The sequence below is a fragment of the Puccinia triticina genome, chromosome 2A, assembly GCF_026914185.1.
Source record: "Puccinia triticina chromosome 2A, complete sequence".
Lineage (NCBI taxonomy): Eukaryota > Fungi > Basidiomycota > Pucciniomycetes > Pucciniales > Pucciniaceae > Puccinia > Puccinia triticina.
Genome location: NC_070559.1, coordinates 5,143,891 through 5,203,761, shown reverse-complemented (window position 1 = coordinate 5,203,761; position 59,871 = coordinate 5,143,891). Strand labels below are relative to the sequence as shown.

General features: G+C 48.1%; 9 protein-coding genes across 9 annotated transcripts in view; 1 reads left to right on the top strand and 8 right to left on the bottom strand.

Annotated features, from left to right (window-relative positions):
- PtA15_2A568 (uncharacterized protein) overlaps positions 1-633 on the bottom strand; it is a gene marked incomplete at both ends in the record, with an annotated part of 1,252 nt that extends 619 nt beyond the window's left edge. Inside the window, 2 exons of the mRNA XM_053166600.1 lie at positions 1-273; positions 337-633. The exon at positions 1-273 is cut by the window's left edge and continues 156 nt beyond it. Coding sequence (XP_053017806.1) covers positions 1-273; positions 337-633 — 570 coding nt within the window. The remainder of the gene's footprint in view (positions 274-336) is intronic.
- A 4,706-nt stretch (positions 634-5,339) lies between these two features.
- PtA15_2A567 (uncharacterized protein) lies at positions 5,340-10,038 on the bottom strand (the record flags this gene model as incomplete). Its single annotated transcript, XM_053166599.1, has 9 exons — positions 5,340-5,360; positions 5,463-6,147; positions 6,280-7,232; positions 7,287-7,705; positions 8,322-8,660; positions 8,733-9,011; positions 9,114-9,446; positions 9,531-9,673; positions 9,740-10,038. The coding sequence occupies 9 exons, from the start codon at positions 10,036-10,038 to the stop codon at positions 5,340-5,342; spliced, it is 3,471 nt and encodes a 1,156-aa protein (XP_053017805.1).
- Positions 10,039-17,332: 7,294 nt separating this feature from the next.
- PtA15_2A566 (uncharacterized protein) lies at positions 17,333-18,481 on the bottom strand (the record flags this gene model as incomplete). The annotated part of the gene is made up of 8 exons (XM_053166598.1): positions 17,333-17,363; positions 17,445-17,506; positions 17,596-17,713; positions 17,790-17,819; positions 17,897-18,003; positions 18,075-18,101; positions 18,195-18,254; positions 18,332-18,481. 8 exons carry the CDS (start codon positions 18,479-18,481, stop codon positions 17,333-17,335), a joined length of 585 nt encoding a protein of 194 aa, XP_053017804.1.
- Positions 18,482-21,328: 2,847 nt separating this feature from the next.
- PtA15_2A565 (uncharacterized protein) lies at positions 21,329-22,011 on the bottom strand (the record flags this gene model as incomplete). The annotated part of the gene is made up of 4 exons (XM_053166597.1): positions 21,329-21,358; positions 21,428-21,541; positions 21,606-21,874; positions 21,954-22,011. 4 exons carry the CDS (start codon positions 22,009-22,011, stop codon positions 21,329-21,331), a joined length of 471 nt encoding a protein of 156 aa, XP_053017803.1.
- Positions 22,012-29,337: 7,326 nt separating this feature from the next.
- PtA15_2A564 (uncharacterized protein) lies at positions 29,338-30,486 on the bottom strand (the record flags this gene model as incomplete). Its single annotated transcript, XM_053166596.1, has 8 exons — positions 29,338-29,368; positions 29,450-29,511; positions 29,601-29,718; positions 29,795-29,824; positions 29,902-30,008; positions 30,080-30,106; positions 30,200-30,259; positions 30,337-30,486. 8 exons carry the CDS (start codon positions 30,484-30,486, stop codon positions 29,338-29,340), a joined length of 585 nt encoding a protein of 194 aa, XP_053017802.1.
- A 2,808-nt stretch (positions 30,487-33,294) lies between these two features.
- Positions 33,295-34,908, bottom strand: PtA15_2A563 (uncharacterized protein; the record flags this gene model as incomplete). The annotated part of the gene is made up of 7 exons (XM_053166595.1): positions 33,295-33,324; positions 33,394-33,507; positions 33,572-33,840; positions 33,920-34,012; positions 34,092-34,178; positions 34,246-34,497; positions 34,575-34,908. The coding sequence occupies 7 exons, from the start codon at positions 34,906-34,908 to the stop codon at positions 33,295-33,297; spliced, it is 1,179 nt and encodes a 392-aa protein (XP_053017801.1).
- Positions 34,909-36,470: 1,562 nt separating this feature from the next.
- On the bottom strand, positions 36,471-36,902 carry PtA15_2A562 (uncharacterized protein; the record flags this gene model as incomplete). The annotated part of the gene is made up of 1 exon (XM_053166594.1): positions 36,471-36,902. The coding sequence occupies one exon, from the start codon at positions 36,900-36,902 to the stop codon at positions 36,471-36,473; it is 432 nt and encodes a 143-aa protein (XP_053017800.1).
- Positions 36,903-37,223: 321 nt separating this feature from the next.
- Positions 37,224-42,235, top strand: PtA15_2A561 (uncharacterized protein; the record flags this gene model as incomplete). The annotated part of the gene is made up of 6 exons (XM_053166593.1): positions 37,224-37,299; positions 37,361-37,653; positions 37,746-39,026; positions 41,286-41,772; positions 41,895-41,960; positions 42,096-42,235. The coding sequence occupies 6 exons, from the start codon at positions 37,224-37,226 to the stop codon at positions 42,233-42,235; spliced, it is 2,343 nt and encodes a 780-aa protein (XP_053017799.1).
- Positions 42,236-42,556: 321 nt separating this feature from the next.
- Positions 42,557-43,931, bottom strand: PtA15_2A560 (uncharacterized protein; the record flags this gene model as incomplete). Its single annotated transcript, XM_053166592.1, has 4 exons — positions 42,557-42,800; positions 42,911-43,261; positions 43,374-43,837; positions 43,905-43,931. 4 exons carry the CDS (start codon positions 43,929-43,931, stop codon positions 42,557-42,559), a joined length of 1,086 nt encoding a protein of 361 aa, XP_053017798.1.
- Between the last annotated feature and the right edge of the window lie 15,940 nt (positions 43,932-59,871).

Here is a 59,871-nt window from a genome sequence, read left to right as displayed (position 1 = left end):
CATCTGATGATCGGAAGCCATCGGTTCCGGAATCGAGCCTTGTTGACCTTCATGAGCGTGGGCTGGGGAGTGAGGAAGAGTACTGGGATTGTTTGTTGTGCGTGGCCTGAGCATGCTTTCTCCCATCGAGACTGGGCTCTGCGTCTTGGCCGGAGGAGTACACGGGAGGGAACAAGTGAAATTGGCAGGCTTTAATGCCGAAGTGCCATCACTAGTGGTGCCCTCAGTCTCCGGATTGTCGAGCTTGCTGCTGAGTATCTCATCCTGAGTGTTCTTTCTGGTCATCGTCGGCGTCGGCGTCTGCGTCGTCGGGGTCGATGCCAGCTCCTTCTTGACCGTCTTCTTCCCCAGATTATCGGTATTGATACCAGTATTAACATCTTCAGTGGGTAATGGGCCGATTAACTCTGAGCATTCGATATCATCAGCCGCATCCGAATAATTGCTAGGCTGGCTATCCTCATCATCAGTGTTTTCATCTCGATTGTTTTCGTCGGCTTGAAGTCGTGAGGATGATGGACTGGCGACTCCTTGGTCAGGTCGATCGGAGTGACTATATTGACTATCACTATTCTTCTGCGCGGGGTCTCCACCACCGCCGGCACCGGCATCGGCAATGGAAAGACCGTCCATCTGATATTTCTATTATCCCTCCTCCTTCTACCCTTCTTCTTTGCGAACGTCTCTGTCTGGTCGATCTTCGTTTTTTCTTCTTGAACCGGAAAAATTTGGGAGACAACAAGGGTTGAAGGTCTCGGGTGTCGATCAAGGTGAAATAAATAAATATGGGGCGAGAGTGTATTGGAATAGGATGGGTGCAAGTCATACAGCCGCCTGCTCGCGAGTCAGTCGACCCGGGACAAAACAAGCCAGTCGCGCGTCCGAACCCTAACTCCTCGAGCTCAGTTTCCCAGACATCAAATCACCGCAAGTTCACACACCAACTGTGATTGCTCCGCTGTAATACTAAGGATGTGTCCAGACTCATGATCAAGGATCATTGCATCATTTTCTGCCGTGATCAGAACCAAGCCCGTTCATCCACATGGCCGGCCATGGCACTTCGAAAATGTGTATACAGCCAGCTTTTTTACACAACAGAGACACCCGCAAGACAAAAAAAGGTCACGTTTGTATGTATAAGAGAGAGTGTGTACAAAAGGTCCTCGCAAGCTCCAGCTCGAATTTGTATGGCCAACTTGGACCTACGTTGTACGACATCTTAACTCAAGAAAGAAAAGAAGAAGCTCTAACACAGGGACACAGCGAAGGACCTTGAAGCAGCGTCAGCCCCTTCCGCTGTCGACAACAGCCAAGACGGCCTTTGATCTAATCTCGCTGTGAGTGTTCAGCTAGGACTACCAAATAATTAAATATCTTTCTGCTCCGTTATAAATTATAACCAACCAGTCGAGACGCAAGCGATTAAACGGCAAGGAGGATGGATCTGAAGTTGAGATTGATGTTGGTCGCGCTGTTCATGAATCAGCTTGCTTTTGACCAATATTTCTTGACACCAGTGGCGCCAACAATCACCGGAGCTGCCTGCTCGGATGGCGCTCGTGATGAGAACGCCAACAACGACCGGTAGGATCTTGTCAATCATGTAATTGGGCACATCGCTCCGAATATCTAAACGCTTGCGTTCTCGACCGCACCGGCTTTTGCAACCAGACTCAAGAGTTGATGTCGATGCCGATCACTGCGCCTTATCGATCTCACAGGGTGTTTTATAGCAATCACCGCGACCCTGAGGATTTAGGTTCAACGCAGATGAGTACCCGGTGTCAGCGATCTTGACTGGACAATTTCCACCTGAACAGTCAGCGTCCAAGCGGTCAACGCCCAAACCGTAGCAATCTCATTCCCTTCGAACCTTCCTCTTCTCATCAGCATTCTCCAACTTGCAAGCCTGTTACCTGAAGATGACTTTCCAGACTACTCTGATCAGCCCAGCTCTGAAAACAACCAAAAGAATGAGAATACAAAGCTTTTTGTGTCATCATAAATCATGAAAGCCTGTCATGAATGCAATCAATTCATGTGCAGCATCCAGTTGACGGCACTAGCACATGTGACCAAATCCCAACAAACACCGTGGATGTAGACTGGTAAACTGTCAAGGAAGGACCCCACCCCATGGATGTGATGCAAATAATGCTAACGTCCTGGGTTCAAATCTTGTCCAGCTTTGTAGAAGTTGTAGCCCAACAGAGGGTCCAGCTACTCCTCCTGGAGACTATGGTGGATAACTAAATCCTTGGTAGCACCAAGTTTCTTCTCTACCAGGGATTCAGAATGAAGGCTAGTTTCCACAGTCATTCCAAGGGCATGGACAGAAACCTGTAATTCCCCTGCTTTTATGTGGGTAACCAGATATCCAGCAGCTTTTTCTTTCTCCTAAGATTGATAATTATTTAGAAACCATTCAATGTACAGATTCTGTGTGTGTATTTCTTGGAGGATCTCAAAAACCTTTATACATTTTGCGTCTATCATTGGGTTTTGTTACTGAGAGGCAGGGATGTGCTGCCAAAGGAGGGTTTGACTGAAGTTGTAGGTTCTCAGACCATTCACATATGTTGATTAACATTGCAGGTTCACTAGAGTAGAAGTTTTTGCTGGCCCGGTGGCCTGATCCTGCTAAATTTGGCGAAGATAAGCCTGAAATAACTGAAGGACTCCTTGAAGAGTGTACCTAAGTATTCTGGGGATAAATTGGGTCACTGGGGCTATTCATGATAGATAATCAATGAGATCAATTGATTATTTTGGGTGCAATCTTTGCCTACAGTTATAAAGTATTGCTACATTGTGGTTAAAATCTACAAAGCTTGAGGCAACTTACGGGAAAGAAAATGGAAGACCTTATGACCATTGGGATGACAGATTTGAAATACTAGATTTCCATAGCAAATATCATTTGCTGGTGAAAATTGCAATCAACACATTTTTCTCTCTGAATAATACATATTCCCATTGGTTTTTGTGCAGTTTGATGAGGTAAAAACAGCTGTGGGTTTTTTTTTTGGACCAGATAGATAAGACCTCAAGTCCTAAGTGCCCAGATTATCATAATGGGGAGGTTCATGTTGGCAAAAATCTGCTTTGTCTGCTCATGCAGCCTTCAGCAAGGTTTATGGATGGTGAATTGCTTCCAAAGGGGAGCTGCCCACCAGAACCTTGTGGCTATCTCAGGACAAGTGGAAAGCTGGAGGTGATGGTTTTGATGACTGATTTTGAAATCAGACTTAAGTGAACCCCCACATATGTAAATATGCTCTTCCATATATGAATGTGGTTGAGCTTGCATATGGGCCCCTGGAACAGGCCCTGCAGCAACAATGGGAAGTTACTTATGTTATGTTATCCAGAGGGATTTTTGTAACATAACTTCCCACCGTTATCAGATAACGCGTTATCACTATCTGGTAGAATGTGCTTGCGCACATTTGAATAACATAACAGAGGGTGATTTCCCCCTCAATACTGCAAAAAATAACCCCAGGAACGCGCTAACTGGGTTATCTGGCGCAAAAACACTGTAAAATGGGCAAAAAACCCCGTGTTATCCGCATGTTATCCCCCTAAAGTGCAGGGGATAACGTAACGGGTCTAATAAATCAGGAAAAAAATAATAAAAATAACGTAACTGAAACATTGTTGCCATTAGCGCAACAATTAAGTTTTGTTATCCGTTACTTTTAGTTACAGATAACGTAACTTCCCATTGTTGCCTGCAGCCCCAGCTGGGACCACATTTCCTTGCACAAATTAAGGTTTTCTGGCTCTGCAGGGGGCTTCAGATTGCTGGGAGGTCCTCCAGACACACATCTGAGCTGTGGGGTATCCATCCCACGCCTTGTGAGCCGGAGAGCTTCTGTTGCCTATCACTGAGTGTCCGGCGGCCCTGCCAGTCCAATGGAAGTCCAAGCTTGGCGCAGGGTCCTGGGTCTGGAGTGCTATCCCTACGTGGCAGACGCCGTCCCCAAGAATTGGTTGCTTGACACAAAATCCCGGCTGGTGCACAGGCCCTCCCCACATCCAAAAAAAAAAAAGAATGATAACTGAATGAGTAACTTTTCAGGATTGCTTGCATTCTGTGAAGGATGTTCTGCACTCCTGGAGGCTAAGGCAAGCCATCCGGCCTCAACTTGGCGTGTCAAGACTATGATCCAACGCACTAGCCTCCCCGTCTTCCCTGTGGGATTGGAGCTGCCTATGTGGGCACTCGCAGGGTACATCGGACACACTCCTGGCCAGCTGATCGACCTTCCGCCCGGCCTGTCTGATATGCCGAACACGAGCAAAGGGAAGCCAGCAAGGAGGGGGACAGGCAGGGTTTCTTTTGCAGAGTGTGGCCCAAACCGCCTCAAGATATGCGGGGGCTTCAAGGCTGGCCAGATGCAACTTCCATGCACTTTTGCAAGTCGGTGGTCAAGTCGATCCGTGAAAACCAATCAAATAGTTGCAAAATCACATGCACGCCACATTGCTCTACACCTCCCAGCCCTGCTGAATGCTATTTTGAAGGGTGGTGTTGAAGAACAGCTTTGAACACCGATTTGCACAGGTGCATGGAAGTTGCACATCATGCGCACCTGACACCCACTTTGAATCCCCCTATCTGTTCCACGCAATCGTTTGCTCAGAAGCAGAGGTACGCATGCTTTCGTATTTGTATTTCAGTTTATATTTCATTTGGATCAAAGACAAGACAAGACAGTCACAAGACAAACAACACACAACACACGAGTGAAAACACAACAGAGCCATGGAAAGGCTATTGATAGCGGTGCCCCAGGCCCACTGCGCACACCCGCGTCGTGCGTCTTTGGGGCGGGAGACGCAGGCCGGCGCAGCGCGCGCGCGGCCAGCCAGGGGAGTGTCTTTTGGGGGCGGCGGCGAAGAGTGTATATGTAAGTTTCTTGTGAAAGAGACGGGCGAGAGCGGACGGGAGGCGAGACACAAGTACAGCGGAGGGGCGGAAGAACAGCGCAAGCGGGGCTAACAAGGAGAGAGAGAACGGCGGGCCGGCAGACAAAGGAGGAGGAGCAAGGGGAGACAAAAAAGAGGAAGGAGGAGGGAGAGAGACGAGGGGAAGAGAGGGCGTTGACGAGGGAGAGAGGAGGGGTGGGTGAGAGAGTCCAATAGATATCGCGGGCGAGTGTGTTCTCATCTAAGCCCGGTCTATCTCTCTCTGTCTCTCTTGATCTCTCTCGGCCTCTCCTTCCCCCCTCGGGCCTTCCATTCAAGCAACACAAACGCAGAGAAATATGCACTTTTTTTTTTCGTTCGTTCGTTCTTCGGGACAGGGGCGAGGGCAGGTTTGTGGACGATTAACTAGCGACGGGCTTGACCTGTATTCGAAGAGGGGGAGGGAAAGGAGAGGATGAGTGAGCGGGGCGGAGGAGGAGGAGGAGGAGGGAGGAGGATGGACGGACCTTGAATTCGGCCAGGACGGGGACATGGTCGCTAGCGAAATGGGCGTTCGGGAAGCCGACGACCTTCTTGAGATAGCCGTCGTCGATCTTGCCGAGGAGGCCGATGACCTGGAGGGATTCGGTGGAGTACCAGATGTAGTCGATGACGCCCTTGAAGCCGGGGGTGTAGTTGGTGAACGGGAGTTCCTTGGAGTCGAGGTTGGAGTAGGCCGACTTGAGCTTGAGGGCATGTTTGATGCCGTACTGGGTATACGGGCCGTAGTTGTTCCTGCAGAAGTCGGGGTGGCTGGGGGGGATGAGGCCGGTGGAGAGGTAGTCGTAGACGCCCGACTGGGGGATCGAGTTGAAGTCCCCGCAGATGATCGTCGGGATCTGGCTCCCGTCCGCATAGCTCGGCGCCACCCGGTAGTTGTTGCTCAGGGTCGTCCGCTTCGGGAGCCGTGCGAACCGGCTCGAGATCTCCGAGATCTGGTCCATCAGCATCGCCGTCTGGATCAGCTTGACGTCTCGGAACTCCGGGTCCCAGTGGATGTGTACGTTCGCAACGATCTGTCGGGTGCCCGATTGGCGATGCTCGAGGAGCGCGATGACCGCTATGTTGTCCTTGGTCATCACTCGGTTGAACATATCTTCTGTCTTGTGCGATTCCGATCTCATGGGGATTTGGTTGAACTCGACGCATTCCCTCTCGATTAATTGAAACCTGTATATATATATATATGTGTGTGTGTGTGTGTGTGTGTGAGTGTGTGTGTGTGTGAGTGTGTGTGTGTGTGTGAGTGTGAGTGTGTGTGTGTGGATGTGTGTAAGGGCAAGTTAGGGAAGGTGTGCTTACATGGAGGTTTTGAAGAATGTAGCACAGCCATCCACATGTCTTCGTTCTTCGCTGCCCATCGTCCGGGCCCTCGATTTGGGGTAGAAGACGCCCTCGTAGCCCTGGTCCTTGAGGCTCTGGACGAAGAAGTCCTCGTACTGCTCGACGTCGACCTCCTGGAGACAGATGATGTCTGCGCCGTACTGCATGAGTTCCTGGAGGATGAGGTCCTTGCGGTACTCCCAGTTGAGGGCCCAGGAGGGGGTGTAGCCGTACATCCGGTCGGTCGCATACCGTTCGCAGAGGATGTTGTAGCACATCGTCGTGAACGTCTCCGGGGGCGGGGAGTAGCCGTGGTGGTGGTGGTGGTGGTGGTGGTGGTGGTCGTTGTGGCTGGAGGAGGCAAGGTCGGCGTCGATGGTGATCCAGTCCCGCTCGGAGGGGGGCAGGGGCACGGGACAGGAGTCGCGGAGGTAGGCGACGAGGGAGGCGGTGCCTTCCTTCTGGATGGTGCTCAGCAGGCTGTCCGTCAGCGGGTTTCCTTCGACGCCGAGTTCTTCGAGCTGGTGGAGGCTGCCTAGTTCGGGGGGGAGGGAGGTGAGATGGTTGTCGAAGACGAAGAGGTGCTGGAGGGTGGTGATCATGCCGAGTTCGGGGGGGAGGGCGGTGAGCTTGTTGGAGGAGACGTCGAGGATGGTGAGCGAGCTGAGCTGGGCGATGGAGGGGGAGAGCGAGGTGAGGGAGTTGTGGGGGATGTAGAGGGTGGTGAGGAAGTGGTAGGAGAAGAGGGCTTCGGAGAGTGATTTCAGTTTGAGGCCGCCCATGTCGACGGTCGTCCAGGCGGTGTTTGCGGGTGATCGGCTGGGCTGGGCGCTGGGGGTGAGGGGGCCGGCGGGGTCGTTGTGGGCATTGGCGGTGGCGGTTGAGCTGGTCAGACTGGTATCGGATGGGCTGCTGGGATGGGTGGGGTCGCTCTGGGAGGAGCTGTTGCTGCTGCTGCTGCTGCTGCTGGCGATGATGGACTGGACGGTCTGGTGGCGGAGGGGGTCGGGATGGTCGCTATACTTTGATGAGGGGCCCTGGTTGGTGTTGGTGGTGCTGGCTGGGTTGTGGTGGAGGATGACTGGCTTGGGGGGCCGGTTGGGGTCGGTGATGGTGAGTGCGGCGGATGCCTGGCCGCGGATCTGGAGCTGTGCGGCGCGGGCATGGTGGTGGGCGGCACTGGAGGCGCGGGAGATCTGTGCATGCTGGACCTGCTTTGCCCATGAGGGGGTGAGTGGGGTTGGGAGAGTGCTGGGCTGGGGTTGCTGGGTGATGGGCTGGTGGAGGCTGGCTAGACTGTTTGGGTTGGGGGGGTGGCCGGGTGCGGGTGAGGAGAGATAGGGGGGGTGGGATCCTGGCTGGTAGATGGATTGCTGAGGGTGTTGTTGTTGTTGCTGGTTCTGAGCTGAGGCGGCAGGGTGGTAGGAGTGTTGCTGCTGCTGCTGCTGCTGCTGCTGCTGCTGCTGATGGTGATGAGCGTGGTGGGGGTGGAGTGGATGTTGTTGTTGTTGTTGTTGCTGGTGGTGTTGTTGTTGTTGTTGTTGCTGGTGGTGGTGGTGGTGGTGGGTTGCTGGTGGCTGTGGCTGTGGTGGTTGTGGTGGTTGTGGCTGGGGGTAGTGGGAGAGCTGCTTGATGAGCTGGGTGGACTGCCATCGTGCTGGGCCGCCGCTGGGGTTGGGCAGATGGCCGTTCGTGGGGTGATACATCGCTTGGCCAGTCAGTTCGGCGGAGGAGTGGGTGGAGGGGGAGAGCAGCCAGGAGAGGAGAGGCGGATGACGAGCGAACGAGCCGACTGAACAAAAACACCAAACACCCCTGTGACATCCCACTCCAACTCACAACAGCAGTGAGTAATCTGTAACACACTGGCTTCGGGCATTGGGCTCATCTTAGATTGTCCGACAGCAAATATATTATTACATACAACAACAACAACAGAGCACGGGAAGAACACAATACACAAGGAGAAAAGCGGAAGAAAGCCTAGTGGGGGTCCAGACTTCCAACCTTCGAGTGCTGACAGGCGCGAGAGATGCGGCCATGGTGGTCCGCGAACCAGTCCAGCTCAGACCGGCCCGCCAACTGCCCCTCAAGGCTATCGCCCGCTTCGTGCCAGCACACCAGCGGATAGCCCACACGCACCACATCGTACTCGGCACCCAGGATGAGAAAACGGACGAGCCAGAGGAGCGGGTAGACCAGGCTGATCGTCAGCAGGAACTTGGTCAGCCCCGAGAGGCTGAAGAGCTTCGACAGCATGTTCACCGGGCGCACGATGATCTCCGAGGAGGTCGTGTAGAAATCCACCGAGAAGTGCGTCGAGCTCAGATGAGGCGTCGAGTTGAGCAGCTTGAGCAGCTCTGGATGGGGATACATAGCTTGATCAATAGCTGGTTGGGGGCAGCCAATGTGGGGCCAATCGAACGACGCACCTTCTTCCAAGAGGGCCAAGTTCCAGCCAAACACGGCCTTCTCGACCCGAAGCTCTTTCAGATACTTGGTACTGGCACAGTAATCATCACACCATTGCCGCAGCTCTCGCTCCACCTGCGCAGACGCCTCGCGCCCCGGCTTCTGGTAGCGATAGTAGCCGCGCCGGACCACCGAGTCCAAGTAGCTCGAGCATTTCTCGCGCCAGTCGGGGCCGAGCAGATGATCGGGCGGCCGGCTGGGCTCGCAGGAGAACGCATCCCGCGGGAACATCCAGGAGGCTGCCAGCAGAAGAGGGAGACAAGTCAGCGAATCGTGCAGCGACCACAGCAAGAGACACCGTGCCAGCTGCTCATCACGGCCGCGCAGCGGAGCACACTTACGCACAAAGGGCGGGTACCCCAGTCTCTTGGTTTCATCAGCGATCCTGTCAGCCTTCCGTCTCTCCCTGAACCCGACCCCAGTTCTGCCTCTGCCCGGGAGAGCCGCGCCCTCCTCTCCGCCCGCCCCGGCCGGGCTCAACAGGCCGAGATCCTTCCCGTTTTCCCAGCGCCCTCGCTCGCGGCGCTGTCCGCCTCGGCCCACCACCTCGCCGTCCCCCACGATGTAGAGCCGCCGGACGCCGTGGTCGAGCGCAGGCTCGGAGGCCGCTTGCATCGTGAAGCTGAAGTCCGTCACTGTCTGGCGCTGCTCTCGCGTGCGGTATTCCGTCCGTCCTATTGGCCCCAGGCGTCATGTCCGGAAGTGAAGGCCATGCTCAGCAAATATCCTTGATGAGCATCCGGGGAACAAACACTCACCGTTCACATACTCAGTCGTCGTCTCCGTCCGCAAGTCTTCATGAGTTCCACTCAGCTTCACAATCAACTCGGGCGGGGAAGATATATGCAAGAGTATGAACCGACACAGGGCCTCTCCATCCGTGTTGAGATGCGGGTCATGACTACAAAACCATCGGGGACATGTCAGCCCGCTGGAACAACGACGATACATAGTGCCCTCTTCAAACCTAGTAATATTCCCCAGTTTGTCAGACGTGTACGAGGCTTGATAGACCGAGAAATCGGGGGGCAGGGCGTCATCAGGCGGCGGCCCGACTTCCAAGTCGGCCGGCGACCGACCCTCGCCGGCTTTCGCAGGCTTTGGGGCGGGTGGTGGTGCAGGCTGCGCGCAGGCGGCAGCCGACGAGCTCGAGGGTTCGTCCGAGTAGCCCGGCGGTGCGTCCGAGCTGATTGATGCCATGGAGGCGCGATGGGTGTGCTGGCGGCCCGGCCGGCTCGCGGATGGCTGCTGGTCTTCTTTCGACATCCTTCCGTTCAACTTGCGAGCTCGGGCTGGCTGGCCGGGCTTTGATACTGTGTGCTCTCCGAGGGGCCTCGCAGCGCCCCCGCACACCAGGGATGCAGTCAGGCGCCGGGCGGACGTCCTGGATGACGTCAGCCGCCCTTCTGCTCATGCAGAAAAAGTCCACAAGGCGGATGTTGCGGCGGCCAGACCATGAATTATACCCTGACGTCAGGTCTTCAAGCTGGGATACCCGGACCGATCTGTCTCACCACACACCACTCAACATTCTGTTAACATACCCCCACAGTATTTACCACAGATTGTCCCCTTAATGCTCAAAAGACACAAATATAGGTCCATCTCTTTTTTTTCTCTCTTTTCTATGTACAAGCTGCTCGCAAGCTTGGCAGACCACTGGTGGTCTCTGAAAAATCAATTTTTTAACTGAGTTTCTGACCTTCAGGCAGCCAACGGAAAGATTGAGCGGTTGGATGACTTAATTTTGGGAAGGTCAGCTCACTTCCAAGGACAGCCAACCAGTTGTGGACCCCAAGGGCAAGCCAACCATGCTGACCCACCGGGCAGGTGAGATGGCTGGACCCATAAGACAGGCTGACCATGATGCCTTGCACAGGTTGGCATGGTTGGACTAGGTCTGCCTGCCCTCCTGGTTGGGAGGAACAGCTGACGGGTGGCTGGGCAGGGTCAGGCTGACCTGAAGGGCTGCTTGACCTCATGCCAGGACACCCCAACCCAAATCTGACAGCACTGCAACAACACTGGGTCGCTACGCTACGCTACGCTATTTCAGCGCTACGCGTTAGCGTAGCGGCAAAAAGCGCCCGGCTATTTTGCATAGCGTTAGCGCGCTGTTAGCGCCGCTACGCTACGCTAATTTTCAGCGGCGCTAACAGCGCGCCAATTCTTTGTTAGCGTTAGCGCGCCGCTACAGTCGCTACGCTACGCTGCGCTGCGCTACAGCGCTTTTAGCGGAAAAAAAGCCCTTTTTTCCCGCTAAAGGCGCTGTAGCGCAGCGTAGCGCGCGCTCTTTTGCGCCCTGCATGTTTAGCGTTAGCGCAATTGCGCGCATCTGCGCTAACGCTACGCTATCAGCTAAAATAGCTGCGCACCGCGTGCGCGTAGCGTTAGCGCATATGCGTGCAATTGCGCTAACACTACGCTAAAAAATAGCGCATTTGCGCTGCGCTACGCTACGCTAACCGCTATGGTTAGCGTAGCGACCCAGTGTTGACTGCAAGAAAAACTCTAGCAACTGCTTGCAGTTGAGATGCAAGAGCTCAAGGCAAGCTGTGTCAAGCACTGGTTGATTACATGCAAATTGCATAATTTATGCAAGAGTGAGTCTAAACTCCAAAAAACTGAGCACGGGCTCCAAAATACTGAGTTGATACTGTTAGAATTCTGCCCCATGCCCAGAAGAGGGCCTATTTCTTTTTTGTTCTTTTTCTTTCCATCCGGTTCCTATAGTCAGCTGGGCCCCCTTTAGGCCCCCCTTTCCCACATGTATTTCATCTGTTCCCATATGAAATACAGACCACACTCAGTTCCGGGCCCATATCAGACAGACCTGCTCCTTTGGAGACTTCTGATCTTTTGTTCTGAGTCCCTGAGCATCTTGTGCTCTTGTCTTCTTCAGCCCTTCTCTCGCCTCATCCTTGGCATCCAGCCACTTTTCTTTTACAGTCAAAAGCCCCTCTCTACCTTACTTGCTAACCTCGGTCTTCTTGTTTGGACTCAACTCAATATCACCAACACTCCTCCCATCTTGATCCGGCATTCAACTCAATCTTGCACGCCCCACTCTCTTTCATCATGTCAGACAACAAGGAGCAATCTCCAATACGGCTGACCTCCAAAAACTATTTGGTCTGGCTGGTACAAATTGAAGCACAACTTTTCCACTTGGATGTCCAAGACGTAATCATTGGCACCACAGTCAAACCAGAGAATGCTGCAGAACAGGCAGCTTGGACAAAGAAGAATCAGCTTTGGTACGTTGAGATTGTTGAGTCACTGGACAGCAAAAACACGGCCTACGTTGGAGCAGCAACACCGGTCACGCACAAATTCAATGGTCAGTACGTCTGGAACCTGCTGAAGCTCAAATATGCCGCGGGCAACAATGTTGCAAAGGTGGTTGCACTCAAAAGCTTCTTAGGCATTGAATACGTCACTATCCCAAAGTTCATAATGGACATGCATAAGGCAAACCAGAAACTTATCCTACACTATGAAAAAAACTCAAGAAAGTGCTTTCAGTTGACATGCAGCATACTCAAGTTCATACCAGGCTCATACAAATTAATCCCAGGTGGTACACCCTGGAATGTTTGGAAGCTCCTCAGCTTTAGTCCTCAGTGCACAACCTTGCACAACACACTAGACTGAGGTCCAAACAGTCTGAGGTGCATATCCTTCCTGAGGCAAATGCTAAGCTGGGTGCTCTACACATCCTTGTCCCTCCTGCGTGTCAAGGTCATCCATGCTGGCTTGTTGACCAGCCCCTGGGAAGAATGCCCCCTATGTTGGCAAGAATACGTGCCTGTGTCGACTAGCAGGAATCCCCCCTGGTCGACAAGGGCATACCTTCACGCGCGTAAATCCCTCCTGGTCAACAACGCAACAAACACAACTGTGTTGAACCACACATGTCGAGTGGGAGGAAGCCCACCCGGTCAACAACACAACAAAAAAACCCGTGTCAACCGGGAGGAAGCCCTCCCGGTCATCAACACAATACAACCTGTTGACTGGTGTGGAACTCCGACCGGTGCTGGGCCGTCGGCAGTTACTGGAAGGGAATGTTGCGCTGTGCGCTGCCTTCGCGGTGGTCCGGGAAGCTGAGGATTATGGGATTCGAAGGGATAGCGTTTGTGGGAGGGGATTTTATAGGAGACAACGGAAAGTAGATTTCCGTCGGCGGTGTTTTGATGTTGAGGATCTGAAGAAAAAGGAAAGCCGGCGGACTGAGCCGGGGGGAAGAGTGATCTAAAGGGAGGGAATCTGGAAGAGGATCGGCGCGGGGCTGAGAGGAGGAACTCAGAAGCTCCGCGAGTATATCGGCAAACAAGGATCAATAAGCTTTTAGATTTGAGGTGATGAGATGATCTGACAAAGAAAATTTTTAGTTCAAACGAAGTCCCATGCCGTCCCTTCCGCCTAAGCTCCCAAGAACTTAAACTTCCGGGATGATGACAATTTTGTGACAGGTCATCACAACCACCCGCGCGCCTATGCGCGCGCCACAACTGAAAAGGGAAAGACACAACAACTAAGAGGCTAAGAACAAAACCAACCCACCACACTCTAACCATCCAACGCGCGCAGTATGAAACAAAAGAGGAGAGAACATAAAAAAAAAAAGTAACAAACATCTTAAGAAAATAAGATCAAAGAGCCAAAGAAAAGAAAATCCGCCGGAAGGAAACCGTTGATCCTGATACGCCTTGATGAGATCTTGAGGTCTTGCTGATGTTGAAGTCCCAGCGGATATCTCCGCGCGCCGCAGCACACAAGTATGGTCACCACACCGGGAGGAGTCCCTCCCGGTTGACCACAATACAAACCTGTCAACCAGGAGAGTCCCTCCCGGTCAACAACTATATACAGCAGTTGACCGGGAGGGACTCCTCCCGGTCAACAGTCACATATATCAGTTGATTGGGAGGAGTCCCTCCTGGTCGACCCCAATATGAACCAGTCAACCGGGAGGAGTCCCTCCCAGTCGACAGCCATATTGAGCAGTCAACCGGGAGGAGTCCCTCCCGGTCAGCAACTATATACAGCAGTCAACTGGGAGGGACTCTCCCGGTCAACAGGTTTATATTGGGGTCGACCAGGAGGGACTCCTCCCGATCGACTGATATATGTGACTGTTGACCGGAAGGAGTTCCTCCCGGTCGACCACAATATAAACCTATCGACCGGGAGAGTCACTCCCGGTCAACAACTATATACAGCAGTCAACCGGGAGGGACTCCTCCCGGTCGCCTGCTTGATATGGCTGTCAATCAGGAGAGTCCCTCCTGGTCAACTGCTGTATATAGTTGTCAACCGGGAGGGACTCCTCCTGGTTGGCTGGTTTATATTAGGGTCGACCGGGAGGGACTCCTCCCGATTGACTGATATATGTGACTTTCAACCGGGAGGAGTCCCTCCCAGTCGACCACAATATAAACCTGTTGACCGGGAGAGTCCCTCCCGGTCAAACGGTTGCTTTTGTTGTGTTGTCTACCGGGACACGCGTGAAGGTATGCCCTTGTCAATCAGGGGGGATTCCTCCTAGTTGACACAGGAGTGTATTCTTGCCGACATAGGGGGCATTCTTCCCAGGGGCTTGTTGACAAGCCAGTATTGATTTGTATGGATTTCCATCCAGTTCCTATAGTCAGCTGGGGCCCCTTTAGGCCCCCCTTTCCCACATGTATTTCATCTGTTCCCATATGAAATACAGACCACACTCAGTTCCAGGCCCATATCAGACAGACCTGCTCATTTGGAGACTTCTGATCTTTTGTTCTGAGTCCCTGAGCAGAGCATCTTGTGCTCTTGTCTTCTTCAGCCCTTCTCTCGCCTCATCCTTGGCATCCAGTCACTTTTCTTTTAGATACCTGTGCAAATTCCCCTTTCATGTGCACATACCCCGTTCATGTGCACATATCCCTTTCATGTGCACATACCCCTTTCATGTGCACATATCCCTTTCATGTGCACATACCCCTTTCATGTGCACATATCCCTTTCATGTGCACATACCCCTTTCATGTGCACATACCCCTTTCATGTGCACATACCCCTTTTTATGCATTCACCCCTTGCATAATGTGTCCATACCCCTTTATGTGCACATACCCCTTTCATGTGTGTGTATCCCTTTCATGTGCATGTATCACTTTCACAATATGTACACACCCCTTTCATCATGTGTTCATGAAACTTTCATGTTTACATGTCCCCTTTGAGTTTTTTACATCCCTTTCAATAACCCTTTCATCATTCAGGTTTACATACCCCTTTGATGTTTACATATCCCTTTCATGTGCAAATACCCCTTACTGCACATACTCTTTTCATACATACACACCCCTTTCATACATACCCCTTTCATCATTTGTACATATCCCTTTTATGGGTTAATACACCTTCTCACATTCCCCTTTCATGCTTACATATTCATTTCTTATGTACATATCCCTTTCATGTGTACACACCCTTTTCATGTTATTCTGGCTGGATTCAATGGCACATGGAGTGTTTAATAAAATAAAATAAAAGGGTGCTCAGGGGGATGCTCATTTAAAAGGTTGAACATTTTCCTCAGCCTACTGTATGATTGCTACAGAATGTTCAGCATTGGGATGCTGAACAAGGTATACACTCAGGGTGCACCAGCACGGAATTTGGGTGCTTGAATCCAGCTTGAGCTGAGGGTTGATTCAAGCTTGCTGCATCTCAACAGTTTCTAGAGTTTTTCTTGCAGTGACAGATGGGTCCTCCTGCTGTGCAACTCACTTTACTCATGGACTCAACAACTTTCCAGAATCACAATTGCCCAGCTGGTTTTTTGTGGCATTTTGAGAACTCTGAATAATTTTAATTTGAAATCAGAGAAGTATTGGCCTAACCCAATCTTCACATCAAATCATACCCCAAAGAGAAGCTCTTGGTCAATCTGGGTTCATCAACCAGAAGGGTTCTTGCTGGCACAGCTTTTCTCACAGGAAAGAAAAAACTGGAGAATTATTCATTGGGCATCTGAAGAGGGGGGTTCAGAATAGAATTTTACAAAAAAAAATTAAGCCCATTTTAACAAGGTAGGGTATTTTTCATCCATGTTATTTGTGTAACATAGCTACCCATGTTATCCACCACACCCTGTTACATTTCATGTAATGAGCTGTTTAATTGCCATGTGGTTAGCGTAACAGGATCTTTTTCCAATTCATTTACGCTATTTTATTGCTTGGATAACCCAAATAGCAAGCAATTGAAGGCTGTTTTAGCCCCTACTCTCCAATAATGTAACAAGGGGGGAAAATATGAACAATGGTGCAATAATGTATTTCACCACTGTGACAGGTAACTGTAAGAATATACCATTATCAGTAACTCAACTAACTCTTGTTGATTTTAAGGCCTTTCTGAACAACTTTTTTTTGAAAGAAAGAATGAAATTAAAACTGCCCGCATTTAAGTGTTCTTTGGCAATAAGGAGAACTTACATTTTTGTTAAGAATTTGTTTATAAAGGCCTTCAAATGGGCTCTAAGTTTTTAAATTATATGTGCAATGTGGATGACAGACAACATGGATGGCTTCCTCTATGTTTCCGTCAAAAACAGCCTTTAAACCTTCTTAAAACTGCTGTTTACTTATTCTGAAAAAGTGTTGAGTTTTGGTGGGGAGCTGCCAGCCTTTGGAAGCAAGATGCCACAATAAATTCTTACCAAATTGAGGAATATAGGTAAACAAAATATGCAGGAAAATCATCCAGTTTGGGGGCAATGTAAAACCCCCTAATCTGCAGTTGAACCTTGTTAAAACTGGTCTTTGGGTATTCTGAGAAATTTTTGAGGACTTTTGGGATACTTGATCAATTGATAAGAAAGATACCATTGAAAAACTTTACTGAAAGTAATGGTCTATTCAGGATATTCATGCAGTTTTGGGGCTACATGAACCTCTATAATAACTTATACATATTGACATGTGCCAAGACTCAAAATGATTTACAGGTTGTACTCTAAATTTGTCCTGGTATACAGATATATTTATCCTCATATTCAAATTCAGATATATCAATGTCATGTGATCAAAAAAGATCAAAAAAGATCAAAAAAGATCAAAAAAGATCAAAAAAGATCAAAAAAGATCAAAAAAGATCAAAAAAGATCAAAAAAGATCAAAATAGCAATTCTTGTCTGTGTTCACTGTGCTATCTGGGTTTTCATTTTTGTATTTATTTAAAACAAGTCCTTATATCTCCACATACTATATTATGATAAGAAGAGACAATTCAATTTTGAAACAAGCAGTAGAAACTGGGAAACATGTATATTGAGTCACAGAAGGCAAGTTTTCAGAGAAAAAATTGTTAATACAAGGTAGAAATTGAAAATTATGGCCAGTAGATTGTAAAATTGAAATCATATCTCTTTTATATAATACTCCCCACATGGCACAAAAGACGCAGAAGCCGTGGTCAGGACTGATGGTGGTAGAACATCATTGATTCAAACATCTTTTATAGTATTGAACTAAACCAACAATTGAAGAGAGGGTGATGATGATCTGGTTCAAGCTGGCGGATACCTTGTTGCTTCCTTACTAGATCATATAGAAAAATAAAGTCAACATACATCTGAATACGTGGAAGAAAGATGATGTGCTTGCAATCTGTTTACTCACAAGTCCCAATCATCAATCTGCATTCGACCCGCAGCAGGATCTCCGCCAAGCTCTATGAATGTCTGTAAAGAATAACATTAGGAAAGCTTCAGTCTTAAAAAATCAATTTCGGCATATCGGTTGAGAAGCTGCTTTTGATGTTTAGTATTACCAATCTCGTAACATATATTGTGGAGCAGCCTTCCTCAATCGTTAAAGGTTTTTGATCTGCAAGGGAGCAGCCATCGACTACTCTGAGCTCGGCCCGTACATCTTTACGATTGATAAAACTGAAATATTATACCAGACATGAGAATCGCCTTGAGGTATAGAATTGAGAGATGAGTACTATGAGTGGAAACTTACAGTTCTCTATGGCAGTTTTTCGTATTGGCGCTATTTCAATATCAAAGAAAAAGTTTCAGTGGCCGAATGTTTCCAAAGAATCTATCTTATGACTATCACCGACGCACCCTGTAAGCCAGCCTGGACTTAGACCTTTGGGTCGAGGTGATTTCATGTTTTCTCCATTCCATAAGCAAGCGCCTTTATCTTCATTTTGGTACTTTTTTCCGCAAGCCTATTGGTGACATCCACCCATATTTCAGCTGTTTGACCAAATAAATAAAATCATGCCAATTTTGTGCTTACTCCGAGTCCTGGCAGCAAGAAGGCAGTCTTCATTTCATTTGCCGCAATAGGAAGGAAAAATCAGTAATTTTGTCAGCTATCTCAAGCTGACAAGGGTGTGTTTGTGAGGGTTTCACTTACCTGGATTGGCGAGGCTTTCCCTTTGATGCGACCGCGGTCTTTGATGGGTTCTCTCTTGATCTAGAAATCATATGGGAAGTTATCTAGTTAAGCAATCATAAAGTTGCTCGATCGTCCAAATTATTTCTGATGCTTACCAATACAGCTCTAGCTTGGATTTTTTTTCCTGTTGCCAAGGTTTTATTGTACCAGTCCCCACACGTGGAAAGGCCTGAGCTGCTACTGACTAAAACAGTAAGTGTAGTCGCTAGCGTTAGTAGAGCTTTGATAAACATTTTTGGTAGCATTTTAGGACTTCTATTGTGCAGTGAGCTGCAGTGAGGTTTTAAGTTGTTTTGAGTATGCAGACAGGGATAGATGATGCTACTATGTATGTACACTATAAGAGACAGGGATAGATGATGCTATGTGTAATTAAGCTGGATATTGATAATCAAGGAGAAAACAGCTCTTCTTATACTGCTCATGAATTTACCAACACTTTTCAAGCGGCTGTGTGCACCGGCACTTTGACTCTTGGTTGCTACGACCCGTTTACGTTTCCTTCTCCGGTTGGCACGAGTCCACCCCTCTTTCGAGGAAGCTAGCGGTGCTCTCGGCTCTCCTTCGTGCAGAGTTTGAACGACTCGAGGTGATGTCGAAACTGTGACTACGGCACGGTGGAGGTGCAGAATTCATGGCGCCGCGAGGCTTATACATATTACTAGGGTTTAAGGGCGGCTCCGCCGCCCCGTGACCATTACTTCCATGTCAATTGCACCCTTTATGTAAAAAGTTCCGCTATACTCGCATATCATTACGGGAACAGTTCTACAAGAGTTGAAGCAACTCGCGGCGAAAAACTGACAAAGAAGAGTTGGTATGATCAAAGTTGGGGCAGCGCGATGGTAGATTGTAGCAATGGGGGCGTGGGCAATGTGAAATAACTGAATCCACAAAGGTAAAAGCTTAACGGTTGAAACATAGAGACAATCAAATATCAATGAAGGAGGAAGGTTGAGCAGCTGGTAACATATTAACTCAATTTGAGGCACCGGGACCGTAGATTGTACTGATGAGGAGCTTGGAAGTTGTGAAATAGCTCAATGGAGTCGACCTGCAAGAGTAGGATGATAGGGATACATATGGGTCAATTTGCCTGGAAATGTGTTGTACAGAAATATCTCACAACAACGTGTATGGTGCGTCCGATTTCCCCAGCAATGTATCCCGTAGGCTTGGCGCTATGCTCCCACAGCAACTATTGAGAAGTACTGGAAATGTGGCTCTCAACATCACCGAGGCGTCATGAAGAAGTGCTCGGTTGCTTGGATTTATTTTTGACGTGTAGATGGCGCCTCACGCGTGAGACCGGGAGGACGTTAATCGCTATGTGATTTCACAGGTGTTACGTATTTATGTACGAGGACCTCGTTTGATCTGCAGACCATCAAGGCGACCGACCCAACTATCGAGCAAGCAGGAGCTGTCGCGAAGCATCGATGACCAAGCTTTCGGGAACGAAATACTGAAGCCCGTTGGCTCGGACACATGATCCAGTCGAGTTGGTCACCCTGAAGCATTGGATTTCTGAAAAACGACAAATCGTCAATGATCAAACCATTCAAAATCGAGTTTCTTGAGGTATGCAAAGGTTAGCAGTTCAGAATAACTGTAGATAGGGTATGGAGGTACTGGCCCGCCAATTTTGCCAGAGAAATTTAATTTCCGCCCCTGGACTGCCAAGTTGGCCAGTCTTCTGCCAAAGTTGCCCAAGTTGTGGCACTGAACCGCCATCCATGCCAAGGAACATCGGAAACAGACCCCTCCTCGGGTAGATCACCGCAGCGGTGCCCGGGCTGTGAGCCCGAACCGGTACATCCGTCTCAACAGGCAACCTGAGGTACATATACCCTTGATGACCGGTATTGTTCCGGTCATCAATACTTGATAAAAAGTGAGGTACACACCTCCTTGACTGGTACGGTCCCAGTCATTGAGGTACACACCTTAATGTCCAATATCGTATTGGTCATTGAGGTATACACCTCACTGACCGGCCCAATATCAGTCATTGAGGTACACACTTCAATGACCAGAATCTATGTATTGCCATTGGTCATTGGGGTCAGTATAATGCCAGTCATCTTGATACATGCCTTGATTACTGCCATGACACCAGTCATCCAGCTACAACAACAGTCGTTGAGGTACCTTGCTGACCGGTATCACATTGGTCTTTGAGCTACATACACAACTCACTGACTGAGGCCGTATCGGTCTTTGAGGTGTACACCTCACTGACCGATGTCATATCGGCCATTGAGGTATACACCTCACTGACCGATGTTATATCGGCCATTGAGGTATACACCTCACTGACCGATGTTATATCGGCCATTGAGGTATACACCTCACTGACCGATGTTATATCGGCCATTGAGGTATACACCTCACTGACCGATGTTATATCGGCCATTGAGGTATACACCTCACTGACCGATGTTATATCGGCCATTGAGGTATACACCTCACTGACCGATGTCGTATCGGTCATTGAGATGGGTATATGTCCCTCCGGTTGCCTGTTGAGACAGATGTACCGGTTCGGGCTCACAGCCCGGGCACCGCTGCGGTGATGGGTCTGTTTCCGATGTTCCTTGGCATGGATGGCAGTTGAGTGCCACAACTTGGGCAACTTTGGCAGAAAACTGGCCAACTTGGCAGTCCAGGGGCGGAAATTAAATTTTTCTGGCAAAATTGGCGGGCCAGTACCTCCATAATAGGGTGATACAAGAGCGCCAGAATGAATTGTTAAGCGATTCAAACTAGTTTTAACAGGACCATGGGTGATAAATCTTCATCCAGCTTGTGAACTTCCACAGCAAATGAAACAAAGGAAAGCAGAGGAGTTTGGTCTTCAAACAAAAACGCTGATAAATTTACATAATAGAAACAAAGATAAACATTTTTTTTTTTGGTTTTTATGTGGTTAGTCGAAAAGCTGTCGCAGGTATTTGTGTGGAAGTGCGAGAGTGTGGTGGCTGGAATGTGGAGTCTGAAGGGTTTGACAAAAGTGGTGAAATGCTAGTTCCCGAACTAGCAATGAATTGAAATAGAAAAAAAAAGAATGGAATCTGGAAATCCGACAATGATCACTGGTAAAGCTTCACCGAGGCGATTTCCTTTGAAGCATAAATAATGGATGTGATCAGCTCAGGAAAATGCAATGTTGTCAAGACAAGGTGACATACCCAATTAGCGTCCTTGTAATTAGTCGGATCTTTAACTAAATCAGTGCATGATCCAGAGCAGGCATTATTTGCATTAAATACACCAGCAGAACCAGCCCAGTCTCCGCAAAGCGTCTAAGTGGAGAGCGAGGTATTCAATTAGTCTTGTGGCTTTCTAGAGATGATCTGCTAAGCTTACGATATCAAAAATAATCCGGTGTTCGGAGAATTCTTCGTTCATGTTGTTACATCCGTTGCTGGCCCAATGCGCGACTGGACGGATGGGCCAGGTGGAAGGCTGAGGAGTATGGCCTGCCTGAAGATCTCGAGGTACTTCACCACGGCTGAAACGCCAGATGGAGACCCCGTTAGGAGACCATTCCATTGCGAATACCCCACCACCTGCCTGGTTAAATGGCTGGCCATATGAGGCATTCGAACGGTCGTGAACTCCACATCCAAGGTTGGCTGCAATAGTACAATGTGGGAAAAGGTATCGGTAGGGCGCGATTCACCACTGATCAAATGTTATAACTGTTTTACTTACAGGATGCATATACGTCGCAGTCTGCATTGAGAACAGTACCAACGGCCGACTGCTGCATTGGATTTTGAAGGGTGCATCCCGGTCCTGTGTGCACTGAGAGGTTGAAAACAATGGCTACCACGATGAGAACTCCTGAATCCAAGCGAGCGATTGACACAAAAAAATGGCTCACGGGTCATTTGGTTTGTATTTAACATGTTGACACCTTCGACAATGTCAATCTCTCCATCATGAGGCCAATTGTTACCAACGGTCCAGACTGCGAACAGAGGCGAATCAGGTATTGCACCCTCGTTTGAACAGTATTTTTGCCGAGAGAAGCTTACAAGCAGGCCAGGTAGAACAGCCCACACACCACTCAACATTCTGTTAACATACCCCCACAGTATTTACCACAGATTGTCCCCTTAATGCTCAAAAGACACAAATATAGGTCCATCTCTTTTTTTTCTCTCTTTTCTATGTACAAGCTGCTCGCAAGCTTGGCAGACCACTGGTGGTCTCTGAAAAATCAATTTTTTAACTGAGTTTCTGACCTTCAGGCAGCCAACGGAAAGATTGAGCGGTTGGATGACTTAATTTTGGGAAGGTCAGCTCACTTCCAAGGACAGCCAACCAGTTGTGGACCCCAAGGGCAAGCCAACCATGCTGACCCACCGGGCAGGTGAGATGGCTGGACCCATAAGACAGGCTGACCATGATGCCTTGCACAGGTTGGCATGGTTGGACTAGGTCTGCCTGCCCTCCTGGTTGGGAGGAACAGCTGACGGGTGGCTGGGCAGGGTCAGGCTGACCTGAAGGGCTGCTTGACCTCATGCCAGGACACCCCAACCCAAATCTGACAGCACTGCAACAACACTGGGTCGCTACGCTACGCTACGCTATTTCAGCGCTACGCGTTAGCGTAGCGGCAAAAAGCGCCCGGCTATTTTGCATAGCGTTAGCGCGCTGTTAGCGCCGCTACGCTACGCTAATTTTCAGCGGCGCTAACAGCGCGCCAATTCTTTGTTAGCGTTAGCGCGCCGCTACAGTCGCTACGCTACGCTGCGCTGCGCTACAGCGCTTTTAGCGGAAAAAAAGCCCTTTTTTCCCGCTAAAGGCGCTGTAGCGCAGCGTAGCGCGCGCTCTTTTGCGCCCTGCATGTTTAGCGTTAGCGCAATTGCGCGCATCTGCGCTAACGCTACGCTATCAGCTAAAATAGCTGCGCACCGCGTGCGCGTAGCGTTAGCGCATATGCGTGCAATTGCGCTAACACTACGCTAAAAAATAGCGCATTTGCGCTGCGCTACGCTACGCTAACCGCTATGGTTAGCGTAGCGACCCAGTGTTGACTGCAAGAAAAACTCTAGCAACTGCTTGCAGTTGAGATGCAAGAGCTCAAGGCAAGCTGTGTCAAGCACTGGTTGATTACATGCAAATTGCATAATTTATGCAAGAGTGAGTCTAAACTCCAAAAAACTGAGCACGGGCTCCAAAATACTGAGTTGATACTGTTAGAATTCTGCCCCATGCCCAGAAGAGGGCCTATTTCTTTTTTGTTCTTTTTCTTTCCATCCGGTTCCTATAGTCAGCTGGGCCCCCTTTAGGCCCCCCTTTCCCACATGTATTTCATCTGTTCCCATATGAAATACAGACCACACTCAGTTCCGGGCCCATATCAGACAGACCTGCTCCTTTGGAGACTTCTGATCTTTTGTTCTGAGTCCCTGAGCATCTTGTGCTCTTGTCTTCTTCAGCCCTTCTCTCGCCTCATCCTTGGCATCCAGCCACTTTTCTTTTACAGTCAAAAGCCCCTCTCTACCTTACTTGCTAACCTCGGTCTTCTTGTTTGGACTCAACTCAATATCACCAACACTCCTCCCATCTTGATCCGGCATTCAACTCAATCTTGCACGCCCCACTCTCTTTCATCATGTCAGACAACAAGGAGCAATCTCCAATACGGCTGACCTCCAAAAACTATTTGGTCTGGCTGGTACAAATTGAAGCACAACTTTTCCACTTGGATGTCCAAGACGTAATCATTGGCACCACAGTCAAACCAGAGAATGCTGCAGAACAGGCAGCTTGGACAAAGAAGAATCAGCTTTGGTACGTTGAGATTGTTGAGTCACTGGACAGCAAAAACACGGCCTACGTTGGAGCAGCAACACCGGTCACGCACAAATTCAATGGTCAGTACGTCTGGAACCTGCTGAAGCTCAAATATGCCGCGGGCAACAATGTTGCAAAGGTGGTTGCACTCAAAAGCTTCTTAGGCATTGAATACGTCACTATCCCAAAGTTCATAATGGACATGCATAAGGCAAACCAGAAACTTATCCTACACTATGAAAAAAACTCAAGAAAGTGCTTTCAGTTGACATGCAGCATACTCAAGTTCATACCAGGCTCATACAAATTAATCCCAGGTGGTACACCCTGGAATGTTTGGAAGCTCCTCAGCTTTAGTCCTCAGTGCACAACCTTGCACAACACACTAGACTGAGGTCCAAACAGTCTGAGGTGCATATCCTTCCTGAGGCAAATGCTAAGCTGGGTGCTCTACACATCCTTGTCCCTCCTGCGTGTCAAGGTCATCCATGCTGGCTTGTTGACCAGCCCCTGGGAAGAATGCCCCCTATGTTGGCAAGAATACGTGCCTGTGTCGACTAGCAGGAATCCCCCCTGGTCGACAAGGGCATACCTTCACGCGCGTAAATCCCTCCTGGTCAACAACGCAACAAACACAACTGTGTTGAACCACACATGTCGAGTGGGAGGAAGCCCACCCGGTCAACAACACAACAAAAAAACCCGTGTCAACCGGGAGGAAGCCCTCCCGGTCATCAACACAATACAACCTGTTGACTGGTGTGGAACTCCGACCGGTGCTGGGCCGTCGGCAGTTACTGGAAGGGAATGTTGCGCTGTGCGCTGCCTTCGCGGTGGTCCGGGAAGCTGAGGATTATGGGATTCGAAGGGATAGCGTTTGTGGGAGGGGATTTTATAGGAGACAACGGAAAGTAGATTTCCGTCGGCGGTGTTTTGATGTTGAGGATCTGAAGAAAAAGGAAAGCCGGCGGACTGAGCCGGGGGGAAGAGTGATCTAAAGGGAGGGAATCTGGAAGAGGATCGGCGCGGGGCTGAGAGGAGGAACTCAGAAGCTCCGCGAGTATATCGGCAAACAAGGATCAATAAGCTTTTAGATTTGAGGTGATGAGATGATCTGACAAAGAAAATTTTTAGTTCAAACGAAGTCCCATGCCGTCCCTTCCGCCTAAGCTCCCAAGAACTTAAACTTCCGGGATGATGACAATTTTGTGACAGGTCATCACAACCACCCGCGCGCCTATGCGCGCGCCACAACTGAAAAGGGAAAGACACAACAACTAAGAGGCTAAGAACAAAACCAACCCACCACACTCTAACCATCCAACGCGCGCAGTATGAAACAAAAGAGGAGAGAACATAAAAAAAAAAAGTAACAAACATCTTAAGAAAATAAGATCAAAGAGCCAAAGAAAAGAAAATCCGCCGGAAGGAAACCGTTGATCCTGATACGCCTTGATGAGATCTTGAGGTCTTGCTGATGTTGAAGTCCCAGCGGATATCTCCGCGCGCCGCAGCACACAAGTATGGTCACCACACCGGGAGGAGTCCCTCCCGGTTGACCACAATACAAACCTGTCAACCAGGAGAGTCCCTCCCGGTCAACAACTATATACAGCAGTTGACCGGGAGGGACTCCTCCCGGTCAACAGTCACATATATCAGTTGATTGGGAGGAGTCCCTCCTGGTCGACCCCAATATGAACCAGTCAACCGGGAGGAGTCCCTCCCAGTCGACAGCCATATTGAGCAGTCAACCGGGAGGAGTCCCTCCCGGTCAGCAACTATATACAGCAGTCAACTGGGAGGGACTCTCCCGGTCAACAGGTTTATATTGGGGTCGACCAGGAGGGACTCCTCCCGATCGACTGATATATGTGACTGTTGACCGGAAGGAGTTCCTCCCGGTCGACCACAATATAAACCTATCGACCGGGAGAGTCACTCCCGGTCAACAACTATATACAGCAGTCAACCGGGAGGGACTCCTCCCGGTCGCCTGCTTGATATGGCTGTCAATCAGGAGAGTCCCTCCTGGTCAACTGCTGTATATAGTTGTCAACCGGGAGGGACTCCTCCTGGTTGGCTGGTTTATATTAGGGTCGACCGGGAGGGACTCCTCCCGATTGACTGATATATGTGACTTTCAACCGGGAGGAGTCCCTCCCAGTCGACCACAATATAAACCTGTTGACCGGGAGAGTCCCTCCCGGTCAAACGGTTGCTTTTGTTGTGTTGTCTACCGGGACACGCGTGAAGGTATGCCCTTGTCAATCAGGGGGGATTCCTCCTAGTTGACACAGGAGTGTATTCTTGCCGACATAGGGGGCATTCTTCCCAGGGGCTTGTTGACAAGCCAGTATTGATTTGTATGGATTTCCATCCAGTTCCTATAGTCAGCTGGGGCCCCTTTAGGCCCCCCTTTCCCACATGTATTTCATCTGTTCCCATATGAAATACAGACCACACTCAGTTCCAGGCCCATATCAGACAGACCTGCTCATTTGGAGACTTCTGATCTTTTGTTCTGAGTCCCTGAGCAGAGCATCTTGTGCTCTTGTCTTCTTCAGCCCTTCTCTCGCCTCATCCTTGGCATCCAGTCACTTTTCTTTTAGATACCTGTGCAAATTCCCCTTTCATGTGCACATACCCCGTTCATGTGCACATATCCCTTTCATGTGCACATACCCCTTTCATGTGCACATATCCCTTTCATGTGCACATACCCCTTTCATGTGCACATATCCCTTTCATGTGCACATACCCCTTTCATGTGCACATACCCCTTTCATGTGCACATACCCCTTTTTATGCATTCACCCCTTGCATAATGTGTCCATACCCCTTTATGTGCACATACCCCTTTCATGTGTGTGTATCCCTTTCATGTGCATGTATCACTTTCACAATATGTACACACCCCTTTCATCATGTGTTCATGAAACTTTCATGTTTACATGTCCCCTTTGAGTTTTTTACATCCCTTTCAATAACCCTTTCATCATTCAGGTTTACATACCCCTTTGATGTTTACATATCCCTTTCATGTGCAAATACCCCTTACTGCACATACTCTTTTCATACATACACACCCCTTTCATACATACCCCTTTCATCATTTGTACATATCCCTTTTATGGGTTAATACACCTTCTCACATTCCCCTTTCATGCTTACATATTCATTTCTTATGTACATATCCCTTTCATGTGTACACACCCTTTTCATGTTATTCTGGCTGGATTCAATGGCACATGGAGTGTTTAATAAAATAAAATAAAAGGGTGCTCAGGGGGATGCTCATTTAAAAGGTTGAACATTTTCCTCAGCCTACTGTATGATTGCTACAGAATGTTCAGCATTGGGATGCTGAACAAGGTATACACTCAGGGTGCACCAGCACGGAATTTGGGTGCTTGAATCCAGCTTGAGCTGAGGGTTGATTCAAGCTTGCTGCATCTCAACAGTTTCTAGAGTTTTTCTTGCAGTGACAGATGGGTCCTCCTGCTGTGCAACTCACTTTACTCATGGACTCAACAACTTTCCAGAATCACAATTGCCCAGCTGGTTTTTTGTGGCATTTTGAGAACTCTGAATAATTTTAATTTGAAATCAGAGAAGTATTGGCCTAACCCAATCTTCACATCAAATCATACCCCAAAGAGAAGCTCTTGGTCAATCTGGGTTCATCAACCAGAAGGGTTCTTGCTGGCACAGCTTTTCTCACAGGAAAGAAAAAACTGGAGAATTATTCATTGGGCATCTGAAGAGGGGGGTTCAGAATAGAATTTTACAAAAAAAAATTAAGCCCATTTTAACAAGGTAGGGTATTTTTCATCCATGTTATTTGTGTAACATAGCTACCCATGTTATCCACCACACCCTGTTACATTTCATGTAATGAGCTGTTTAATTGCCATGTGGTTAGCGTAACAGGATCTTTTTCCAATTCATTTACGCTATTTTATTGCTTGGATAACCCAAATAGCAAGCAATTGAAGGCTGTTTTAGCCCCTACTCTCCAATAATGTAACAAGGGGGGAAAATATGAACAATGGTGCAATAATGTATTTCACCACTGTGACAGGTAACTGTAAGAATATACCATTATCAGTAACTCAACTAACTCTTGTTGATTTTAAGGCCTTTCTGAACAACTTTTTTTTGAAAGAAAGAATGAAATTAAAACTGCCCGCATTTAAGTGTTCTTTGGCAATAAGGAGAACTTACATTTTTGTTAAGAATTTGTTTATAAAGGCCTTCAAATGGGCTCTAAGTTTTTAAATTATATGTGCAATGTGGATGACAGACAACATGGATGGCTTCCTCTATGTTTCCGTCAAAAACAGCCTTTAAACCTTCTTAAAACTGCTGTTTACTTATTCTGAAAAAGTGTTGAGTTTTGGTGGGGAGCTGCCAGCCTTTGGAAGCAAGATGCCACAATAAATTCTTACCAAATTGAGGAATATAGGTAAACAAAATATGCAGGAAAATCATCCAGTTTGGGGGCAATGTAAAACCCCCTAATCTGCAGTTGAACCTTGTTAAAACTGGTCTTTGGGTATTCTGAGAAATTTTTGAGGACTTTTGGGATACTTGATCAATTGATAAGAAAGATACCATTGAAAAACTTTACTGAAAGTAATGGTCTATTCAGGATATTCATGCAGTTTTGGGGCTACATGAACCTCTATAATAACTTATACATATTGACATGTGCCAAGACTCAAAATGATTTACAGGTTGTACTCTAAATTTGTCCTGGTATACAGATATATTTATCCTCATATTCAAATTCAGATATATCAATGTCATGTGATCAAAAAAGATCAAAAAAGATCAAAAAAGATCAAAAAAGATCAAAAAAGATCAAAAAAGATCAAAAAAGATCAAAAAAGATCAAAATAGCAATTCTTGTCTGTGTTCACTGTGCTATCTGGGTTTTCATTTTTGTATTTATTTAAAACAAGTCCTTATATCTCCACATACTATATTATGATAAGAAGAGACAATTCAATTTTGAAACAAGCAGTAGAAACTGGGAAACATGTATATTGAGTCACAGAAGGCAAGTTTTCAGAGAAAAAATTGTTAATACAAGGTAGAAATTGAAAATTATGGCCAGTAGATTGTAAAATTGAAATCATATCTCTTTTATATAATACTCCCCACATGGCACAAAAGACGCAGAAGCCGTGGTCAGGACTGATGGTGGTAGAACATCATTGATTCAAACATCTTTTATAGTATTGAACTAAACCAACAATTGAAGAGAGGGTGATGATGATCTGGTTCAAGCTGGCGGATACCTTGTTGCTTCCTTACTAGATCATATAGAAAAATAAAGTCAACATACATCTGAATACGTGGAAGAAAGATGATGTGCTTGCAATCTGTTTACTCACAAGTCCCAATCATCAATCTGCATTCGACCCGCAGCAGGATCTCCGCCAAGCTCTATGAATGTCTGTAAAGAATAACATTAGGAAAGCTTCAGTCTTAAAAAATCAATTTCGGCATATCGGTTGAGAAGCTGCTTTTGATGTTTAGTATTACCAATCTCGTAACATATATTGTGGAGCAGCCTTCCTCAATCGTTAAAGGTTTTTGATCTGCAAGGGAGCAGCCATCGACTACTCTGAGCTCGGCCCGTACATCTTTACGATTGATAAAACTGAAATATTATACCAGACATGAGAATCGCCTTGAGGTATAGAATTGAGAGATGAGTACTATGAGTGGAAACTTACAGTTCTCTATGGCAGTTTTTCGTATTGGCGCTATTTCAATATCAAAGAAAAAGTTTCAGTGGCCGAATGTTTCCAAAGAATCTATCTTATGACTATCACCGACGCACCCTGTAAGCCAGCCTGGACTTAGACCTTTGGGTCGAGGTGATTTCATGTTTTCTCCATTCCATAAGCAAGCGCCTTTATCTTCATTTTGGTACTTTTTTCCGCAAGCCTATTGGTGACATCCACCCATATTTCAGCTGTTTGACCAAATAAATAAAATCATGCCAATTTTGTGCTTACTCCGAGTCCTGGCAGCAAGAAGGCAGTCTTCATTTCATTTGCCGCAATAGGAAGGAAAAATCAGTAATTTTGTCAGCTATCTCAAGCTGACAAGGGTGTGTTTGTGAGGGTTTCACTTACCTGGATTGGCGAGGCTTTCCCTTTGATGCGACCGCGGTCTTTGATGGGTTCTCTCTTGATCTAGAAATCATATGGGAAGTTATCTAGTTAAGCAATCATAAAGTTGCTCGATCGTCCAAATTATTTCTGATGCTTACCAATACAGCTCTAGCTTGGATTTTTTTTCCTGTTGCCAAGGTTTTATTGTACCAGTCCCCACACGTGGAAAGGCCTGAGCTGCTACTGACTAAAACAGTAAGTGTAGTCGCTAGCGTTAGTAGAGCTTTGATAAACATTTTTGGTAGCATTTTAGGACTTCTATTGTGCAGTGAGCTGCAGTGAGGTTTTAAGTTGTTTTGAGTATGCAGACAGGGATAGATGATGCTACTATGTATGTACACTATAAGAGACAGGGATAGATGATGCTATGTGTAATTAAGCTGGATATTGATAATCAAGGAGAAAACAGCTCTTCTTATACTGCTCATGAATTTACCAACACTTTTCAAGCGGCTGTGTGCACCGGCACTTTGACTCTTGGTTGCTACGACCCGTTTACGTTTCCTTCTCCGGTTGGCACGAGTCCACCCCTCTTTCGAGGAAGCTAGCGGTGCTCTCGGCTCTCCTTCGTGCAGAGTTTGAACGACTCGAGGTGATGTCGAAACTGTGACTACGGCACGGTGGAGGTGCAGAATTCATGGCGCCGCGAGGCTTATACATATTACTAGGGTTTAAGGGCGGCTCCGCCGCCCCGTGACCATTACTTCCATGTCAATTGCACCCTTTATGTAAAAAGTTCCGCTATACTCGCATATCATTACGGGAACAGTTCTACAAGAGTTGAAGCAACTCGCGGCGAAAAACTGACAAAGAAGAGTTGGTATGATCAAAGTTGGGGCAGCGCGATGGTAGATTGTAGCAATGGGGGCGTGGGCAATGTGAAATAACTGAATCCACAAAGGTAAAAGCTTAACGGTTGAAACATAGAGACAATCAAATATCAATGAAGGAGGAAGGTTGAGCAGCTGGTAACATATTAACTCAATTTGAGGCACCGGGACCGTAGATTGTACTGATGAGGAGCTTGGAAGTTGTGAAATAGCTCAATGGAGTCGACCTGCAAGAGTAGGATGATAGGGATACATATGGGTCAATTTGCCTGGAAATGTGTTGTACAGAAATATCTCACAACAACGTGTATGGTGCGTCCGATTTCCCCAGCAATGTATCCCGTAGGCTTGGCGCTATGCTCCCACAGCAACTATTGAGAAGTACTGGAAATGTGGCTCTCAACATCACCGAGGCGTCATGAAGAAGTGCTCGGTTGCTTGGATTTATTTTTGACGTGTAGATGGCGCCTCACGCGTGAGACCGGGAGGACGTTAATCGCTATGTGATTTCACAGGTGTTACGTATTTATGTACGAGGACCTCGTTTGATCTGCAGACCATCAAGGCGACCGACCCAACTATCGAGCAAGCAGGAGCTGTCGCGAAGCATCGATGACCAAGCTTTCGGGAACGAAATACTGAAGCCCGTTGGCTCGGACACATGATCCAGTCGAGTTGGTCACCCTGAAGCATTGGATTTCTGAAAAACGACAAATCGTCAATGATCAAACCATTCAAAATCGAGTTTCTTGAGGTATGCAAAGGTTAGCAGTTCAGAATAACTGTAGATAGGGTATGGAGGTACTGGCCCGCCAATTTTGCCAGAGAAATTTAATTTCCGCCCCTGGACTGCCAAGTTGGCCAGTCTTCTGCCAAAGTTGCCCAAGTTGTGGCACTGAACCGCCATCCATGCCAAGGAACATCGGAAACAGACCCCTCCTCGGGTAGATCACCGCAGCGGTGCCCGGGCTGTGAGCCCGAACCGGTACATCCGTCTCAACAGGCAACCTGAGGTACATATACCCTTGATGACCGGTATTGTTCCGGTCATCAATACTTGATAAAAAGTGAGGTACACACCTCCTTGACTGGTACGGTCCCAGTCATTGAGGTACACACCTTAATGTCCAATATCGTATTGGTCATTGAGGTATACACCTCACTGACCGGCCCAATATCAGTCATTGAGGTACACACTTCAATGACCAGAATCTATGTATTGCCATTGGTCATTGGGGTCAGTATAATGCCAGTCATCTTGATACATGCCTTGATTACTGCCATGACACCAGTCATCCAGCTACAACAACAGTCGTTGAGGTACCTTGCTGACCGGTATCACATTGGTCTTTGAGCTACATACACAACTCACTGACTGAGGCCGTATCGGTCTTTGAGGTGTACACCTCACTGACCGATGTTATATCGGCCATTGAGGTATACACCTCACTGACCGATGTTATATCGGCCATTGAGGTATACACCTCACTGACCGATGTTATATCGGCCATTGAGGTATACACCTCACTGACCGATGTTATATCGGCCATTGAGGTATACACCTCACTGACCGATGTTATATCGGCCATTGAGGTATACACCTCACTGACCGATGTCGTATCGGTCATTGAGATGGGTATATGTCCCTCCGGTTGCCTGTTGAGACAGATGTACCGGTTCGGGCTCACAGCCCGGGCACCGCTGCGGTGATGGGTCTGTTTCCGATGTTCCTTGGCATGGATGGCAGTTGAGTGCCACAACTTGGGCAACTTTGGCAGAAAACTGGCCAACTTGGCAGTCCAGGGGCGGAAATTAAATTTTTCTGGCAAAATTGGCGGGCCAGTACCTCCATAATAGGGTGATACAAGAGCGCCAGAATGAATTGTTAAGCGATTCAAACTAGTTTTAACAGGACCATGGGTGATAAATCTTCATCCAGCTTGTGAACTTCCACAGCAAATGAAACAAAGGAAAGCAGAGGAGTTTGGTCTTCAAACAAAAACGCTGATAAATTTACATAATAGAAACAAAGATAAACATTTTTTTTTTTGGTTTTTATGTGGTTAGTCGAAAAGCTGTCGCAGGTATTTGTGTGGAAGTGCGAGAGTGTGGTGGCTGGAATGTGGAGTCTGAAGGGTTTGACAAAAGTGGTGAAATGCTAGTTCCCGAACTAGCAATGAATTGAAATAGAAAAAAAAAGAATGGAATCTGGAAATCCGACAATGATCACTGGTAAAGCTTCACCGAGGCGATTTCCTTTGAAGCATAAATAATGGATGTGATCAGCTCAGGAAAATGCAATGTTGTCAAGACAAGGTGACATACCCAATTAGCGTCCTTGTAATTAGTCGGATCTTTAACTAAATCAGTGCATGATCCAGAGCAGGCATTATTTGCATTAAATACACCAGCAGAACCAGCCCAGTCTCCGCAAAGCGTCTAAGTGGAGAGCGAGGTATTCAATTAGTCTTGTGGCTTTCTAGAGATGATCTGCTAAGCTTACGATATCAAAAATAATCCGGTGTTCGGAGAATTCTTCGTTCATGTTGTTACATCCGTTGCTGGCCCAATGCGCGACTGGACGGATGGGCCAGGTGGAAGGCTGAGGAGTATGGCCTGCCTGAAGATCTCGAGGTACTTCACCACGGCTGAAACGCCAGATGGAGACCCCGTTAGGAGACCATTCCATTGCGAATACCCCACCACCTGCCTGGTTAAATGGCTGGCCATATGAGGCATTCGAACGGTCGTGAACTCCACATCCAAGGTTGGCTGCAATAGTACAATGTGGGAAAAGGTATCGGTAGGGCGCGATTCACCACTGATCAAATGTTATAACTGTTTTACTTACAGGATGCATATACGTCGCAGTCTGCATTGAGAACAGTACCAACGGCCGACTGCTGCATTGGATTTTGAAGGGTGCATCCCGGTCCTGTGTGCACTGAGAGGTTGAAAACAATGGCTACCACGATGAGAACTCCTGAATCCAAGCGAGCGATTGACACAAAAAAATGGCTCACGGGTCATTTGGTTTGTATTTAACATGTTGACACCTTCGACAATGTCAATCTCTCCATCATGAGGCCAATTGTTACCAACGGTCCAGACTGCGAACAGAGGCGAATCAGGTATTGCACCCTCGTTTGAACAGTATTTTTGCCGAGAGAAGCTTACAAGCAGGCCAGGTAGAACAGCCAAAGGGCATCTTGATAGCGTCCAAAACAAGAAGCCCATATTTGAAGCTCTTCTTGGAGGCAAGTCGAATTGATTTACGCGGCTCGCCATCTCCAAGCCAGTTTGTGTTGTCCACTTTCATCTTTGCGGTAATCAAACTTTTATCATGTGAGCTTGGACCCACGGAAACGAGGCCGTTTTTCCAAGCCTCGTCGACAGGTTGGTAAGCTACCAAGCCATGAGTAGGATCCGCTAAGACACAAGGAACAAGAAATGGGATTGTCACGAAGATGCGCAGCAGGTTTTCTCAAAAACAGAAAATCACTCACAATCGGAGAAAAAGGTCCAGTCATCAAAAAATTTGTTCCCGCCAGAGTTCAGGGTTAGATTATATTTCTTTCCCTGGGAGGTGGGTTGCCTTCCAAGGCCGAGTTGGATCGGCAGATCTATGCCGAGAAGATTGGTGTTGGGATTATACGATCCAGAGCCGTAGTCCCCATTTTCTACCTGCTGTCGAAGGTAGGAAGGCTTCCCACCCCGGTGCGGACGGTGGTGGTGAGAGCTTGAGCTTGAGCTTGAGCCTGGCGCACATTCAGCCGAAGTTTGTGATAGGTTGAGTAATATGAAAGACCCAATCAGGAAGGCCGTCGTAGTTTTCGACATCTTGGCCAGAATTGGGAGATTTCTGAAGGGTGATATGATGGATAATACTTATGCGTCAATGGACATTCGAGTGATAATAGGTGTTGCTACACGTAAAAAGGATTGTGATAAGAGATGGGTGGAGGTATCGGTTGAATTTTAACGAGTTGACCAAGTTTCTTTAAAATGGTAGGGATAAGAGGGCGGTTGGTGCGTACTGAGGTCTTAAGTCATAGCCCATGGCCTGAGAAAAACACCCCATGTAGAATGGACTGCACTCAAGTATCGTTTGCGTTTTGACTGGGGAACCGATAGAAAGGGAAAGATGGCTGTAATCGAGTCTGATTTACTCATCTGGACTAACGCTCGGTACCCCGTACTATCGAAAGAATAGACGGTGACCGGGTAGGTCACCCAGGTCCAAGCACGCGAAGGAAGATAACTGGGCTGGACTGGGAGAGTCAGAAACTGTTTGAGAGCGATTAGGTCTAGGACTAGGCTCGTGCCCGCGCCGCGAGTCCCATCATAATCTAGCTCCCTGACTCCTCCCGCTCCCCCGTTAGCACTCAGTCGTTATCTCTCCTTACTGTCTCCCTACCACAGCTCGTCGCACACATTTTTCGAAACACCTCCCACCCGCCCTTTGTCCACGGAGGGGGAGAGGAGGGGGTTGTCCATCTCTGAGGTGTAGCACGAACCCCTTCTCCACATCGGCCATGGCGGCTACTCCCATACATTCCTCTCTGCTTCAGGAGGAGAGTCACCGAGATACGTTGGCATTCACCTGAGAGATTCATCCTTTAGAAAAGGAGGCACCCCGCAGGTAGAGGCGATCCAGTAGACTCTAGGCTCTCCGCCGAGACCCGAACACCGGCCTCAGTGAAAACCTACCTTCTGGTAGGGACCTCGGAGGTCTACGGGATAACTTTTGGTTACTGCGACCGCAGCCAAGGATAGCCCGGAAAAGTGTGCAGACGAAGAATGACTGGAGACGGCTTGGATAAACAATGAACCATATCCGTCCATATTAGCCCTTGGCAGTCCGACTGGACCTTGGGCGGGTCGTGCCTGTGACAGAGGCCCTGAACCGCCAGTACGTTAAGGAGGCCATCAAGCCCATGCATAGTGCAGTGGTCTTCGGCGGGAACAATGAAGCATATTTCCTCGGCAAGCAAAATCATCCTCAGCATTTAAAGGACTCCCTCCAAATGGATTGGATGTATAGCCAGCTAATGAGTTGACTTTACAACGCGCCAGGAGGAAACTCGCCTGATGAGGCTCGCCGGGAAGACAAAACCAACCAGGCCGAAGGAGTTCCTCCGGGGCGAACTGGGCTCATTCTTGACCAGCCTGTTGGGAGGTTTGACCCCGGTTTTGAAGCAGGTAAAAGCTGCTCGCTGAGGGGGGGGGGGGGGGTTGCCGGAAGTCTTTTACACCTCCCACTTGTTCACTGTGGGGGCTTCTTATTGGTGGGCAGCTTGCCCGCTTGACAGGGGGAAACTCCCGGTGAGTTGGTATACATTGTGTTTACTTAAGAAGACATCAATACATGGGTGATGCGAACAAAGAATATCGTCGCGCCACTAAGTTTGAGACTGGGTTGATTGCTCTTGATGTGGAGTGCAACAGGTCGGCTCGGAGGATGCAAGCAAGCTCGATTGATTTAAAGCCCTGAGTAAGTGATCTATTTTTCTCCGGTTATCTTCGAGTCGATCTCCAATCTTACGCTGTTCAGATTCGATTCCTCTTTGAGTCAACTGGTGATCGATGTGAAGCAACTGGACTGCACTTTTGACGGCACTTGAGAGGTTGGCGGGTTGCTCGGGTTTGTCAGATGGTAGAGGGATGTGTACGTGGACGGGCGACAGTTCCTCGAGGCTTGCGGTTTTTGGTGCTTTGGACGATAGCCGTCTTTCAAAATCGGGGTCCTTGCCCAGGCAGCTCAAGTCGTCAAGTATCTGTGCTTTGTTTAGCATCGGCAGGGCCCGCTGTTCCGGCTCTGGATTGGGTGCCATTGAATGAGAGACCTGTCAACGAGTTGGTAATGTTTATCGGAATCCACAGGTGCTAGGTGATGTCTTGAATGGTTCGAAGGAGATGATTGATTAGATTCGAAGTGAGCAGGTTACAGTTTGGTGGTGCGCCGTGGTGAACGGGCCACATGACGTTTTGTCAGTTGAAAAGGGGGCTAGCGCGATCTAAGCCCCCTTTGGAGACCCGCTTTATGCAAATAGCCCGATGCAAGATGACCGGCCCCGGCTTCTGTTGTATTGTTTTTTGGCTGAACTTCTTCTCCCAGGCCGCCCTCACCCAGTCGACCACTGCAAATTTTGGAAATGGAAGTAGATTCGGATACGACTCAGTACATCCCCACTGTAACTCAGGTTGGGCACGTTCTTTGCGCTGATTGCGGTAAGTAACCTCTGGACATTTTGAACGATATCAAACCCGTGCTAAATCTGCATCTTGACAGGCACGGCGATTGAACCTAACAGCGCAGGAAGATGTGTTAGCTGTTTGAGAAATACGATCGACATCACCGCAGAAATTCCTAAGCAGAATACTCTGAGTTTCTGCAGAAATTGCTCCCGATATCTTTCTCCGCCTTCGGCGTGGTTATTGGCCGAGCTCGAAAGCAAGGAACTCTTGGCGATCTGTTTGAGGAGGCTCAAGGGCTTGAGTAAAGTCAGACTGGTCGACGCTGGTTTTATTTGGACTGAACCTCACAGCAAAAGACTCCGGGTAAAACTTACTGTTCAACAGGAAGTGAGTGAAGGATTGCTTGTTTGACTCAGATCGGATAAATGTTCTCGTGGCCTTCCTGATCATGTCTAAAATTCAAAACTTTACCTATCCAGGTTTTGACTTCGACCGTCTTGCAGCAAATTTTCGAGGTTGAATATGTGGTTCAGCACACTCAATGTCCCGCTTGCTGTAGATTGGCCGCGAAGAATATGTGGCGAGCGTTGGTTCAAATACGGCAAAAAGTCAATCACAAACGCACTTTCTTGTACCTCGAACAAATCATCCTCAAGCACAACGCCGATAAGGATACAGTTGCAATCAAAGAGTCAAAGGACGGCCTCGATTTCTTCTATGCCACTCGGCAGCATGCCGTCAAAATGGTCGAATTCTTGAGTGCCATTGCGCCCGTGCGATCGAAGTCGAGTGAACAGCTCATCTCAGCTGATGAGAAGAACTCGACAGCCAACTATAAATTCACCTACTCGGTCGAGCTGGCACCGATCTGCAAGGACGACATCGTCTGTTTACCGCCCAAGTTGGCCCGATCTCAGGGAAATATCTCTCAACTGCTAGCTTGTACTCGTGTTGGCACTTCGATCCATCTCGTCGATCCAATAACGTTACAATATGTTGATATGTCTGGGGTGCTCTATTGGAAGAACCCATTCCCGTCTTTGGCATCACTGGGTCAATCGATCGAGTTCGTCGTCCTCGACATTGAACCTACATGCCATCCACCAGTGACCTGCGGTCGCTTCATTCTCGCCGATGCTCAGGTATCGCCGGTCTCTTCATCGATGAACGATGACGTGATCTTTCATACTCGTACTCACATGGGCGGCATCTTGAAGCCTGGCGATACAGTCCGCGGCTACCACCTTGCCAATTCAAATTTCAACGATCCCAGCTATGACGCTCTCAATTCGAGTCGCATTCCGGAAATCATCCTTGTCCGAAAGACCTACCCTAACCGCAGAAAGAAGAACAAACCTCGTCACTGGAAATTGAAATCAATCGCCATCGAGGCCAACACTACCGCAGAAGAGCACGTCGGCTTGGGCCGAGGTAAGATTGACGCGGCTAGCAAGAAGAGTGGTAAAGGAACAGCAGAGCAAGCTAAGGTCGAAGCGGAATACGAAATGTTCTTGCGAGATTTGGAGGAAGATCCCGAACTTCGTCAAAATGTACAACTATACAAAGCCCAGCCAACTAGCAAGAAACTTCCAGCAGACGCGATGGAACTCGAGGATGGCGATAATGAATCGGTTACTGAAACCGAAATGGATGACGACGATTTCCCGAAGATCCAATTGGACGAGTTACTTGATGAAATGGATGGATTGAATCTTAACGAAAACGCATCAGAAACTATAGTTGAGAATGATGATGAGAATGTAGCTACTTGATTTCATTTGCTTCTGGTTGATTTGATCTCATGCTTACCTCAATATCTTACACCACAACATTGTCTGTCATGTGTCTTTTTTTAAACGCAATTGTTCCTTGTGGTCCTCAGATTCATGAACCTCATGTTTTCCACATGTCCAATCAAAACCATCAGGGTGGCAGAATAAATGCCAGATGGCGATGCAGTAGTGATCATTTCCGGTTTTCTAACATAAATCTGAGAGATGTTGAGGACATCTTACTTCTTAATTCTTGCATGATGTTTAAGATCTGTAGCAGGTATTTAGGTTGTTGTTGACATTGATAAGCATTAATGTAGGGAAAAAAGATTCAGCGACATCCTGTGCTGTTACACACAGCCTGATGCTCCATTCCTTGGGTGACTGGGATGGTGGGGAAACTGAGCCCTCCATTTCAACTTATATTGGGGTAACAGCATGTCTGCCTCTTTGGCTATAGCCTTGGTGCACAGGTTGGCATGTTTGTCAATTAACCTCATCCAGCATACAAATGTAAGAACTCCTATAGTTATGCTCATTGCACCAAAAGGACCACTCATCTTGCAACACTTAGGCCCTGTTTGGAGCCAATATAAATATAGGTGACATAATCATTTGTAAATTCAATAAAAAATACAAAACTCAACATAAAGAATCCAATTTTTTTTGTAGGAAACCTAAAGTACTGGTCTCATCAACTATGAAGTCAGATTTAACTGATTCAGCCATCTTCAGCACCATAATACCATTATATTGCTTTGTTTTGGTCAAATGCAATATAATGGTACTACAGTACTGAATATGGCTGAATCAGTTGAATCTGACTTCATAATTGAAGAGACCAGTATTGTAGGTTGCCTAGAAAAAATGTTTGGAGGCTTTATGTTGAATTTTGTAGTTTTCATTGAATTAACCAATGATTATATCACCTATATTTATATTGGCTCCAAACAAAGCCTTAATCAGCCATATTCAGACTTTCTCCTGGGGGCACAATTTTGGCTGTCTGGTGGCTCACTCTCAGGGGGCCAAGTATTTATTATTCCAATCTATCTATTGACTACACCTTTGCACCAAGGTCCTGTTTAGCCTCTCCCAATCATTCATAAAAACCATACAAGATATTTCCAAGGTTCAAGGAATGTCAAGAGCCCACCTCCTCTGCCTCACCCCTCTCTGACATCTCCTCCTCCTTCTTCCCCATGCCAAAGCATGTCTTGTCATCTGCTTTGTTGGCTGGCCTTTGTTCTTTTTATCTCCTTGTCCAGGGAATATATGTGCGCTTAAATGTATGTAGAGTGGGGAAACAAGTACTGCTTACAAAAGTATGTGGAAATTTGGCAAACGGGAAAGCTGCAGAACTGAGGACTCAACACGGGTTCAAGCCACATTCCGTACATGTGGACTTAGTGGATTTGTTGCAGTAGGACGGTAGCGGGACTTCCGTGTGGACCGGCACCCCCTAAATATAAGTGATATAATCATTGATTAATTTAGCCTGGTTCACGTTAGTGACTTTGAACCTATTTTTATCTGATTTTATCATAAAATTTCAACATATTTTTCAATCATCAGAAAAAGTGGTTTCAGAAGAATCTGACCAACTTGAAAAAAATGATAAATTTTAATGATATAATGGATAAAAATGGCCTTAAAAATCCAATGTGAACCGGGCTAATAGAAAAATACAGAATTCAACATCAAGACTAAAAACAATTTGGAGGCATTAGGGGGGTTCACGATTGAATTTTACTCAACTTTGGAGCCAAATTCAAGGCACTTATGAACAAAATTTTAAAATTTTGGGGAAATGCACAGCAGCAGATGTTACCAATCAACCAGTGCAGTTGATCAATTTTTTAAAAATATGTTCATAAACACCTTAAAATGGGTCCTAAAGTTTTGTAAATTTCAATTGTGAACCCCCCTATTATGTTGAATTTTGTATTTTTATTGAATTAATTGGTGATTGTATCACGTATAATTACATCAGTGCCAAACGGGGCCTAACCAATAACAAAGAGGGACTTAAGTTTGGTTCCTGCCTGAGAAGATGCTTCGCACTGCTTCGCACCAGTTCCTACCAGTTCGCACCCCCGGTCCCGGAAAGCTTAGCTAAGCCAGACACGGGCCTATGTAAATACATACTTAGATATGTACATACGGCTAGTTGTACATACATATTCGATTTCTGAAGCTTTTTTTTTCGCCGCAAATTTTTGCCCCCGAAATTGGGTTGTTCAACAGCCCGCGAAGAACTCCACAGAGGCTACGAGTTGTCGGGGAAAACGAACGAGAAAAAGGGCAGTAATGGTATCGAAGAACCTATCGGAGATCGATGCGATTTTTGCCTCGAGAGGGCCGACCAACAGCACGAGCTCGAAGAAGGCGAACGCACGAAGGCCAGATAGTCCAGGGCCGTCGGAAGGAGAGCGGAGGAGGGCGAGTGGGAGACGAGGGAATGGAGCGTCGGACGTGAAGACTCACGGATCTGGGGACGAACGAAGGCCAAAGAAAAATCCCAGCCCGCATGGCCGGCCGGGCGCTAAACGGAAAGCCGAGGAAGACCCCCCGTCTCACGTCGAGGTCCTCATCGACCCTTCTCAATCTTTGCTTGAACTCACACCCAACCTCACCCATAGCAGCAAGAAGCAGAGGAATACTAAAGGGCTTCCGTCTCAAATTGATCTAGACGATGAACAGGAACGGGCCTTCCGCGACTCCAGAGGCACCAGTTCGTCTTCTGCCTCCTCCTCGCACATCCACCCCACTACCATCCTCCGTACTTCTCTTATACCCAGAACTGACCTAAATCTTCTTGCTCTGTCATTGGTTGTCTGTTCTTTTTCCATTTAGGAGCGAAGACTGAGGACGGATTGTTAATCTATTCTGTCGAGGAGCTAAAGATTGGATTAGGCCAAGGTTTGTTTACTTCCTCTTCCCCACTTCCTCCCTCTATCATTCCTTTCAACTATCATGACACCTCTGGCGTGGTTTGCCTTATTTATTGGTTCATGTTTCGTACAAAACTCATTTTGACAATATCCGTATTTTCAGACACACCGGACTGCCCGTTTGATTGCCAATGTTGTAAGATTCCCTCGTTCCATTTGACTGTCGTACTTTTTTTTTACTATTCATATCTTTACTCTCAATTTCAATCAACCTTTTCTGTCCCACGCAGGTTTTTAATTTAATACATCAGACTAAAAAGCAGTATTTAAGGCCATTCTGGCAACAGTGATGTTAACACATCATGCGCATCTCACGTGTAATTCAACATAACTCGACTGTTTGTCTGATACTTTGGCTACGTAGCAAGCTCCCTCTCGATGGCTTGCACAACGGGTTATCGAGGGGGTATGCAACCCTCTGGGTGCATGGCACAAGTCCCTCAATGACCAGCTGTATTGGCCATCGCAGTGTGTACTCCTCTTGAGTGGTCGAAGTTCAAAGAATTGTTTTGCAGGCGTGGAATTACAGAGAAGAGGGTTAAGGGACTGCAAATTGACAAGAGATTAGTCTTGCGGGCGGCTGAAAACAAGGGCTGGCTGAAGAGACCGGCGGGAGTGCGTAGTTTCGATGCCCGACTTCCGGGAGCCCATCTCGGCTTTAGCTGCAAGAGTAGCTTTGGGCAGTTTCACTCCCGCGCGACTGGATTTGGGGTACAGTCTATTCCGAACGAAATTGGCAGCTGCCGCCGGTCGAGGAGCAGGATTAAGATGGTCTGTTTGCGAAAGATGCACGACCGTCGTGTTGTTTCTTTCGGTGCATTTCCGATTATGGGAGGGGGGATTTAAGATACAAATCAGTTCGGTGTGTACAGCGGAATATAAATGAAAATAGCGGGGTAAAGAAGAGGTTGCGCGAACCCGAGGTCTTTCCAGTCTTGATTTTGAAGCTTCTTTTGTTTCTTTCGACGGGTGTTTAATAGTTTTGATTTTTCTGATGCGCGGGCCAGGGATTCTTGCTTTGACTTTTCCAGGATGTGAGATGCGGAAGAAAAGAGTGACGGGTCTAAGTATTTCTTGGTGTTGGTGGGAATTGGAGCAGTGACAGGTTTGGTTGATGCTGGGGCTTCTTCTTTCGCTTCGTCCGACGAGGACGGCTCGTCTGAATCCACTTCAGGATCAACCGTCTTGATTTTCGTTTTACGCGCTTTGGAATTCTTTTTAAGTTTTTCGTCTCGAGCACGGTTAGCTTGACGTCTTGCTCGTGCTGTCCTAGTCTCAGAGAATACAGGTCGGGAGCAAAGGTCAGACTTTTCAATCCTCGAAATACATACTGATGAAACCTGTGGAATTCTGCCGAGATGTTAACCACAAATGTGCTCACGCTTTAGCAAACTTGTCAATTTCATCTTCTCTCTGTTTGATTTGCCGCTTGCCAGCTCCAGTACTTATAACCTCTGGGGCCTCGTCAGAGTCTGATTCGGGCGCAAGGTCCTTCGCGGTTCCATCAGTGGATGACCCCTGATCTGGGGGGCTGTTTTGAACATGGGGACCTTCGTCCAAGGGCTCTCCAGCTGGATTGTTGAGATTTTCGTCTTGTTCGTTCGACGCATGCGGAGGGACATCGGCTTCAGCTCCGGAGGAAGAATCGAGTGTGGGGTTTGATTTTCGTTTTCCTTTCTTCTGAGAGGCGAATGGCGAAACGGAACGTGCCATGTTGCTTGGAGAAAGTTCGAAAAGTGTAGCAGCGTGCACGCCGGTCCGACTCGAAGGCAAGATTTGTGGGAGAAGCTGTGGTGAGGAAGACTGATCGAACTTCGCAGCGTTCGCCCGCAGTCCGTAGTTGAACTATCTTGCATATTTTATTCAAAATGCGGTCAGCGTCTGGGCCAAGTTTTTGGTCATCATGACCCACAATTTGGCCGCAGAACCCGACCGACATAAAGTCGACCGCCGCCCTCCCCTCTCGACCTCCCCCCAAACCCACCTTCACCTCATCTTAACCGATTGATGAGGATGGACCGAGAGGTTCCCGCCACGGGTGCCGGCTCTCCCCTCCCTGGCAACGGCTGAGGACGCCCAAGGCCACATGTCTGACTTTCCCCGTGCACTTCCAGCCCATTTCCCCCAGGTTCGTACCCAACCCATCCCTGTTTGTCTTGCTCTTGTCATACACTCTGCCGCCCTCAACTTTTACATGATGATTTCATAACACAAGCGATACTCACCAAGTTCGCCCTTGCGAACACCCAATTGTGGGCTTGAGCAAACCTTTAACATGCATCACCAACTGACTCGTGCCCGAATTGCTCACTCTGATGTCCTGTTTTCCAGTAGCCTGACGTGTTTAGCTGACTATTTTGTCCGCATCTCATATAGATCAAGGCTTACGTACCGCGACCACCGACCATTCTCAGAGGCTTAATCCATCAAGGTACTTACATCTCTGCCCCTTTCCACATTGCCTTACTACGCCCCTCCAAGTGATGATCATCTATAAACTATCAGTTCTGCTTCCGATCCCTTCGTCGGGAAATGCGGATACTCACTTACCAATAGCTTACCTCATTCTGATCCAACCCGTCTCACCTTTACCTCTCACTACCGACGCTTCTCTAGTCGAATTGTTACTGACTTACTCTCTCCCCTTCCGCTGTGCGGCAGTTTGTTTTTCTTGCAGTTTTTCACCATCAATTCTCCCAGTGATGATCAAAATCGCATTTCTGACATTCCCCGCAAGGGGATAAGATGTCTCAAACCATGCATTCCTAAACATCTGATCCGACACAATTCCAATTTTACGCTGTCGCCTTCCGTCTCTGACTTGCATCTTTTCTCCCACTCTCGGTCAAATTTCCCACTCGGTCAAATTTCCTAGAACATCACGAAGCATCATCTGCACAACTCAGTAAGCTTTCTCTACCTCTTTTTCCTTGAACCTTCTCTAGGATGAACCAATCCGATAATCCATTCTCTGCATCGAGTGGGTCCTCGGCCATGCCTCCCGAGATAATCTTATCATACAGAACTTGACTGTTAATGTATGGCGAACACGTGTTGTCAGCATGCCAGTGAGTGGACTTGGTTGCTCTACCGGGTGAACAAGTCTACCGCCCCTGCCGTATCCACTGTTATTAGCTGTTGTGACTGAAAGTGAATTTGAGAGTGGATGCTCGGGTTCCAACGGCTTGGCCCGGACCTGTGTCTCGGAAGGAAGATAGAACGGCATTCTGAGCCACCCAGTTGTACGATTGATACCAACTGCCCAGGTAGCACATGCTGACATGCCTTCTTTTTCCCGTTTGCAAAGCTCGCTTGCATGTTCTGTTTCGCTAATTCCTGCCCGCTTCCTAAGCGTTGCTGGGTAGCATTGTGAACTGCGGCAGGTTCCCGATGAGCTACATGATTGCGTTGCATGGCTCTATCTTTCCTGAACTCTCACTGTGATTTTTATGTATGCAATCCGTTGTAAATCCTGGGCATGTAATGATAACTCGTTCAATCCTCCCAACCCAAGCAGGACATATATGGTGTTCAAAATTGCATAAGATTTTTTTACATAAAATGATAAACTGCAATTTTGGCTGGGAGTTGTCACTTTAACTTTTATGCACACTGACATCTCCTAATTTAACTAAGACCCTCTCTTTGTGGAGGGGGGACACCATCCCGCAGGGACCCTCCGAAGGAGGGACTTATACACTATGCGCCAGTGCTTGCCCTACTCTTTCTTGTTTTTTTGCCTTTTTCCATTCTATTGCTTGTACCTCCTCAGTCGTGAGGAATAGAATGAAAGTTCCGCTGAGCCAAATGACCTCTTCCTTCTCCTGCATCTTGTAGGATATGTAGCATTATTTTTGGACCTTCTCACCATTTTTTACTGTCATAATAAGACTTTCAAAGTGCTCAGGTTTGATGGCACCACTCCCTGTACTCTGACTGGTGGCTTTACATTACATAAGCAGCCTGCGGATGTATTGCCCATGGAAAACAAGGAAAAAGACCAATTTTGAAGTGAGTGGGACACTTGATTTTTGGCATGCTTGTAGAGAAGAAGCAGGCGGTCATGGCACACTGAACAAGAAAAAAAAAGGTTGAGTGGATCAAATTTGATAGTGTTTCTAAAATAATGCCCTGCCAAATGCCAAAAAGAGTAGGGCGGGTAGGGGGGTATACGGCGCAAGTCCCTCCTTCAGAGGCTTGCTTCGCGAGGGGCGCTCCGCGCCAGCCAGGCTGCACCAGGCCCTCCGAAGAGGGTCTTGTGTTAAGTTAGTGCTCCCAGCCAAAATTGGCTTTATGATTTTATGTAAATAGTGTCATGTGCAACTTTGAACACCATAATACTATCAGGGGGGTTTATGTTGCAAAAAAAGCAATGCTGATTTTGTCTGCTCATGCACCTGTGAGTAAGGTTTATGCCTTGTAGATTGCTTCCAAAGGGAGCCAAACCTTTTTGCTTTCTCATGATTTTCAAAAGCTGCATCTGCTGGTTTTGGTTCCTGATTTTCGAAATCAGCCTTACGTGAACCCCCCTATTGTGTTTTGATGAACTCTTGGACAAACAAGCAAATTGATGTCTTGGATTTTATGAGATTGCGTATGGGTTTGGCAAATGGTAAACTGGATGAAACAGTCCCATTGCGTCAGCTATTGGCACTGGTGATCCCGTCTCCAATCTTGGTGAGGAAAAGAGATTGGAGGCAGGCGCGGGAACGTCCAGGCTAAATAGTCACTACCCGACCTAACCGGGTGAATCCCCTGGAAGGTTTAGACTAAGTACATGAAACTATGTTTTTACAATCTTGTCTTCCTGAATCTTTGGGCTACACTCCAACACCCCCCCCCCCCCCCCCCCAAGATTGCAAAAACTACCCTGATATTCCCAGCTGACCTAATGCGCTAATCATTTTTGTCAGACCTAATCTTTTTGTCATAACATCCGCCCACTGATTAGGGGGGTTCACAATAGGATTTTAATAAAATTTTAAAGCTCATTTTAAGGCCTTTATGAACAATGTTTTGGAATTTTTTTAAGCTGTTCACATTTGGGTGTTCCTTGGCAATCAGAGCAACTTCTACGTTTTCTGAAAATTGGTTCACAAAGTCCTTAAAATGGGCTCTAAAGTTTTATTAAAATCCTATTGTGAACCCCCCTATTGAGAGTGCTGGTCCAAGTAACTTTGATTTTGTTTTCCCTAATGAGGTCATTCATGAAATAAAACACCCGTCTGAGGTACTTGGGCTTCTTTTTTGAGGTATTTACAGTTGCTATCAAGATGGCCGCCTCATTGTCACAGTGCATCAAGAGTTGAGGTTTAGTGTCCGTTTCTTCAAAGATGTTGAGTAGGTGAACCAATTGTTGAGCGCCTTCCAAGGGTGCCAGGTATTCCGCCGCTGTGGTGGTCATACGGGTACAGGGCCTCAAGAACAAGATTTCAACCCTCAAGGCTCAACCTCAAGATCTCAACCCTCAAAGCTCAACATTCAAGATTTATGTTCTAATCCCCATTCCCACTTTCTTTTTTTTTCCTCCCTCTTCTCACTTTTTCTTTTTTTTCTTGGTCCTAACACAGAGTTGTCTGTGGGTTTATTCCTGTTTGTTTTTTTGTCTCTTTTCTCTTCTCTCATCTCTCAGATTGTGGCCCTCTTTTCTTGTCTCAGCTCTTCTCAGTTTCATTTCTGGTTTGGTTTCCTTGAGTTTTTGTTTTCTTCTGTTTCTTTTCCTTTTCTCTGTGGGTTGTTTTGTTGTGTGCACATGGTGGGCAAGGGATATGATGAAATGCATGTGACATGTTGTCTCCCCAAGTCCAAGTTTGCGGAACTTGGAGGAGGGGAGCAGTATGGCATTCTGACCCATCAAAAATTCTAGAGATCACAAAGAGTCAAGAGTCAGCGAGTTAAGAGAATCCAGATCTGTCACCGTTCCCAGAATCCTTTCAGTTCAAAAACCAAACCGCCGCTGAGAATCTAAACCCCGGCGAACTCTCAAAACCACCCCACCACAAGCTATCACCTTGATTTCCCTATGACTCATTCCCAGATCATCCAAGAGGGCAGCCACCAGGCACTCATCCCCTCCCAGCGCTGTTGCCGGCCTAGCACCGGTCAAAGCTCCATACCGCACAGGTAGACATAGCCACCACCTTCTGCATCTTTGAGCCCCATGCAATGCTGTTTCCGTCATGGGTGAGCAGGTATCCCGTTGTCAACCATTCAAGCTCCCCCCCCCAGTTCACATCCGTCCACAGGTCCAATCCAGCTGACCCCGCCTTGAACATTAGTCCCGGTGTTGTCTTCCTCCCCAAGTAGCCAATCAACCAGTCCAACGCATTCCAATGAGCCTCTGAAGGAGCCAAACAAAACCGGGCTAAAAGATTCACTGTGTAAGCAATATCAGGTCTTGTTCCACACGCCAGGTACATTAGGGATCCAATTGTTGAGCAGAATTCAGTCTGATCTATAGGTTCACCCTCATGTGTCTCAAGATCCCCCTTTGGTAGAGGGCAATTATGAGTAAAAACGGAGCAGCGGTCAGTTTCTACAATCTGGTTTGCCATGATTGATTGATTCAACTTGAGGTGCAGGCCGTCCTAAACAAAGTCTATGCCAACCAGACGCTGTACGTTGTTGGACCATTTGATCTCCAGTTGGGCTTCCATTCCATGTCTCAAATCACCAAGGAGTGACTTGTCCAAACATAATGCAAAGCCATTGTCCACATGCAGCCAAATGATAATGAAGTTGATGCGGCGGCGAAACAAATAGAGAGAAGGTTCTATCTCACTTGCCTTGAATCCAAGATCAAGAACAGTCTTTTGAAAGAATTTCCACCAGCAGCGCGCAGCTTGCTTGGTTCCATACAAAGCTTTCTTCAGACGCATGACCTTTCCCTTGAGTGACAGATTGATTTTGACCAGCGTTTGGATGTAGACTTCCTCTTCAATGGGACTGTAGAGGTAGGCCAAAATCACATTGAATGTTGCTGTTGAGAACCCATGGGATATAGCTATGGAGATGAGAAGGCAAAGGGTGTTAAGGGACGCCGTTGGGGCGTATGTTTCATTGTAATCTAGGCCTAGTTGTTGATTGAAGCCTTTGGTGACATACCGTGCTTGGTATTTGTTGACTGATCCATCCGGCTTCCGCTTGATTGAGAATACCCAACAAGCCCCCAGAGCTTTACATCCTTTTGGCGCCACCGTTGGGATCCAAACTTGAGCATCTTGTATTCTGCCGCCTCCCACCATAGGTGAGCATCCGGTCCAGCAAGCGCCTGCTTGATGGTCTTCGGCAGATTGTGCTCTTCCGCTGTTGACAGGAGTCCCATTTGGTGATGTTCTTCCTCAGTAATCTCCGAAGTCTTCTCCTCACCAAGTTTCAACATTATTTGCTTCAGGATCATATTCACTTGAGAGTTGTTTGATTTCTCCGGTGTTGCAATGAGATCATCCACCATCTTGGTGGTGGCTTTCTCTACTGGGAGCTTTTGAAAGTCTGGGAACTTCACTGAAGCCAAGTGAACCATACACCGTTTGCTGGGTACCCAGAACAGCCAACCTGCACCAGATGCCGGTTATCCAAGGAGTTGCCCCTCACGCGCCCGTTCATCTAGCTTCATCCGTTTTTCCTTTGGGATGTGGATGATTCCTCTAGCTCCAAACGGGTAAAGTGTCTCTGGGATTGGTTTCACTTTGTAGAGAATCTCCAAGGGGGTCTTGTTGCCAGTGCGGGTGTTTGGGAGTCTGTTGTGGAGGTGAGCAGCTGTTGAGTATGCAAAGCTCCACCACTTGCTCAACAATTCACTAGAGTGCAGCATAGTACACGCCATGTTGCCAAGGGTCCTGTTCACCCGTTTGGCTTCTCCATTTTGCAAAGGGTAGTACGGAGTGACCGGCGCAAGAGTTGTCCCTATGGCTTCCAGTCGAGGTTTCAGGCTCTTGGTATATTTGAGTGCATTATCACAGCAAAGATACGTTGGCACCTTTCCCAGGGCTGTCTTCAGATGTTTGATCCAGGTCATAATCTTGTCTGGTACATCACTTCTGTTTGCCATAGGCGCGCAGAATGTATATGTACTCGCGTGGTCCCAAAGCGTCACAAGATATCTACAACCATTAATGTCTAGGTTGAGGGGTCCAATAACATCTGAGACCACTGCCAGCATTTAAGCCTCGGATGCGCGCATCCCCGTCAATCTGGGATGCACGCAACCGATTTAACATTGGTTGCGCGTATCCGATGCAATCCGCATCCGAGTTGACATCGGGGGACAGTAACCCGAGGGTTTTGCCACCTGATTCAAACTCGGCTGGTCCGCGGCCAAGCCAAAATCAGCAGGCTGTCTGACCGACGAAGTAAATTCCTCGATCAGTGGCCAGCCGAGTTAACCTCGGCCGCCACCAACCGAGCAATGGAAGCTCGGTTGACAGCTCAAGCGAGCTTTCATCTGATATGAAAGCTCGGTTACGGACCCACCGAGTAAAATGAACATTGGTGGGTCAATCACCAAGGATTTCAAATGATCGGTGGGTAAATCACCGATGATTTCGAATCATTGGTGGGTAAATCACCGATGATTTCGAATCATCGGTGGGTAAATCACCGATGATTTCGAATCATCGGTGGGTAAATCACCAATGATTTCGAATCATCGGTGAGTCAACAGCTGATGATTTTGAATCATCGGCTGTTCCACCCTCCTTGGAGAACTTTCCCGGGGAGGAGCCCTCCGGCAGTTAGCACGTCGAGCCACAGTGGCCGGAGCAGTCTGCTTGCTGGTCCAAGAACTCGACTCGCCGGTCCAAGCAGACTGCTCAGACTAGCGAGCAGTGCTGCCCGATCACGTACAGGTACTATACCCGCTTCGCCAGCAGGTTAACCTGTCGAGCTGCTGGCCGAGCAGGTCAACCTGCAGGCCAAGCAGGTTCAGGTACCTGGCCAGCGAGCAGGTCAACCTGCTGGCCAAGCAGGTAACAGTACCTGGTCGGCGAGCAGGCTGACCTACTCGCCGAGCAGGTAAAAGCTTGTCGAGCAGGTACTTTTACCTGCTCGGCCATTAGCATAACCTGCTTGTCGAGCATGTACGGTTACAGGTACTTGCTCCGACTCGGCCAGCAGGTCAACCTGCTGGCCAGGAAACAGTACCTGCTCGGCGAGCAGGTTGACCTACTCGCCGAGCAGGTAAAAGCTCGCCGAGCAGGTATTTCTACCTGCTCGGCCATCAACCTGGTCGCCCGGCAGGTACAGTTACAGGTACCTGCTCCGGCTCGGCCAGCGGGTCATCCTGCTGGCCAAGTAGGTAACAGTACCTGCTTGGCGAGCAGGTTGACCTACTTGCCGAGCAGGTAAAAGCTTGCCGAGCAGGTACTTTTACCTGCTCGGCCATCGGGATGACCTGCTCGCTGAGCAGGTACAGTTACAGGTACCTGCTCCGGCTCGGCCAGCGGGTCATCCCACTGGCCAAGCAGGTAACAGCTCGCCGAGCAGGTATTTTCACCTGCTCGGCTATCAACCTGGTCGCCGGGCAGGTACAGTTACACGTACCTTCTCCGGCTCGGCCAGCGGGTCATCCTGCTGGCCAAGCAGGTAACAGTACCTGCTTGGTGAGCTTTTCCCTGCTCGCCGAGTAGGTCAACCTGCTCGCCGAGCAGGTATTTTTACCTGCTCGGCCATCAGGATGACCTGCCCGCCGAGCAGGTGCTTTTACCTGCTTGGTAAGCAGGTTGACCTGATCTTCAAGCAGATACCTGTAGCCGCTTCGAAGCGGGAACAAGTACCTGCTCGCCCAGCAGGTACTGTTACCTGCTTGGCCAGTTGACCTGCTGGCCGCGCCGGAGCAGGTATCTGTAACTGTACCTGCTCAGCGAGCAGGTCATCCCGATGGCCGAGCAGGTAAAAGTACCTGCTTGGCGAGCTTTTACCTGCTCGGCAACCATGTAGGTCATAACCTGCCAGTGCTAGCCAATTCCTGAGGGCAAATCTCCGCAGGCAAACTGCTAAAACTGCTAAAGCAATTTTTCCTGGGAGCAAAACTCCACAGGCAAACTGCTAAAGCAGTTGTCCTGGGAGCAAAACTCCACAGGCAAACTGCTAAAGCAGTTTTCCTGGGAGCAAAACTCCACAGGCAAACTGCTAAAGCAGTCTTCCTGGGAGCAAAACTCCACAGGCAAACTGAAAAAATAGGAGCAACTGAAAATAATATTTCTAATTAAAAACTCCACTAGCTAATGACAATCTTTGAGGATTAAGAGAAATGTCTGAATAGTGAATAGAAATCACCTGAAAGCAGGAACGCACTAGCTTTGTCTTTTGCCTAACGGCTGGATAGAGAGAAGAAAGAAAGCTTTGATCTGAGAATTGAGAGAAGAGAAGGCTACAAACGCAGGATCACACTACTTCCTCACTTTGATCAATCAACACACGGGGTTTATCAGAATCATTCTTCCCAAGAAGAAATCCAATGCCACCACTGCAATTCTGGACTTTCAAAAATTCTTTGAGCGCCAGACTGGCCAAGTCATCATCAAGAAGATGATCACCAACGGGGGCGGGAAATTTTGTAATCACTCTCTTTTGGGTATCCTTCACCAAAGCGGAATTCAACACAACACCTTGCCTCCCTACACCCCGCAGCACAATGGCGTACATAGCTGAGCAAGCCAACAAAACCATCATCAACATGGACAGATGTATGATGGTGAAGTCTGAGCTTGCCAAGGAATGGTGGGGCAAAGCCGTTCTCACTGCGATGGCGACCACTAACTGCCTCCCTTCTCTCAGAAAAAGCAAGATCAGCCCAATCCAACAACTCTTTGGCAAGGTTCCCAACATGAAGTTCTTCTGACCCTTTGGCTGCAAAATGTGGGTGATCAAGCCCAACCAACTCCGCACATCCAAATTTGACGCCATCTTGTGGGATGGCATTCTCATTGGGTACACCAATGACTATTCTTCTTATAGGGTCATCAGGACCTCAGACAAGAAAATCATTGAGATGAGAAATGCATACTTCGATGAGTCACAATTCCCTTCATTCTCCGCGCTTAATCCTAGTCTTGATCCATCCCCTCTTGATCCACTACCTGTCTTCTCCGGACAACCACCTCTCCCACTCATCAATTTTGACAGTAATGAAGAGGAGGATCCTTGACAGGACCTCGATCCTGAAGATCACTTGGACTCTGATGTTTCCTCCTCGTCGGACATGTCAGTGGGTAGCGACCTTGACCAACAGGGGCCTCCCCGGCCTGCTCAACGCCTCATCCTCCGCCTTGGTCCTCACCTGACTCGATTCAATGGTGATGTTGACCCATCCAATATTATCAACCATCCTTGGCGGTCCGCTGTCATGGTTAATAAACCATCAGCACCACGTGAAGGTCCCGGGCTGAACTGATTGAAATCTTGAAGTATCCAAGACCAAAAATCATCTATATTTTGGTTATTAGACCGGATAGCATCTTCCGAAATCCTAACCCAGCTTTTTGACAGCTGCTTGTCTTCCTCCATGGTGAAATTGGGTCCTCGGCGTTTGGTTTTATTTGTTGCCGCAGCGGGGGAGTTTGTGGCAGGGGCCATTGATGGGGCTGAAGCATTCTGGGCTGTTGCGGCAGGCATGGGATGACAGTCTGGGGCGGCTGTTGATGTGGAGATGGGGCAATAGGTGGGTGTACCATGGTTGAGATGGCTCCATAGAGCTACTCTGGCTTAATCCAGGTGTTTTGCATATTCAAGTTGCTCTTAATCCCAGAAGCAACGGTGGGTAGTTACAATAACAGTTACTATCAGTTTTTTTTCTCCTTTGGTATTTAATTTAAAATTCAGATCCACATAATGATTTCTTTCAGCTAGATCAAGAAGTCATAGCTCTACTCTAATAACTGGTGAGATAATTTCCCATTTTTGTAAATAGACTGACTGTATATACTTGATTACACTTCCAGTTTTTATTTACTGGTTTTAGTTACTAGTAAATGCAAAATTTGACACGGAATAAGGGATATCAATTCATTCTTTCAACAAAAATGGAAAAATCTTTCACCAATTTTTAGAGGAGAGCTCTGACTTCTTGATCTAGCTGACAGAATATATTATTTGGTTCCTAATTTTGAGTTGAAGACCAAAGAAGAGTATTTATGGTTATCGTAACTACCCACCGTTGCCAGGAGTAGCAAGGAGTAAAGTTACTCCTGCTTACTTCAAATCGTACTCCGAGGAGGAGTTTAGTCTGACTAAATCGGACCCGATGTGGATGCAATGCCTGGCATTTGCCAGGAATTGCCAGGCATTTGCCAGGCATTTTCCAGGCATTGCCAGGCATTGCCAGGCATTTGCCAGGCATTGCCAGGAATTTGCCAGGCATTTGCCAGGCATTGCAAGGCATTTGCCAGGCATTGAGGCATTTGCCAGGCATTGCCAGGCATTTGCCAGGCATTTGCCAGGCATTTGCCAGGCATTGCCAGGCATTTGCCAGGCATTTGCCAGGCATTTGCCAGGCATTTGCCAGGCATTGCCGGGCATTTGCCAGGCATTTGCCAGGCATTGCCAGGCATTTGCCAGGCATTGCCAGGCATTTGCCAGGCATTGCCAGGCATTTGCCAGGCATTGCCAGGCATTTGCCAGGCATTGCCAGGCATTTGCCAGGCATTGCCAGGCATTTGCCAGGCATTGCCAGGCATTTGCCAGGCATTTGCCAGGCATTTGCCAGGCATTTGCCAGGCATTGCCAGGCATTTGCCAGGCATTGACAGGCATTTGCCAGGCATTTGCCAGGCATTGCCAGGCATTTGCCAGGCATTGACAGGCATTTGCCAGGCATTTGCCAGGCATTGCCAGGCATTTGCCAGGCATTTCATTTGCCAGGCATTTGCCAGGCATTGCCAGGCATTTCATTTGCCAGGCATTTGCCAGGCATTGCCAGGCATTAGCCAGGCATTTGCCAGGCATTGCCAGGCATTTGCCAGGCATTGCCAGGCATTGCCAGTCATTTGCCAGGCATTGCCAGGCATTACCAGGCATTTGCCAGGCATTAGCCAGGCATTGCCAGGCATTAGCCAGGCATTGCCAGGCATTGCCAGTCATTTGCCAGGCATTGCCAGGCATTACCAGGCATTTGCCAGGCATTAGCCAGGCATTGCCAGGCATTGCCAGGCATTGCCAGGCATTAGCCAGGCAGTGCCAGGCATTAGCCAGGCATTGCCAGGCATTGCCAGGCATTAGCCAGGCAGTGCCAGGCATTAGCCAGGCATTGCCAGGCATTGCCAGGCATTAGCCAGGCAGTGCCAGGCATTAGCCAGGCATTGCCAGGCATTGCCAGGCATTGCCAGGCATTGCCAGGCATTGCCAGGCATTGCCAGGCATTGCCAGGCATTGCCAGGCATTGCCAGGCATTGCCAGGCATTGCCAGGCATTGCCAGGCATTGCCAGGCATTGCCAGGCATTGCCAGGCATTGCCAGGCATTGCCAGGCATTGCCAGGCATTGCCAGGCATTGCCAGGCATTGCCAGGCATTGCCAGGCATTGCCAGGCATTGCCAGGCATTGCCAGGCATTGCCAGGCATTGCCAGGCATTGCCAGGCATTGCCAGGCATTGCCAGGCATTGCCAGGCATTGCCAGGCATTGCCAGGCATTGCCAGGCATTGCCAGGCATTGCCAGGCATTGCCAGGCATTGCCAGGCATTGCCAGGCATTGCCAGGCATTGCCAGGCATTGCCAGGCATTGCCAGGCATTGCCAGGCATTGCCAGGCATTGCCAGGCATTGCCAGGCATTGCCAGGCATTGCCAGGCATTGCCAGGCATTGCCAGGCATTGCCAGGCATTGCCAGGCATTGCCAGGCATTGCCAGGCATTGCCAGGCATTGCCAGGCATTGCCAGGCATTGCCAGGCATTGCCAGGCATTGCCAGGCATTGCCAGGCATTGCCAGGCATTGCCAGGCATTGCCAGGCATTGCCAGGCATTGCCAGGCATTGCCAGGCATTATTGCCAGTCATTTGCCAGGCATTGCCAGGCATTACCAGGCATTTGCCAGGCATTGCCAGGCATTTGCCAGGCATTGCCAGGCATTTGCCAGGCATTTGCCAGGCATTGCCAGGCATTTGCCAGGCATTTGCCATGCATTTGCCAGGCATTTGCCATGCATTTGCCAGGCATTGCCAGGCATTTGCCAGGCATTGCAAGGCATTTGCCAGGCATTTGCCAGGCATTGCCAGGCATTTCATTTGCCAGGCATTTGCCATGCATTTGCCAGGCATTTGCCAGGCATTGCCAGGCATTTCATTTGCCAGGCATTTGCCAGGCATTGCCAGGCATTAGCCAGGCATTTGCCAGGCATTGCCAGGCATTTGCCAGGCATTGCCAGGCATTGCCAGTCATTTGCCAGGCATTGCCAGGCATTACCAGGCATTTGCCAGGCATTGCCAGGCATTTGCCAGGCATTTGCCAGGCATTGCCAGGCATTTGCCAGGCATTTGCCAGGCATTGCCAGGCATTTGCCAGGCATTTGCCAGGCATTGCCAGGCATTGCCAGGCATTGCCAGGCATTGCCAGGCATCTGGCAAATGCCTGGCAAATGCCTGGCAAATGCCTGGCAAATGCCTGGCAATGCCTGGCAAATGCCTGGCAATGCCTGGCAAATGCCTGGCAATGCCTGGCAAATGCTGGCAAATGCCTGGCAATGCCAGGTGTTGACAAACACACGCCCGCCAACACGCCCCGTTTTTTTGGCGTGTGGGAGCCGCACGCCAGGGTTTATTGGTGTGTTTGGCCGCACGCCAAACGGCAAGCAAGCCCTTGCTTTCCTTTGGCGTGTGCCTCCCACACGCCAAAATAATTTGCGTGCGGCTCGCACACGCCAAAATAATTGCTGTGTGTAAGCCGCACGCCAAAAGGCAAGCAAGGGATGTACATAGGCTATGTGTATACAGGCCAAGTCCCAGCGGACATGGCCTGTATACACCCATCCAGCTCGCCGCGAAGGGAGACGACGAGCTGGATGGAGGGCATGTCCCTCCCGACAAGGACTAGGGCGAGCACCAGCCGATACAGCCCGCCAAGTGGGCTGGATTGGCTGGCCTGTCCCGTCCGACAAGGTCGGACGGGACCCAGGTACGTATGTTTTTTTTTTTTTTTTTTTAAGTGTAGTTTGGCTTTTAGCATTGCGCACTGTGGTGTATACCTACAAGTTGAAGTATATCAAAAAGAGGACTACAAGGCTAAAAAATTGACAACTCTACATTTGACAAGTGCCTATAACGTTTTCATCTTTAGATTAAACTAGTTTTGAGAGAGGAACATGGAGAAAGAGGGGACTAGTAAGGAAATCAAGGGTTCCATCGGCGCCTCCGGCAATTCAGAATTTCTTGTAATGTGCCGGTATGGCGTGTAAGAGTACCGGATAGCTGTTTGGAAATGTGGCAAGGCTAGGGCAAAAAAGGCCTGTCCAGTGATGTTTGTTATCAAGGATCCAACAGGCCTTGATTCTAGATGAGGTGTATATCTTGAGATCCTTGGATGGGAGAACCACAATACCAGTCGCTTCAATTGGGACAGAGTCAATGTTGGCATTGATGGATGCCAGAGTCTTATTTATGCTGGTTGTAATGTTGGTAGCTGAGGCTGTGTCGAGTGCGTTGAAGCCAGGCGGTGTGTGAATAACACAACTGGAGGGTTTGAATTTGTTAAGCTCCGCATTGGATGGTATCGGTGCCGTTGTAAGACTCAAAAGGTGTCGTGAGACCCTTTTGCTGAATGGCGAAAGGTATGGATGAGGTGCAAACTCTGCCTTTCTGGATATCAGAAAACAAGACCACCAAGCTAAGCTTGGCAGTTTTATTCAGTGATGAGGATATGTTCAGAGATGAAGAGTATAGTTGGATTGTATTGTGGAAAGTTCTGAGTGTCTAAGAAACAGATGAGGTGTCTGAAATGGGCAGAAAATACTGATGACTTGGATGGGGCTTGAACCCAGGTCTGTGAGCAGAGGGTATATAAAGTGAAAAAGAGAAGGTCAAGGTTTGAAAGCTATGCTTCCACCAGGATTGGAACCCAGTACCTTGAGAGGCTTGTGAAAGGTTTGTGAAATCAACTATGAGTGTGAATTGCAAGTAACTGTGATATGTATGTGTAATAAATAACTGTGACAGGTAAGTAGATGGATGATGGGAGCCAGATGGCATGAGGGAGGAAACAACTGGCAGGCAGAGGCCTCCTTATATAGTAAACTGAGAAGGGGTCTAACTTCTAGGGGGTTACATGAGTTTCATATGTATGCAATATCAAAACAGTGGCCAACTTGTGGTTGAGTGGAATCAAAGGAAGGAAATAAAAGAAACAAAGGAATTCAATATGAGGTATTCAATATCCTATGCAAAGTATCCTAGAGCTGAGTTGTGTGTGAAATCATATGTGAAATACTCTGTGAACTGTCCCGGACTAGCATGTGAAAGGTGTGATCCGTGTATCTTCTGATCCAGTAGAGATATGAAAGTGGTTCCAGTTGGTGACTAGGGGTTATTTTGGCCGTAGATTCCATTTCTGCAGTCAATTTGTTGCTATCTTGAGGCGTTTAGAGAGTAAAAATAAAAGTTTTAATTTTTTCTCCTACAAACACAGGAATAACGACTACACCGTGATGCGTTCCGTTGGCCAAGTTCCCTTGTTAGTGTTTGGACCTTTCTGTTTGTCAGCAGCAACCAAAGCCCAAGTCAGACGAAACGGGATAGGAGCTGGGATGGGTTGTCTTTTGATACAATCTAAACGGTCCAGGATTTTCTGCAGGGTGTTTGTGTCTGTTGTTGCTGAGTTGCTGTTGACAATGATAGCTGATCTCAGTTTGGCAAGGGAGATGATTAGATTGATGATTTGGCCTTGATCGAGGGATTGAGTTGGGTTTTTGTCCAAAATTGCATCCGTCAGGAATCTTGTGATGCTATCTAGAATTGGAAGGGGTGTCTCCGGTTTTTGTCTTGTTGATAGAGGAGGGGGATCAGGGAGAGGTGGAGGAGACATGAGAAGTGCTGAGTTTGTCGAGTTGAGTGTATTTTGAAAAATTTGTAGTGGTTGTGATTCGGCAATGCCTGGCAAATGCCTGGCAATGCCTGGCAAATGCCTGGCAATGTCTGGCAAGTGCCTGGCAATGCCTGGCAAATGCCTGGCAATGCCTGGCAAATGCCTGGCAATGCCTGGCAAATGCCTGGCAATGCCTGGCAAATGCCTGGCAATGCCTGGCAAATGCCTGGCAATGCCTGGCAAATGCCTGGCAATGCCTGGCAAATGCCTGGCAATGCCTGGCAAATGCCTGGCAATGCCTGGCAAATGCCTGGCAAATGCCTGGCAAATGCCTGGCAATGCCTGGCAAATGCCTGGCAAATGCCTGGCAAATGCCTGGCAATGCCTGGCAAATGCCTGGCAAATGCCTGGCAATGCCTGGCAAATGCCTGGCAAATGCCTGGCAATTCCTGGCAAATGCCTAACAAATGTCATAATGACATGTTGCAAGATTTATCCAAGAACGCAAAGTGGTTATTCCTACCAAAGGTAGCAGATCAAAGGAAGACTGGCAGTTGCCAGTGTGAGATAAATAAGAAATCCTTTCCCAAGGATGTGAGCAAAGTAAACAACTTCAAACAGCAATTAAGCAACTTAACTCTGTGGTTGAGAGTAAAGATCATAAGCTGGTCCATGTAGTACAAACCCTGGACGCCAAAATTGAGAGTTTGGCGGCGGAGATATCCATTTTTGTAAGACAGACCGGAGGATAAACTGCAACCAGATCAGAAGGATCAGAATGTATTAGCAAGCAAAAGGGAACCTAAAGATAGCAATGTCATGCTCAAGAGATTAAGAACCTCACTGCGGCAATCCAGTCTAAAAACAAAGACACA